The sequence below is a fragment of the Rattus norvegicus genome, chromosome 1 (assembly GCF_021556685.1).
Source record: "Rattus norvegicus strain SHRSP/BbbUtx chromosome 1, alternate assembly SHRSP_T2T, whole genome shotgun sequence".
Classification (NCBI taxonomy): domain Eukaryota; kingdom Metazoa; phylum Chordata; class Mammalia; order Rodentia; family Muridae; genus Rattus; species Rattus norvegicus.
Window position 1 is genome coordinate 69594368 of NC_141534.1, and position 72089 is coordinate 69666456.

The 72089-nt window shown below is 40.0% G+C and overlaps 1 protein-coding gene and 4 pseudogenes across 1 annotated transcript in view; 3 read left to right on the forward strand and 2 right to left on the reverse strand.

Annotated features, from left to right (window-relative positions):
* Positions 1–19145: 19145 nt before the first annotated feature.
* Positions 19146–21540, forward strand: Fpr2-ps1 (formyl peptide receptor 2, pseudogene 1; annotated as a pseudogene).
* Positions 21541–39241: 17701 nt separating this feature from the next.
* Lypla1-ps3 (lysophospholipase 1, pseudogene 3) lies at positions 39242–40093 on the reverse strand (annotated as a pseudogene).
* Positions 40094–44144: 4051 nt separating this feature from the next.
* Positions 44145–45286, forward strand: Fpr2-ps2 (formyl peptide receptor 2, pseudogene 2; annotated as a pseudogene).
* Positions 45287–66021: 20735 nt separating this feature from the next.
* Positions 66022–72089, forward strand: part of Fpr3 (formyl peptide receptor 3) — a 9066-nt gene continuing 2998 nt past the window's right edge. Inside the window, 2 exon segments of the mRNA NM_001408716.1 lie at positions 66022–66071; positions 66969–67087. The gene's annotated coding sequence lies outside the window, so the exon portion shown is untranslated.
* On the reverse strand, positions 69630–70320 carry Lypla1-ps4 (lysophospholipase 1, pseudogene 4; annotated as a pseudogene).

Genomic DNA, 72089 nt, shown 5'->3' on the forward strand with positions numbered 1-72089 from the left:
GATCATGATGGATGAATATTTTGATGTACCCTTGGATTAGGTTTGCAGGAATTTTATTGAGTATTTTTGTGTTGATAATCATAAGGGAAATTGGTCTGAAGTTCTTTTTCTTTGTTGGGTCTTTGTGTGGTTAGGTATAAGATTAATTGTCGCTTCACAGTTTGAATTCGGTGGCGCTGCATCTGTTTCAATTTTGTGGAACAGTTTGGATAGTATCGGTATGAGGTCTTCTATGAAGTTCTGATAGAATTCTGCACTGAACCCATCTGGACCTGTGGTCTTTTTGGTTGGGAGAGGTTTAATAACTGCTTCTATTCCTTTAGGGTTATGGGGTTGTTTGAATGGTTTATCTCATCCTGATTTAACTTCAGTACCTGGTATCTGTCTCGAAAATTTTTATGTGCATTTGGTGTTTTGACTATTATTTGATGGGGGAACTTTCTTTTCTGGTCCAATCTATTTGTAGTTCTGTAGACTTCTTGTATGTTTTTTAGCATCTCATTCTTTAGGTTAGGGAAGTTTTCTTCTATGATTTTGTTTACAATATTTACTGGACCTTTGGGTTGGGATTCTTCACTCTCATCTGTACCTTTTATTCTTAGGTTTGATCTTCTCATTGTGTCCTGGATTTCCTGTATGTTTTGGGCCAGTAGCTTTTTCCATTTTATGCTATCTTTGACAATTGTGTCAATGATTTCTATGGAATCTTCTTCTCCTGAGATTCTGTTTTCGAAATCTTGCATTCTGTTGGTGATGCTCATATCTATGGCTCCTTGTCTCTTCCTTTGGTTTTGTATATCCAGGGTTGTCTCCCTTTGTGCTTTCTTTATTGCTTCTATTTCATTTTTAATTCCTTTACTTGTTTGATTGTGTTTTCCTGTAATTCTTTCAGAGATCTTTGCATTTCCTCTCTATAGGCTTCTGCTTGTTTATTTGCATTTTCCTGCATTTCTCTAAGGGAGTTTTTTATGTCTTTTTTGAAGTCCTACATCATCATCAAATGTGATTTTAAATCTAAATCTTGATTTTCTGGTGTGTTTGTATATTCAGTGTTTGCTTTGATGGGAGAATTGGACTCTGATGATGCCATGTAATCTTGCTTTCTGTTGCTTCGGTTCCTGTGCTTGCCTCTTCCCATCATGTTGTCTCTGGTGTTACTTTGTTTTGCTATATCCGAGTGTGGTTAGCCTGTCCTATAGGCCTGTGTGTCAGGAGTGCTGTAGACCTGTTTTCCTGTTCTCTTTCAGCCAGTTATGGGCACAGAGTGTTCTGCTTTTAGTCGTGTATTGTTTCCTGTTTACTGGTCTTCAGGTGTTCCTGTGGGTGTCTGTCCTGTGTCCTAAGCGCAGGTCACTTGGAGCAGAAAAGTTGGTCTTACCTCTGGTCTCGGGCCTGGAGTCACTTCTCAGAGCCAGGGTTTCAGCTCTCTGTGAGGGTAGCAACCAGAAGGGTCTGCCCTGCCTTTGCTTGGGATCCTGTGCACTGGGGGCCCAGATGGCCCTAGGCGTTTTCCTCTAGAGTCAGAAATGTGGGCAGAGAGTAGTCTCCTCCGGCTTCCCAGTTGTGTCTGCCCTCTGAAGGTCTAGCTCTCCCTCCCATGGGATTTGGGTGCTGGGAGTTGTTTGACCTGGTCCCTTCAGATCTTCGCAGTGTCTGGACCGCAGAGTTGAGTGCCCCTATCTTCCTGTTCCCAGAGGCCCTAGACAGTTTCCTCTTGGGCCAGGGATGTGGGCAAGTGTGCACAGTACTGGTGGTCTCTCCTGTGTTGCAGTCTCAGGAGTGCCCACCTGTCTGTGTGGTGAGCTCTCTCTCCCCCTGTATTTCTTTAAGGGAGTTATTTATGTCCTTCTTAATGTCCTCTATCATCATCATGAGATGTGATTTTAAATCCAAGTCTTGCTTTTCCAGTGTGTTTAGATATTTTGTATTTGCTTTGGTGGAACAAATGGGCTCTGAGGGTGCCAAGTCGTCTTGGTTTCTATTGCTTAGTTTTCTGTGCTTGCCTCTTGCTATTAGGTTTCCTCTGGTGTTAGCTTGGCTTGCTGTCTCTGACAGTGGCTTGACCCTCCTGTAAGTTTTTGTTTCAGTACTCCCGTAGACCTGTTTTCTTTCAGCTGGATCTCTGAATAGAGAGTTTCTCTTGTGTTTGTATGTCTGGAAGCCCACAGGTGGGTCGCTTGAAGCAGAACAGTTGGTTTTACCTATTCTCTCAGGTGTGTCAGTGCTGCAGGTGACTGGCTTTCAACTCTGGACTCAGGCAGATATGGAAAGCATCCTGTCTCTGTATGCTCCTAGGTTCCTGTATCCAGAGAGCACTAGGCAGGTTCCTCTTGGGTCAGGAATGTGAGCAGAAGTGGAGGTCTTTCCTGATTTCTCAGGATTGTCTTCACTACTGAGAGTCCAACACTTTCCCCCACAGCATTTGGATATAGAGAGCTGTGGGACTGGTTCAGTTCAGTTCCCGGCACAGTCAGAAACCAGAAGGTTCCTGCCACTGACTGCTCCTATGTTCCTGTGTCCTATGGGTACTGGGAAGGTTCCTCTTGACCAAGGAATGTGAGCAGAAATGGTGGTCTCCTCTGAGCTCTCAGGATTGTCTGAACTTCTGAGATTCCAACTTCTCCCCCTCAGGATTTGGGTACAGAGAGCTGTAGGAGTGGTTCTGCTCTAGGCACAGCCAGAAAATGGAAGTGTCCTCTCCCAGATGACTTCTGCCTTTGTGTGTCCTGAGGCCACCATGTGTCTATCTTGGAGCAGAACAACTGGTTTTACTTCTGCTTTTCCATGTGTTGACACGCCTGGCAACTGGCTTTTGCTCTCAGCGCAGGCAGAAACTGGAAGTGTCCTGTCCCTGACTGCCCCTAGGTTCCTGTGACCAGAGGGCACAGAGGGCACTAGGCGGGTTCCTCTTGGGTATGTCCTGTATTTATGTCTTTCACATAGTCCTCTATCAACATCATGAGATATTATTTTAAATCCAAGTCTTGCTTTTCCATTGTGATTGTATATCCAGTATTTGCTTTGGTGGGAGAACTAGACTCTAACTATGCCAAGTAATCTTGGTCTCTGTTGCTTAGGTTTCTGCAATTGCCTCTTCCCATCAGTTTGTCTCTGGTGTTCATTTGTCTTGCTGTTTATGACAGTGGCTTGACCTGTCTGTAAGCCTGTGTGCCAGCACTGCTATCGAACTCTTTCCTTACAATTGGATCTGGGTACAGAGAATTGTGGAAATGGTTCAGCTCCAGGTGCTGACATAAATGTGAAGGGTCCTGTCCCAGACCACTCCTGGATTTGTGTGTCCTAAGACCTGCAGGCAGGTCGATAGGAGCAGAAGTATAGGTCTGACCTCTACTCTCAGGTGTGTCAGCACTCCTGGTAACTGACTCTCAGTTTTGGGTGTAGGCTGAAACCCAAGTAGAATAATTATTCTTAAATATAGGAGTGTTTTACCTTTATGTAGGACTGTGTATTGTGTTTGTGGCTGGTACCTGAAGAGACCAGAACAGGGCATTGAATCCCCTGGAACTGTAGTTGCAGATGGTGTGCGTCATCATGTGGATTACTGAAATCAAACTTGGATTATCTGGAAGACCTCTAGAAGATTTAGTGCTTTTAATCTCAAAGTCATCCTTCTAGCCACCATGCCTCCCCACTTTTGTTAAAGAGTGATGGGCCTGGGAGGTTGGTGTCTTACAGGTTAAGAACAGGTATAGCTGTGTTGAAAATGTCCTGAGTTTGGTTGCCAAAACCCATGTCATGCTGTTCATAATTGTAAAGTCAAGTCAGAACCAAATCCAAAGAACCTGAACACAGATGCTTGGGCCAGAGATTGCCAGGACAGAACTCATGTGTTCTACAGATCAATTTTGGAAGAACATTACAGTCCATGTTTCTAAAACCCCACTCGGGCTGGAGAGATGGCTTAGTACTTAAGAGAACTTGCAGCTGCCGCTGCAGAGAGCCCGTGGGCAGCACCCCACGAGCGAACTTGAGCCTCAGGACCACAGGTAAGACCAACTTTTCTGCTGCAAGAAAGCTGCCTGGTGAGCTCGGGACACACGGAGGCAGAATTCCTCTAGGACCGGGCACGTCCTGTGTTTACTGGAAGTCCCACACCCGTGGATCCCGGCCTGCAGCAGCTCTCTGCTCCCAGACCCTGTGAGAGAGAGACCCAACCGCCTGGTCAGGTCGGCACTCCTGAGGCTGCAGAGCGGAAGAGACCACCAACACTGCCCACACCTGCCCACATCCCTGGCCCAAGAGGAAACTGTATAAGGCCTCTGGGCTCCCGTGGGGGAGGGTCCAGGAGTGGCAGGACCCCTGCCTGAGACACCGCCGGAACCTGAAGGAAACAGACCGGATAAACAGTTCTCTGCACCCAAATCCCGTGGGAGGGAGAGCTAAACTTTCAGAGAGGCAGACAAGCCTGGGAAACCAGAAGAGACTGCTCTCTGCACACACATCTCAGACACCAGAGGAAAACACCAAAGGCCATCTGGAACCCTGTGCACTGAAGCTCCCGGAAGGGGTGGCGCATATCTTCCTGGTTGCTGCCGCTGCAGAGAGCCCATGGGCAGCACCCCACGAGCGAACTTGAGCCTCGGGACCACAGGTAAGACCAACTTTTCTGCTGCAAGAAAGCTGCCTGGTGAACTCAAGACACAGGGCCACAGGAACAGCTGAAGACCTGTAGAGAGGAAAAACTACACACCCGAAAGCAGAACACTCTGTCCCCACAACTGACTGAAAGAGAGGAAAACAGGTCTACAGCACTCCTGACACACAGGCTTATAGGACAGTCTAGCCACTGTCAGAAATAGCAGAACAAAGTAACACTAGAGATAATCTGATGGCGAGAGGCAAGCGCAGGAACCCAAGCAACAGACCAAGACTACATGGCATCATCGGAGCCCAATTCTCCCACCAAAACAAACATGGAATATCCAAACACACCAGAAAAGCAAGATCTAGTTTCAAAATCATATTTGATCATGATGCTGGAGGACTTCAAGAAAGATGTGAAGAACTCCCTTAGGGAAACACAGGAAAACATTAATAAACAAGTAGAAGCCTACAGAGAGGAATCGCAAAAATCCCTGAAAGAATCACAAAAATCCCTGAAAGAATTCCAGGAAAACACAATCAAACAGTTGAAGGAATTAAAAATGGAAAAAAAGCAATCAAGAAAGAACACATGGAAACAACCCTGGATATAGAAAACCAAAAGAAGAGACAAGGAGCTGTAGATACAAGCTTCACCAACAGAATACAAGAGATGGAAGAGAGAATCTCAGGAGCAGAAGATTCCATAGAAATCATTGACTCAACTGTCAAAGATAATGTAAAGCGGAAAAAGCTACTGGTCCAAAACATACAGGAAATCCAGGACTGAATGAGAAGATCAAACCTAAGGATAATAGGTATAGAAGAGAGTGAAGACTCCCAGCTCAAAGGACCAGTAAATATCTTCAACAAAATCATAGAAGAAAACTTCCCTAACCTAAAAAAAGAGATACCCATAGGTATACAAGAAGCCTACAGAACTCCAAATAGATTGGACCAGAAAAGAAACACGTCCCGTCACATAATTGTCAAAACAGCAAACGCACAAAATAAGGAAAGAATATTAAAAGCAGTAAGGGAAAAAGGTCAAGTAACATATAAAGGCAGACCTATCAGAATCACACCAGACTTCTCGCCAGAAACTATGAAGGCCAGAAGATCCTGGACTGATGTCATACAGACCCTAAGAGAACACAAATGCCAGCCCAGGTTACTGTATCCTGCAAAACTCTCAATTAACATAGATGGAGAAACCAAGATATTCCAGGACAAAACCAAATTTACACAATATCTTTCTACAAATCCAGCACTACAAAGGGTAATAAATGGTAAAGCCCAACATAAGGAGGCAAGCTATACCCTAGAAGAAGCAAGAAACTAATCGTCTTGGCAACAAAACAAAGAGAATGAAAGCACACAAACATAACCTCATATCCAAATATGAATATAACGGGAAGCAATAATCACTATTCCTTAATATCTCTCAACATCAGTGGTCTCAACTCCCCAATAAAAAGAAATAGATTAACAAACTGGATACACAACGAGGACCCTGCATTCTTCTGAGTACAGGAAACACACCTCAGAGACAAAGACAGACACTACCTCAGAGTGAAAGGCTGGAAAACAACTTTCCAAGCAAATGGTCAGAAGAAGCAAGCTGGAGTAGCCATTCTAATATCAAATAAAATCAATTTCCAACTAAAAGTCATCAAAAAAGATAAGGAAGGACACTTCATATTCATCAAAGGAAAAATCCACCAAGATGAACTCTCAATCCTAAATATCTATGCCCCAAATACAAGGGCACCTACATACGTAAAAGAAACCTTACTAAAGCTCAAAACACACATTGCACCTCACACAATAATAGTGGGAGACTTCAACACCCCACTCTCATCAATGGACAGATCATGGAAACAGAAATTAAACAGTGATGTCGACAGACTAAGAGAAGTCATGAGCCTAATGGACTTAACGGATATTTATAGAACATTCTATCCTAAAGCAAAAGGATATACCTTCTTCTCAGCTCCTCATGGTACTTTCTCCAAAATTGACCATATAATTGGTCAAAAAACGGGCCTCAACAGGTACAGAAAGATAGAGATAATCCCATGCATGCTATCGGACCACCACGGCCTAAAACTGGTCTTCAATAACCATAAGGGAAGAATGCCCACATATACGTGGAAATTGAACAATGCTCTACTCAATGATAACCTGGTCAAGGAAGAAATAAAGAAAGAAATTAAAAACTTTTTAGAATTTAATGAAAATGAAGATACAACATACCCAAACTTATGGGACACAATGAAAGCTGTGCTAAGAGGAAAACTCATAGCACTGAGTGCCTGCAGAAAGAAACAGGAAAGAGCATATGTCAGCAGCTTGACAGCACACCTAAAAGCTCTAGAACAAAAAGAAGCAAATACACCCAGGAGGAGTAGAAGGCAGGAAATAATCAAACTCAGAGCTGAAATCAACCAAGTAGAAACAAAAAGGACCATAGAAAGAATCTACAGAACCAAAAGTTGGTTCTTTGAGAAAATCAACAAGACAGATAAACCCTTAGCCAGACTAACGAGAGGACACAGAGAGTGCATCCAAATGAACAAAATCAGAAATGAAAAGGGAGACATAACTACAGAATCAGAGGAAATTCAAAAAATCATCAGATCTTACTATAAAAACCTATATTCAACAAAACTTGAAAATCTTCAGGAAATGGACAATTTCCTAGACAGATACCAGGTATCGAAGTTAAATCAGGAACAGATAAACCAGTTAAACAACCCCTTAACTCCTAAGGAAATAGAAGCAGTCATTAAAGGTCTCCCAACCAAAAAGAGCCCAGGTCCAGACGGGTTTAGTGCAGAATTCTATCAGACCTTCATAGAAGACCTCATACCAATATTATCCAAACTATTCCACAAAATTGAAACAGATGGATCACTACCGAATACCTTCTACGAAGCCACAATTACTCTTATACCTAAACCACACAAAGACACAACAAAGAAAGAGAACTTCAGACCAATTTCCCTTATGAATATCGACGCAAAAATACTCAATAAAATTCTGGCAAACCGAATACAAGAGCACATCAAAACAATCATCCACCATGATCAAGGAGGCTTCATCCCAGGCATGCAGGGATGGTTTAATATACGGAAAACCATCAACGTGATCCATTATATAAACAAACTGAAAGAAGAGAACCACATGATCATTTCATTAGACGCTGAGAAAGCATTTGACAAAATTCAACACCCCTTCATGATAAAAGTCCTGGAAAGAATAGGACTTCAAGGCCCATACCTAAACATAGTAAAAGCCATATACAGCAAACCAGTTGCTAACATTAAACTAAATGGAGGGAAACTTGAAGCAATCCCACTAAAATCAGGGACTAGACAAGGCTGCCCACTCTCTCCCTACTTATTCAATATAGTTCTTGAAGTTCTAGCCAGAGCAATCAGACAACAAAAGGATGTCAAGGGGATACAGATCGGAAAAGAAGAGGTCAAAATATCACTATTTGCAGATGATATGATAGTATATTTAAGTGATCCCAAAAGTTCCACCAGAGAACTACTAAAGCTGATCAACAACTTCAGCAAAGTGGCTGGGTATAAAATTAACTCAAATAAATCAGTTGCCTTCCTCTATACAAAAGAGAAACAAGCCGAGAAAGAAATTAGGGAAACGACACCCTTCATAGTAGACCCAAATAATATAAAGTACCTCGGTGTGACTTTAACCAAGCAAGTAAAAGATCTGTACAATAAGAACTTCAAGACACTGAGGAAAGAAATTGAAGAAGACCTCAGAAGATGGAAAGATCTCCCATGCTCATGGATTGGCAGGATTAATATAGTAAAAATGGCCATTTTACCAAAAGCAATCTACAGATTCAATGCAATCCCCATCAAAATACCAATCCACTTCTTCAAAGAGTAGACAGAACAATTTGCAAATTCATCTGGAATAACAAAAAACCCAGGATAGCTAAAGCTATCCTCAACAATAAAAGGACTTCAGGGGGAATCACTATCCCTGAACTCAAGCAGTATTACAGAGCAATAGTGATAAAAACTGCATGGTATTGGTACAGAGACAGACAGATAGACCAATGGAGTAGAATTGAAGACCCAGAAATGAACCCACACACCTATGGTCACTTGACTTTTGACAAAGGAGCCAAAACCATCCCATGGAAAAAAGATAGCATTTTCAGCAAATGGTGCTGGTTCAACTGGAGGTCAACATGTAGAAGAATGCAGATCGATCCATGCTTATCACTCTGTACAAAGCTTAAGTCCAAGTGGATCAAGGACCTCCACATCAAACCAGACACACTCAAACTAATAGAAGAAAAACTAGGGAAGCATCTGGAACACATGGGCACTGGAAAAAATTTCCTGAAAAAAAAAAAATGGCTTACGCTCTAAATCAAGAATCGACAAATGGGATCTCATAAAACTGCAAAGTTTCTGTAAGGCAAAGGACACTGTGGTTAGGCCAAAGGGCAACCAACAGATTGGGAAAAGATCTTTACCAATCCTACAACAGATAGAGGGCTTATATCCAAAATATACAAAGAACTCAAGAAGTTAGACCGCAGGGAAACAAATAACCCTATTAAAAATGGGGTTCAGGCTGCCGCTGCAGAGAGCCCGTGGGGAGCATCCCACGAGCGAACCTGAGCCTCGGGACCACAGGTAAGACCAAATTTTCTGCTGCAAGAAAGCTGCCTGGTGAGCTTGGGACACAGGAAAGCAGAATTTCTCTAGGACTGGGCACGTTCTGTGTTTACCGGAAGTCCCACACCCGCGGATCCCGGCCCGCAGCAGCTCTCTGCTCCCAGACCCGGTGAGAGAGAGACCCAACCGCCTGGTCAGGTGGGCACTCCTGAGGCTGCAGAGCGGAAGAGACCACCAACTCTGCTCACCCCTGCCCACATCCCTGGCCCAAGAGGAAACTGTATAAGGCCTCTGGGCTCCCGTGGGGAAGGGCCCAGGAGCGGCAGGACCCCTGTGCCTGAGACACCGCCGGAACCTGAAAGAAACAGACCGGATAAACAGTTCTCTGCACCCAAATCCCGTGGGAGGGAGAGCTAAACCTTCAGAGAGGCAGACAAGCCTGGGAAACCAGAAGTGACTGCTCCCTGCACACACATCTCGGACGCCAGAGGAAAAAGCCAAAGACCATCTGGAACCCTGGTGCACTGAAGTTCCCGGAAGGGGCGGCACAGGTCTTCCTGGTTGCTGCCGCTGCAGAGGGCCCGTGGGCAGCACCCCACGAGCGAACCTGAGCCTCGGGACCACAGGTAAGACCAAATTTTCTGCTGCAAGAAAGCTGCCTGGTGAACTCAAGACACAGGCCCACAGGAACAGCTGAAGACCTGTAGAGAGGAAAAACTACACGCCAGAAAGCAGAACACTCTGTCCCCATAACTGACTGAAAGAGAGGAAAACAGGTCTACAGCACTCCTGTCACACAGGCTTATAGGACAGTCTAGCCACTGTCAGAAATAGCAGAACAAAGTACCACTAGAGATAATCTGATGGTGAGAGGCAAGCGCAGGAACCCAAGCAACAGAAATCAAGACTACATGCGATCATCGGAGCCCAATTCTCCCACCAAAACAAACATGGAATATCCAAACACACCAGAAAAGCAAGATATAGTTACAAAATCATATTTGATCATGATGCTGGAGGACTTCAAGAAAGACATGAACACACTTAGGGAAGCACAGGAAAACATTAATAAACAAGTAGAAGCCTACAGAGAGGAATCGCAAAAATCCCTGAAAGAATTCCAGGAAAACACAATCAAACAGTTGAAGGAATTAAAAATGGAAATAGAAGCAATCAAGAAAGAACACATGGAAACAACCCTGGATATAGAAAACCAAAAGAAGAGACAAGGAGCTGTAGATACAAGCCTCACCAACAGAATTCAAGAGATGGAAGAGAGAATCTCAGGAGCAGAAGATTCCATAGAAATCATTGACTCAACTGTCAAAGATAATGTAAAGCGGAAAAAGCTACTGGTCCAAAACATACAGGAAATCCAGGACTGAATGAGAAGATCAAACCTAAGGATAATAGGTATAGAAGAGAGTGAAGACTACCAGCTCAAAGGACCAGTAAATATCTTCAACAAAATCATAGAAGAAAACTTCCCTAACCTAAAAAAAGAGATACCCATAGACATACAAGAAGCCTACAGAACTCCAAACAGATTGGACCAGAAAAGAAACACCTCCCGTCACATAATTGTCAAAACACCAAACGCACAAAATAAAGAAAGAATATTAAAAGCAGTAAGGGAAAAAGGTCAAGTAACATATAAAGGCAGACCTATCAGAATCACACCAGACTTCTCGCCAGAAACTATGAAGGCCAGAAAATCCTGGACTGATGTCATACGGACCCTAAGAGAACACAAATGCCAGCCCAGGTTACTGTATCCAGCAAAACTCTCAATTAACATTGATGGAGAAACCAAGATATTCCATGACAAAACCAAATTTACACAATATCTTTCTACAAATCCAGCACTACAAAGGATAATAAATGGTAAAGCCCAACATAAGGAGGTAAGCTATACCCTAGAAGAAGCAAGAAACTAATCGTCTTGGCAACAAAACAAAGAGAATGAAAGCACACAAACATAACCTCACATCCAAATATGAATATAAAGGGAAGCAATAATCACTATTCCTTAATATCTCTCAATATCAATGGCCTCAACTCCCCAATAAAAAGACATAGATTAACAAACTGGATACGCAATGAGGACCCTGCATTCTGCTGCCTACAGGAAACACACCTCAGAGACAAAGACAGACACTACCTCAGAGTGAAAGGCTGGAAAACAACTTTCCAAGCAAATGGTCAGAAGAAGCAAGCTGGAGTAGCCATTCTAATATCAAATAAAATCAATTTCCAACTAAAAGTCATCAAAAAAGATAAGGAAGGACACTTCATATTCATCAAAGGAAAAATCCACCAAGATGAACTCTCAATCCTAAATATCTATGCCCCAAATACAAGGGCACCTACATACGTAAAAGAAACCTTTCTAAAGCTCAAAACACACATTGCACCTCACACAATAATAGTGGGAGACTTCAACACCCCACTCTCATCAATGGACAGATCATGGAAACAGAAATTAAACAGTGATGTCGACAGACTAAGAGAAGTCATGAGCCAAATGGACTTAACGGATATTTATAGAACATTCTATCCTAAAGCAAAAGGATATACCTTCTTCTCAGCTCCTCATGGTACTTTCTCCAAAATTGACCATATAATTGGTCAAAAAACGGGCCTCAACAGGTACAGAAAGATAGAGATAATCCCATGCATGCTATCGGACCACCACGGCCTAAAACTGGTCTTCAATAACCATAAGGGAAGAATGCCCACATATACGTGGAAATTGAACAATGCTCTACTCAATGATAACCTGGTCAAGGAAGAAATAAAGAAAGAAATTAAAAACTTTTTAGAATTTAATGAAAATGAAGATACAACATACCCAAACTTATGGGACACAATGAAAGCTGTGCTAAGAGGAAAACTCATAGCTCTGAGTGCCTGCAGAAAGAAACAGGAAAGAGCATATGTCAGCAGCTTGACAGCACACCTAAAAGCTCTAGAACAAAAAGAAGCAAATACACCCAGGAGGAGTAGAAGGCAGGAAATAATCAAACTCAGAGCTGAAATCAACCAAGTAGAAACAAAAAGGACCATAGAAAGAATCAACAGAACCAAAAGTTGGTTCTTTGAGAAAATCAACAAGATAGATAAACCCTTAGCCAGACTAACGAGAGGACACAGAGAGTGCGTCCAAATTAACAAAATTAGAAATGAAAAGGGAGACATAACTACAGATTCAGAGGAAATTCAAAAAATCATCAGATCTTACTATAAAAACCTATATTCAACAAAATTTGAAAATCTTCAGGAAATGGACAATTTCCTAGACAGTTACCAGGTATCGAAGTTAAATCAGGAACAGATAAACCAGTTAAACAACCCCATAACTCCTAAGGAAATAGAAGCAGTCATTAAAGGTCTTCCAACCAAAAAGAGCCCAGGTCCAGACGGGTTTAGTGCAGAATTCTATCAAACCTTCATAGAAGACCTCATACCAATATTATCCAAACTATTCCACAAAATTGAAACAGATGGAGCACTACCGAATTCCTTCTACGAAGCCACAATTACTCTTATACCTAAACCACACAAAGACACAACAAAGAAAGAGAACTTCAGACCAATTTCCCTTATGAATATCGACGCAAAAATACTCAATAAAATTCTGGCAAACCGAATTCAAGAGCACATCAAAACAATCATCCACCATGATCAAGTAGGCTTCATCCCAGGCATGCAGGGATGGTTTAATATACGGAAAACCATCAACGTGATCCATCATATAAACAAACTGAAAGAACAAAACCACATGATCATTTCATTAGATGCTGAGAAAGCATTTGACAAAATTCAACACCCCTTCATGATAAAAGTCCTGGAAAGAATAGGAATTCAAGGCCCATACCTAAACATAGTAAAAGCCATATACAGCAAACCAGTTGCTAACATTAAACTAAATGGAGAGAAACTCGAAGCAATCCCACTAAAATCAGGGACTAGACAAGGCTGCCCACTCTCTCCCTACTTATTCAATATAGTTCTTGAAGTTCTAGCCAGAGCAATCAGACAACAAAAGGAGATCAAGGGGATACAGATCGGAAAAGAAGAAGTCAAAATATCACTATTTGCAGATGACATGATAGTATATTTAAGTGATCCCAAAAGTTCCACCAGAGAACTACTAAAGCTGATAAACAACTTCAGCAAAGTGGCTGGGTATAAAATTAACTCAAATAAATCAGTTGCCTTCCTCTATACAAAAGAGAAACAAGCCGAGAAAGAAATTAGGGAAACGACACCCTTCATAATAGACCCAAATAATATAAAGTACCTCGGTGTGACTTTAACCAAGCAAGTAAAAGATCTGTACAATAAGAACTTCAAGACACTGAGGAAAGAAATTGAAGAAGACCTCAGAAGATGGAAAGATCTCCCATGCTCATGGATTGGCAGGATTAATATAGTAAAAATGGCCATTTTACCAAAAGCAATCTACAGATTCAATGCAATCCCCATCAAAATACCAATCCAATTCTTCAAAGAGTTAGACAGAACAATTTGCAAATTCATCTGGAATAACAAAAAACCCAGGATAGCTAAAGCTATCCTCAACAATAAAAGGACTTCAGGGGGAATCACTATCCCTGAACTCAAGCAGTATTACAGAGCAATAGTGATAAAAACTGCATGGTATTGGTACAGAGACAGACAGATAGACCAATGGAATAGAATTGAAGACCCAGAAATGAACCCACACACCTATGGTCACTTGATTTTTGACAAAGGAGCCAAAACCATCCAATGGAAAAAAGATAGCATTTTCAGCAAATGGTGCTGGTTCAACTGGAGGTCAACATGTAGAAGAATGCAGATCGATCCATGCTTATCACCCTGTACAAAGCTTAAGTCCAAGTGGATCAAGGACCTCCACATCAAACCAGACACACTCAAACTAATAGAAGAAAAACTAGGGAAGCATCTGGAACACATGGGCACTGGAAAAAATTTCCTGAACAAAACACCAATGGCTTATGCTCTAAGATCAAGAATCGACAAATGGGATCTCATAAAACTGCAAAGCTTCTGTAAGGCAAAGGACACGGTGGTTAGGACAAAACGGCAACCAACAGATTGGGAAAAGATCTTTACCAATCCTACAACAGATAGAGGCCTTATATCCAATATATACAAAGAACTGAAGAAGTTAGACCGCAGGGAAACAAATAACCCTATTAAAAAATGGGGTTCAGAGCTAATCAAAGAATTCACAGCTGAGGAATGCCGAATGACTGAGAAACACCTAAAGAAATGTTCAACATCTTTAGTCATAAGGGAAATGCAAATCAAAACAACCCTGAGATTTCACCTCACACCAGTGAGAATGGCTAAGATCAAAAACTCAGGTGACAGCAGATGCTGGCGAGGATGTGGAGAAAGAGGAACACTCCTCCATTGTTGGTGGGATTGCAGACTGGTAAAATCATTCTGGAAATCAGTCTGGAGGTTCCTCAGAAAATTGGACATTGAACTGCCTGAGGGTCCAGCTATACCTCTCTTGGTCATATACCCAAAAGATGCCTCAACATATAAAAGAGACACGTGCTCCACTATGTTCATCGCAGTCTTATTTATAATAGCCAGAAAATGGAAAGAACCCAGATGCCCTTCAACAGAGGAATGGATACAGAAAATGTGGTACATCTACACAATGGAATATTACTCAGCTATCAAAAACAACGAGTCTATGAAATTCGTAGGCAAATGGTTGGAACTGGAAAATATCATCCTGAGTGAGCTAACCCAATCACAGAAAGACATACATGGTATGCACTCATTGATAAGTGGCTATTAGCCCAAATGCTTGAATTACCCTAGATCCCTAGAACAAACGAAACTCAAGACGGATGATCAAAATGTGAATGCTTCACTCCTTCTTTAAATGAGGAAAAAGAATACCCTTGGCTGGGAAGGGAGAGGCAAAGATTAAAACAGAGACTGAAGGAACACCCATTCAGAGCCTGCCCCACAGGTGGCCCATACATATACAGCCACCCAATTGGACAAGATGGATGAAGCAAAGAAGTGCAGACTGACAGGAGCCGGATGTAGATCGCTCCTGAGAGACACAGCCAGAATACAGCAAATACAGAGGCGAATGCCAGCAGCAAACCACTGAGCTGAGAATAGGTCCCCCGTTGAAGGAATCAGAGAAAGAACTGGAAGAGCTTGAAGGGGCTCGAGACCCCAAAAGTACAACAATGTCAAGCAACCAGAGCTTCCAGGGACTAAGCCACTACCTAAAGACTATATATGGACTGACCCTGGACTCTGACCCCATAGGTAGCAATGAATATCCTAGTAAGAGCACCAGTGGAAGGGGAAGCCCTGGGTCCTGCTAAGACTGAACCCCCAGTGAACTAGACTATGGGGGGAGGGCGGCAATGGGGGGAGGGTTGGGAGGGGAACACCCATAAGGAAGGGGAGGGGGAGGGGGATTTTGCCCGGAAACCGGGAAAGGGAATAACACTTGAAATGTATATAAGAAATACTCAAGTTAATAAAAAAAAATGGGGTTCAGAGCTAAACAAAGAATTCACAGCTGAGGAATGCCGAACGGCTGAGAAACACCTAAAGAAACGTTCAACATCTTTAGTCATAAGGGAAATGCAAATCAAAACAACCCTGAAATTTCACCTCACACCAGTGAGAATGGCTAAGATCAAAAACTCAGGTGACAGCAGATGCTGGCGAGGATGTGGAGAAAGAGGAACACTCCTCCATTGTTGGTGGGATTGCAGACTGGTAAAACCATTCTGGAAATCAGTCTGGAGGTTCCTCAGAAAACTGGACATTGAACTGTCTGAGGATCCAGCTATACCTCTCTTGGGCATATACCCAAAAGATGCCTCAACATATAAAAGAGACACGTGCTCCACTATGTTCATCGCAGCCTTATTTATAATAGCCAGAAAATGGAAAGAACCCAGATGCCCTTCAACAGAGGAATGGATACAGAAAATGTGGTACATCTACACAATGGAATATTACTCAGCTATCAAAAACAACGAGTTTATGAAATTCGTAGGCAAATGGTTGGAACTGGAAAATATCATCCTGAGTGAGCTAACCCAATCACAGAAAGACATACATGGTATGCACTCATTGATAAGTGGCTATTAGCCCAAATGCTTGAATTACCCTAGATCCCTAGAACAAACGAAACTCAAGACGGATGATCAAAATGTGAATGCTTCACTCCTTCTTTAAATGAGGAAAAAGAATACCCTTGGCAGGGAAGGGAGAGGCAAAGATTAAAACAGAGACTGAAGGAACACCCATTCAGAGCCTGCCCCACATGTGGCCCATACATATACAGCCACCCAATTAGACAAGATGGATGAAGCAAAGAAGTGCAGACTGACAGGAGCCGGATGTAGATCGCTCCTGAGAGACACAGCCAGAATACAGCAAATACAGAGGCGAATGCCAGCAGCAAACCACTGAACTGAGAATAGGTCCCCCGTTGAAGGAATCAGAGAAAGAACTGGAAGAGCCTGAAGGGGCTCGAGACCCCAAAAGTACAACAATGTCAAGCAACCAGAGCTTCCAGGGACTAAGCCACTACCTAAAGACTATACATGGACTGACCCTGGACTCTGACCCCATAGGTAGCAATGAATATCCTAGTAAGAGCACCAGTGGAAGGGGAAGCCCTGGGTCCTGCTAAGACTGAACCCCCAGTGAACTAGATTGTTTGGGGGAGGGTGGCAATGTGGGGAGGGTTGGGAGGGGAACACCCATAAGGAAGGGGAGGGGGGAGCGGGATATTTGCCCAGAAACCGGGAAAGGGAATAACACTCGAAATGTATATAAGAAATACTCAAGTTAATAAAAAAAAAAGAAATGTAAGTAAAGAAATATATCTAATAAAAATTAAAAAAAAAAGAAGAGAACTTGCTTTTCTTGAAGAAGATTGCGGTTCAATACCCAGTTCTCACAATGTGGCTCACAAAAGCTGTAACCATTTCCTAGGGTTCTAGTGCTATCTTCTGGTCTCAGAAAGCACCAGGTATGTATGTGATATACTCATAGAACTCTAAGGAAACCTCCATACATATGAATTAGAATGAAGCAAAACGATTCCAATAGCATAATGATTACAATAACATCTCATTTGGGTGGCTTCTAGGAATTTAAAATAAATCCTCAAGTTTCTATGAAAAGATTGGTTTCAGCTTTCTTGTTCCTCTAAGAGTTTCCTTAAGTCTCTGCTGAGAGCCAAGGACTTCCCTTACAGCATAGGAACCCAAAAGTTAGCCACAGGAATGAAACATAAGCTGGTGGTGAGTTGTGTTCTAGCAAGTGAAAACTCAATATTTAAATGGATGTTATATTTAATGGAAACTTTCTAAATACTTGGAAGAGATGTGTAGTATCATATTTACTTTTATGAGATGGCTGCTGAGTTCTTGACTTAGAATATGAAGAGAACATAAAGAAAAACTTGAAGGTATAAAGAAATGGGTCAGTGTGTAAGTGCTTGCATTGCAGTTATGCAGAACTCAGTTGTAGACACTTTTAAAAGTCAAGTGGAGGAGTCTAATCCTTGTGATTTTTATATAGCCAGCCACTAAGCTAAAAGCAACCAAGAATGTGTTGTGTGTATCTCTTTTCAACTTAAAGAACAAGAAAAATATGATTGAGGAAGAGTGAAATGGTACTCTTCCATGGGAGGTATCAGGTTAAGAACTGAAAATTTCCGGTTTGCCTGCTTGGAGTCCCCATCTATGAAGGTGGTACTTTGGTGCAGTGCCAAAACCCTAAGTCAGTATGGAGTGGATTAATGCTAAGGTATGAGGTAAAACAGTATAAAGAGCATTTTCAGGTCCTAAGATTTAACTGTGAGTTCTTTTCACAGAAGGAAGTCTGTTTAACAAAACTGAGCTTATCACATTCTCTTTCTTCTTTTCCCCCTCTTGCCTCAATTCTCAAGTGAATTTAATGTTTTTCTTATGCTAGTTAGATGCTGTGCTTATAATCATGCTCCTCACTGAAGGATCCTAAGCAGGTGGTACCACTGATTCACACTCCTGGTCCCTCACTACTAAGGGATTCTAGGCAGATGCTCTCCTGTTGAGCTACATTCCCAGCATTCACTTTAATGTTTGATATATTGTTTTGTATGTATGGGTTATTTTTTTACAAATGTGCATCTGTTTGCCACTTTTTTGCATTAGAAAGAAAGAAAAGACCCTGGAATCTCCAGATATTGAAATTACATTTTGTTATTAACTTATATGACAGTGGTGGACACTGAACTGAGTTCAGCAGGAAGAGCAAGCACTGCTCTTATCTTGTGAGTAATCTTTCTAGCTCCTTTTTACTTTTTATTACACAGATCTTTTCCTGAATCAGAGACATTCTTTGAATATGCAGTTCTCATCTCAGCCTCCAAAAACCTGTTTGGAATATTGTTGTGAAAGACCATGTTTGGCTGGATCTTTAAGGAGGCAAATTGACAATTCATATGTTAAAGAGAATGCTCTACGGGATAGTATACCGTGGTTATTTCTTTGTATGATTGTTATTTTCTTTTGCTTTTGTTTTTGTGTTTTTGTATTATTTTGCTTTGTTTGGTTTGCTTTATTACATTGGCTTGGAAGAAACAGGAGGGAAAACCTCAGAGTCCAATTTCTGGAATCGAGTGAGGTATATAAAGAGCATGTGTAGAGGGCATTTGAAATGGATGACAACTCTTGTTCCTCTGGAAGCTGTACATGTAGCAGCTTGAAGGCATTACATCTGGTACAATAGCAAATCACACAGAAATTGGTACCATTTTTTGTAAAGAACTCTAAGAATGGCAGAGAAAATGATGGTTTGAGAAGCCATCAAATGGATGGAATGACCGGTTTGGACTGTGTTGTGTGTGTTTGTGTTCAATATTAAACACCTAAGTTTGTTACTCCATATCTTTTAAAAATTTTTTCTGTTAAAGTATCTTTTTGAAGTGGTAAGTTATAAATGGTCTGGATAGTCAGTCAGTCCAGGAAGTTTCTCAGGTTAGCCTGTCTCTGCACTGCCCATAACTGCAGTTGTAGATGTATGCAATCATGCCTTTTTTTTCACATGGGTGCTGCAGATCTGAGCTCAGGTACTTACTCTATGGCAAATGCTTTAGGATGAGCCATCTCTCCAGCCTGGAGTAAGCAATTCATAGACAGGAAATAAGCATGAAAAATAGTAGAGAGAATTAGCAAAAATGCTCCGTTTCTGAAAGTTATTTCTTCAGAGCCATGGATTCATTTGTTATAGAATGGTGATATGTGTCCTAAGATAATTATAATGAGATAAATGGCATATGTTAGGGTTTCACCACAGGAAGACCATCCTAACCTGCATATGTGTTCTTCTGTGGCTCACAAATCCTATGCACAAAAGAATGGTCGACCATTTAGCACATTTGTCTTTCTACCTGTTATTTTCTGTCTTAATTAGGGTTTATATTGGTATGAAGAGACACCATGCCCAGAACAACTCTTACAAAGGAAAACATTTAATTGGGGCTGGCATTCAGTTTCAGAGCTTTAGTCCTTTATTGTCCTGGTGGTAAGCATGGCAGCATGTAGGCACACACGATGCTGGAGGATCTGACATTCCTCCATCTTTATCCACAGGTGGCAGAAGAATGTGTCACTGGATGTAGCTTGAGCATATATACACAAATACACAGTGAACCACTTTCTCAAACCTACTACATCAAGGCCATACTTTATTTTTTTCTTTGTCTTTTTTTCTTCCATTTTTTTTTTTTTTTCGGAGCTGGGGACTGAAGCCAGGGCCTTGCGCTTCCTAGGCAAGCGCTCTACCACTGAGCTAAATCCCCAGCCCCTTTTCTTCCATTTTTTAAAAATTTGGTATTTCTTATTTACATTTCAAATGTTATTTCCTTTCCCGGTTTTCAGGCCATCTTCCTCCTAACCCCTCCCCCTCCACATCTATATGGTGTGTTCCCCTCCCCACCCACTCCCCATTACTGCCCCCAACAATCCCATATTGGGGGACCAGCCTTGACAGGACCAAGGGCTTCCCCTTCCACTGGTGCCCCTACTAAGCTATTCATTGCTACCTATGTCCAGGGTCAGTCCATGTATAGTCTTTGGGTAGTAGCTTAGTCTCTGGAAACTCTGGTTGGTTGGCATTGTTGTTTTTATGGGGTCTCAAGCCCCTTCCAGCTCTTCCAGTCCTTTCTCTGATTCCTTCAGCGGGGATCCTGTTCTCAGTTCAGTGGTTTGCTGCTGGCATTTGCCTTTGTATTTGATGTATTCTGGCCATGTCTCTCAGGAGACATCTATATCCTGTTCCTGTCAGCTTTCACTTCTTAGCTTCATCCATCTTATCTAGTTTGGTGGCTGTATATGTATGAAGGTCATACTTTCTAACGTGCCACTTCCTGTGAGTCAAGCATTCAAACACTTGAGTCTATGGGAACCATTTCTTTTCAAATGACCCCATTTTCCTCCCTTGCTTTGTCAACATTTTTATATGAATGATTTAAAGTTTTTGGAATGCACTGTGACTTTTAGTGGCTTTGAAGATCTTTGGAGGTATTAAATCACTTAAAAAAGTGATTCTCACTTTGCCCATTTTTGTTTTCATGACTACAGTTAGAGTTCCTGGAGGTAATGTGTACTGCACATTCAACTTTGCATCCTGGGGTAGCACTGCTGAAGAACTATTGAACACAGCTAACACTTTTGTAACAGTTAGAGGGAGCATCAGGTTCATTATTGGCTTCATAATGCCTATGTCCATTGTTGCCATCTGCTATGGACTCATCGCTGTCAAGATCCACAGAAGAGCACTTGTTAATTCCAGTCGTCCATTAAGAGTCCTTACAGCAGTTGTGGCTTCCTTCTTTATCTGTTGGTTTCCCTTTCAACTGATGACCCTTCTAGGAACAATCTGGTTTAAAGAATCATTGTTTAGTGGTTGTTACAAAATTCTTGACATGTGGGTTATCCCAACCAGCTCACTGGCCTTTTTCAATAGTTGCCTCAATCCAATGCTCTATGTTTTCACGGGCCAGGACTTCTGAGAGAGACTGATTCATTCCCTCCCTTCTAGTCTGGAGAGAGCCCTGAGTGAAGACTCTGGGCAAACCAGTGATACAGGAACCAATTCTGCTTCTCCTCCTGCAGACATTGAGACAAAAATCAATAACGAGATTGCTATGAGGGATGTTTTTGTTCCACCTCAGTTTCATTCCACTTTTTTCTTACCTCATGAGCAATTTTAATGTGATAAAATACTTCTGTGTCTCCTGAATCTAGCGAAAGAAATAAAAGTCAAAGTTAATATTGCTGTTGTTTTGTCTGCTCTTTAAAACTAAGCCTATATAAACTGAATAAAACTAAAGAAGCAATGGTTTCATGAGACAAAGAGTAATGCATATTTGCAATGTTTGGATAAGATAGTAAATATTAATTTATTTATTATTAATATTATTAATTATATAATAAATTAATTAATTTATTAATTATTCTATTTCAGGAGCTGAAAGATGTCTCAATGGTTAATAAAAATTTCTGCTTTAATAGAGTTCCTAGGTTTTTTTCCCCAGTGGTTATCCCCGGCTTGGGTCTTTTTTCCTGTTGGTTCTTCTTGAGGCAGGGGAGGGTAAGACTTTGTGTTAGGAGATATTTAGGGTTGCTGTATAATAATAAGTTTACTTATCTAAGTGTAAGTTGCTATCCTACTGTAACTGACTTACCTTCTGTGTTCCTCTGAGGCCAGAAACTGCAGTCTCTGGCACTCAGCACCTTATTCTAAAACAAGAGGATATAAAGTAAAGGGCTAATTGATAGAGCCTTTACCCTTTTGTCCTCATGCCTCATTTTTGTCTTGCTATGGGGAATTTTGGAGCAATAAACTTTTATTGAACAAAGAGAACTGAATTATGATTGCAGAAGGAAAAACTTTTCATAGGCAAATATTCATAAACTTATATAAGTTCATAAACAGATATGTGAATGTATTTTTATACATTTACACTTAAACTTGTCAGGGTCAGCATACACACATTCTCACAATTACATTCTTACACATACACATGCATACATTCTCATAATTACATACTTACACACACATCCATACTTACATATGCATATGAAGCAAAAGACCAAGCACTGATCCAGAGAGAACTCACTCATTCTGGATGACATATGAGCTCCAATCTCTATGGCATTGAGAAAGAAAAAGCTTCTACGCTTTTAATGCTAAATGAATTAAACCCAAGTTTGTAAGAAGAAAAAGTTTGTCCCTTTTAATAAGACTAAATCTGCCTTGTTATTAAGAAAGGACATGACTTCTGGTTTCTAGCTGGGGCCTTGACTTCTGGTTTCTAGCTGGGACTGGAACCTCACTGATCCTGGCCCACATTTCTCTGCTCCCAAACCCCATGGGAGAGAGACCTCATCGCCCAGACAGGTGGTCACTCCTGAGACTGCAGGGCAGGAGAGACCGCCAGTACTGCCCACCCTTTCCCACATCCCTGGCCCAAGAGGAAACTGTATAGGGCCTCTGGGAACAGGAAGATAGGGGCACTCAGTGCTGTGGTCCAAACACCACCCAGATCTGAAGGAACCCAGTCAAATAGAAAACACCTAGCACCATCTGGGCCCCCTGTGCACAAGATCCCAAGTGAAGGCAGGGCAGGCCCTTCTGGTTGCTGCCCTCACAGAGAGCTGAAACCCGGCTCTGAGGAGCAACACCAGGCTGGAGACCAGAGGTAAGACCACCTTTTCTGCTCAAAATGACCTGCCTGGTGGACTTAGGACACACAGAGGCAAAATTCCTCTGGGAACGGGCACTTCCTGTTTTTAGCTGGAGCTGAACCTCACTGATCCTGGCCTACAGCTCCCTGCTCCCAAACCCCGTGGGAAAGAGAGCTCATCAGCAGACAGGTGGGTACTCCTGAGACTACCAGGCAGGAGAGACCTCTAGTACTGCCTACCCTTGCCCACATCCCTGGCCCAAGAGGAAACCCGTCTCTGAGGAGAGACTTCAGGCCCGAAACAAGAGGTAAGACCAGCTTTTCTGCTCCAAGTGACCTGCCTGGTGGACTCAGGGGACACGCCCAAAGGAACAACTGAAGACCAGTAGACAGGAACAACTACATGCCTGAAAGCAGAACAGTCTGTTCCCATAAGTGACTGAAAGAAAATAGGAAAACAGGTCTATAAGCACTCCTGACACACAGGCCTATAGGACAGTCTAACCACTGTCAGAAATAGCAGAACAATGTAATATCAAAGACAATCCAGCCCTACAAAGGATAATAAATGGTAAAGCCCAACACAAGGAGGCAAGCTAAACCATAGAAAAAGCAAAAAACTAATTGTTTTTGCAACAAAACAAAGAGAGGACAAGCACACAAACATAATCTCACAACCAAACACAAATATAACAGGAAGCAATAATCTCTATTCCTTAATATCTCTCAACAGCAATGGACTCAATTCCCCAATAAAAAGACACAGATTAACAAACTGGATACCCAATGAAGAGCCAACATTTTGCTGCCTACAGGAAACACACCTCAGAGACAAAGACAGACACTACCTCAGAGTAAAAGCCTGGAAAGCAACTTTCCAAGCAAATGGTCTGAAGAAGCAAGCTGGAGTAGCCATTCTAATATCATATAAAGTCAATTTTCAACCAAAAGTCATCAAAAAAGATAAGGAAGGACACTTCATATTCATCAAAGGAAAAATCCACCAAGATGAACTCCCAATCCTAAATATCTATGCCCCAAATACAAGGGCACCTACATACATAAAAGAAACCTTACTAAAGCTCAAAACACACATTGCATCTCACACAAGAATAGTAGGAGATTTCAACACCCCACTCTCATCAGTGGACATATCATGGAAACAGAAATTAAACAGAGACGTAGACAGACTAAGAGAAGTCATGAACCAAATGGATTTAACAGATATTTATATAACATTCTATCCTAAAACAAAAGGATATACCTTCTTCTCACCATCTCATGGGACTTTCCTGCATTCTACTCCTCTTGGGTGTATTTGCTTCTTTTTATTCCAGAGCTTTTAGGTATTCTGTCAAGCTGCTGAGGTATGGTCTCTCCTGTTTCTTTCTGCAGGCACTTAGAGCTCTGAATTTTCCTCTTAGCACACCTTTCATTGTGTCCCACTTGTTTGTGTATGCTGTACCTTCATTTTCATTAAATTCTAAGAAGTCTTTCATTTCTTTCTTTATTTCTTCCTTCACCACGTTATCATTGAGTAGAGCATTGTTCAACTTCCTTGTATATGTGTGCATTCTTTCCTTATTGTTGTCATTGAAGACCAGTCTTAGTCTGTGGTGATCTGATCAAATGCATGGGATTATTTCTGTCTTTCTGTATCTGCTGAGGTCTGTTTTGTGATCGTTTATATGGTCAATTTTTGTGAACATACCATGAAGTACTGACAAGAAGGTACATCCTTTTGTTTTAGGATGGAATGTTCCATAAGTATCCATGAAGTCCATTTGTTTCATAACTACTGTTAGTTTTTCTATGTCTCTCTTTAATATCTGTTTTCATGATCTGTTCATTGCTGAGAGTGGGGTGTTGAAATGTCCTACTATTATTGTGTTAGGTGCACTGTGTGCTTTAGGCTTTAGCAAGGTTTCTTTTCTGAATGTAGGTGCCCTTGTACTTGGAGCATAGATATTTAAGATTAAGAGTTTATCTTGGTGTATTTGTCCTTCGATAACAGAGGCAGAAGGAACACCCATTCAGAGCCTGCCCCACATATGGCCCATACATATACAGCCACCCAATTAGATAAGATGGATGAAGCAAAGAAATGCAGGAATACAGGAACTGGATGTAGATCTCTCCTGAGAGGCACACCCAGAATACAGCAAATACATAGGCGAATGCCAGCAGCAATCCACTGAACTGTGATCAGGACCCCCGTTGAAGGAATCAGAGACAGGACTAGAAGAGCTTGAAGGGGCTTGAGACCTCATTTGAACAACAATGCCAACCAACTAGAGCTTCCAGGGACTAAACCACTACCCAAAGGTTATACATGGACTGACCCTGGGCTCCAACCTCATAGGTAGCAATGAATAGCCTAGTAAGAGCACCCATGGAAGGGGAAGCCATTGGTCCTGTCAAGACTGAACCCCCAGTGAACGTGATTGTTGGGGCGAGGGTGGTAATGGGGGGAGGGTGGGGAGGGGAAGCCCATATAGAAGGGGAGAGGCGGGGGTTAGGGGGATGTTGGCCTGGAAATCGGGAAGGGGAATAACAATCGAAATGTAAATAAGAAATACTCAAGTTAATAAAGATAAAAATATATTAAACATTATTTTATCATTAACAGGTAAGGTTTTGCTGACCATGCCTAGAAGCCATGAAGCAGGAGACATTAATTCAAGACTAGTACCCCTCCAAAAAGTGAAACATATATAAGTGGAAGTAGACACATTAAATGCATGAAATCAGGCATGCAAATCATATGTCATTTTTCATTTGTGGTCCATAAATGTTATATAGAAACACAGAAACATATATTTGAGTGTGTGTATGTGGCACTTGGTATGTGCATTTGGTGTTTGTGTGTGATCTGTGTTTAGGGTGTGTGTGTATGTGTTATTTGTAGAATGTGTGTGTTTGTGTGAGTGTTTGTGTGTGTGTGTATTGTGTGCGTGTGTGTTTGCATGTGTATGCTTGTGTGCATGTGTAGATATTTAACTAAGCCTGTCAAGAGAGACCGAGGATATTCAAGGAGTTAGGTTAAGTAAGAAAGTGAGGCAAAGCAGCAAACCATTGAACTGAGAATGGGACCCCCATTGAAGGAATCAGAGAAAGGACTGGAAGAGCTTGAAGGGGCTTGAGAACCCATATGAACAACAATGCCAAGCAACCAGAGCTTCCAGGGACTAAGCCACTACCCAAAGACTACACATGGACTGACCCTGGACTCTGACCTCATAGGTAGCAATGAATATCCTAGTAAGAGCACCAGTGGAAGGGGAAGCCCGTGGTCCTGCCAAGAGTAAACCCCCAGTGAATGGGATTTTTGGGGGGAGGGTGGTAATGGTAAAGGGGAGGAGGAGGGGTTAGGGGGATGTTCGCCTGGAAACTGGGAAAGGTAATAACAATTGAAATGTAAATAAGAAATACCCAATTTAATAAAGATGGAGAAAAAATAAATAAAATAAGCTATGGGAAATGGCAAATGAAAAAAAAAAACAAAAAAACAACAACAACAAAAAAAAGAAAGTGAAGCAAGTATGTTTGAACTGAAAACAGGCAATCAATGTACACATGTACATGATTTTATTCTTTTTTTTTTTTTGTTCTTTTTTTCGGAGCTGGGGACCGAACCCAGGGCCTTGCGCTTCCTAGGCAAGCGCTCTACCACTGAGCTAAATCCCCAACCCCTATGTACATGATTTTAAATCCAAAATAAACGAAACTATAGCATACACAAGGTAAAAATAAGGAAAATAAAGGTTGTAGAAAATACTTGACCATGTTTCCATATCTTTGGTTTAGCTAGACACAATGCACATTACTTTGAACCTAGTGATAGTCCACTGAGACAAGCAACTGCCATCTTGGAGATTTTAGCTTCTCCTTTGTACATTGGAGTGTCCCAGCTGGGTTTGTTGGTGCTTCACAACCCTCATAGAGGAGCAGCGTAAGATACATGATTCTCATTTGAGTACCCAGTCTCCTCTACTGTGTGGCACCTTTCCACATGGCCTGGGGAACACGCTAGAATATACAAAGGCATAGAGGATCTAGAACAGGGGCTCTGTTTCTTCAGCAGTAGGGATTCCTCAGCCCATCCGAGTGAAGCTTTTTAAGTGAGAATGCTTGGGAAAAGAGTGATTGTAATCCTGTAAGGTATCCATGACCTATGATTCATGAAGAAGCTCAATAAACTCATTGGTTCTCCAAAGTGAGAATCAAGCAATTAGGGTTGTCTTTGGGACCTGAAATGAATATGGAGAAATTGTTTATGGTGTCCCCTGGGACCATATTTTTAGTAACAATGCTAAAATTAAGTATGAGAGATGGGACTCTTCACTATTTCTTAACTAATAAGAAGTGATGTAAGTCATGGTACTGGAACTGCTGTGGTAAAGACCTCCAAAATAAAAAAAAATAAGATTTCAAGTATCAGATTAATAGGGAGGAATATTCAATAAGGAAGAATATTAACAAATTTTGTTTCGCCAGTGTGTGCATGTGTGTGTATGTGTGTGTGTGTGTGTGTGCACCCTCTACCCCTTCTCTGTCTGCACATGTTCCTTCTCTACAAATTCTTCTCTCTCTTTATTGTTTGAGATTATAACATAGTCATATTATTTACTTTTCACTTTCTTCTGTTCATATTTTTCCACACGTCTTATTGTTTTTTAAATAAATCCATGGACTCTTTTACAATTTATTGCTGTTATATGTAGATAGAATGAATGTATTTATTTCCTATTGTGAATTCAGCAACAATAAGCGTGGATGAACAGGTGTGTGTACTATGCTATGGAGTTCTTTGTTTACATGATCCTCCATGGACTACTTATACCTATTTTTAAAGGATTAACATGTTAAACTTGGGTTCTTTTCCTTTTCTCTGGGTGTATCCATGGTACTGTAATAAAGAGAATGCGTTCACATGGAAGCAGAAATTCTTCAGACTTCAATTTAGTAGGATATGGAGGTGTCAGACACAAAACCATAGCTTCTCCCCTGAATGGCTCTGGCATCATTTGACCTGTTTCACAAGCAGATGCAAAGCAACTTACTAGACACTGTCTGCCATCCTGTGGTTGTCCAGAGACAAAGGAAGAATAAAATCAGTCTTATTTATTTATTTATTTATTTATTTATTTATTTATTTATTTATTTATTTATTAACTTGAGTATTTCTTATTTACATTTCAAATGTTATTCCCTTTCCCGGTTTCCAGGCAAACATCCCCCTGACCCCTCCCCTCCCCCTCTCCTTCTATATGGTGTTCCCCTCCCCATCCTTCCCCCATTGCCGCCCTACCCCCAACAGTCACGTTCACTGGGGGTTCAGTCTTAGCAGGACCCAGGGCTTCCCCTTCCACTGGTGATCTTACTAGGATATTCATGGATTAACATGGATTAAACCACTTTGGAAGCTCTGGTTGGTTGTCATTGTTGCTCTTATGGGGTTGCCCATTCAGCTCTTTCAATCCTTCCTCTAATCCCACCAAAATGGGTCAGGAAGCTCAAGAAGAGGATGGCAAAAATTCGGATGCTACCACTCTTTCTTAAAATGGGAAAAAATATCCAGAGGGGGTGATATGGAGGCAAAGTTTAGAGCAGAGACTGAAGGAACTGCCATTTAGAGCCTGCCCCACATGTGGCCCATATATAAAGTCAGTCTTGCTGCTCAGGTCTTGGACCTCATTAGAAAATAATTTTTCCTCTTTATGCCCTATGCTATACTCCTAAATGCAGGTGCACAAGGAAATATGACTGATAAAGTCATGCAAGCCCTATCAGTTTAGAAATAACATTTGGGGTTGGCTTGTCATTTCAACCATCCCAAGACAAGTATTAATCTTTTTAATGAAAGCCTGCCCTCTAGAGACTCATCATCAACTGCCCAGTTGACTTTCTACTGGGCTTTCTCTACACACCAAGCTTTCCTGCTTTTTGAACAGCTCTATATTCCAGCAGAGTGATGGTTTCTCAAAAGCTCATGTTCAACAAGTACTGGAGGAAAAACACAATCATGAAGAGGCCGTTTTCCTTTTCTCTTTTAAACCTTATCAGCCATTGTTTAAGATACTGATTTCTCAGCATGTATGCCATTCTGAGTTCAATTCCTACTACTGTAAAAAACCTTCGTGTAATTCCAGGTGTTGTGGATTAGCATTAATACTTTGAATTAATTTGCTAACCATACCTAGGAATCTAGGTCTCCAAAAGCTTAAGGTCCTTGTTTCCAATTGGTTTTTGATTGATCAATAAAGAGCAAATGACCAATGGTTTGAAGGTACACTGAGGATGGTCCTTTGGATTTGCACAGATTAGGAACTGGAAGAGAGGAAAGAGGCAGGGAATCATGATGATTCAGGGGAGAAGCATGGGACATAAAAGCTGCAGGGGTAAAACTCAATCTTCCATGTCAGAATTCTGGTAAAAGGCCACTGGCCACTTCCCTGATTGGGTCTAGAGTAGCAGGGGAAAGTTTAGGATTCTCAGGAGTACAGGGCAGGTGAGTAGGGAAGGTTTAGGAAGTCCCAGTCTTTCAGGTATTTGCAGCATGAGATTATCTGGTGTGTGTGTGTATGTGTGTGTGTGTGTGTGTGTGTGTGTGTGTGTGTGTGTGTACATGTGTGTGTGCATGCCTATGTGTGCATGTGTGTTTATGTGTTTCATTTTTGATACAAAAAAGTCCTGGTCAGGTGACTGGGAGCCAAACAAATAGCCAAAATTACCACTAACCTAGGAGTCAGTGTACAGAGTCAGGGGAATAACTACAAATGTCAGCTATCTTGAGAGTTCTATGTCAGTCTTAGTTCAGCAAGAGTGGCTCAATAACACAATGGACACAAATCTGAAATCTGCTGCAGAAACACAAAGTATGCTTCTATTCACAGATTGGCTCAAGTCATGTTTGCATTCATTGTCTACATTCAGAATAACCTGCCAGCTGTTTAACCAACACTACCTTCTAGAAGAATATGATCCATAATCAGGTGGTATAAATCTTCACTAGGGGATTGTGTGGTTGTCCCTGGAAATGTAGCTTGTGCTGAAATTCAATACCCTACATAACTTTGCAGAGAAAGCTGTCTGTTTCTATAGTTTTGTGCAAAGCTCTATACTCTCTACTGTTGTCTTGATGCAGCAGGTGGCTGCAGTTTTAAAAATTTGTACTTCTGACAGAGCTGTTTCTCTGGAAAATTGGTAGAATTAATGCCTAAGGAAAAGTGTTTCCTTCCATTTCCACTCCCTCTTTCACACTACACATTTTGTATCAGGTAAACAAATACTCCTGAATCAGCAAGTACTTGGGTAGAAAAGGATTTTGAGATATACTGTGACAGAGAGGAAGGATAAACTCTAATTCAGCAATAAAGACCCAGTTATCATTACCTCTACTTCAGCAAGCTCTAATAGGAAACTTCTTAAGTTTTATACCAATGCACTACAATCAGTTACTTTGTTTCATTTAATTTGTTATCAGTACTTCCTGTGTCTGTATGTATATATGCAAATATGCAAGTCCTAGATACCTCTGAAAGGCAGAATAGGAAGCCACATCACACACAATACATGCTAAAGGTGAGAGTGATTTCTCATATGCATGGTGGGAACAGAATCCAGACCCTTTGCCAAACAGCACGTGATTGTCACAAAAACAACATGTCTTCAGCTCCTAAGCAGTTATTTTTGACAAGTATGTCATCTATCAAATGAAACTGCAAACTCAGTACAAGTTTTGGAAAATAGTCTAAGGATTAGATCATTATTGTTGATCATATTTGGCCAGTTTCCTTGTTGCTATTGACTGAGACCTTCATACCGGGGGTGGTTTTTCTTTACAGGTAAATGAAACTTCTGGTAACATCACTAACTCTTGGATTTCCCATAATTTCTTCTTGTTAAGCACTCGTTTATAGGAAATAAAATGTGTTGATGGGCCCACACTGGGAACAATTGGCTTTAGCATACATTTCATCATCCATGAGCCAAGTGGCTTAGCCTTTTTGGAGAATCAGATATGGCATGACCTAGATGTCAGCACTTTCCTGGTCTAGAAAAATATCCTTTGAAAAGTTGTATATGCATTTATTCTGTGGCACTGCCTCTGTGGGTTATTCATAGATCCAGGACTGAAGGGGGAAAATGTTGACCGTTAGCTCTATCTATCCACTTATAAAACACTCGTTTCCCATGCCCATAAACTAATTCTATTTTCCTTTAGTGATTTTTTTTCTAAAATAAAAATATGTTCCCTTCACAGCTGTAGCAGTCCACAAAGTATTTTCTCTCATTACTTCTTTCTATGTTACCACTTTTTGTATTTTTTCTTACTAGCAGCATAACCTGCTTTCTTGAAATGGTTTTCTCCCTTGATCTCTTTTGCATTGAATGACTCCTGGTTCAGTGTTTTGTGTTTGAACAGCCATGATATGGTACACAGAATCTATTAAGTTGCTTTGCACCTGCATATAAGACAAATTAAAAAGTCTGGAGTAAGCTATGCCAGGGATACTTGTTTGTGCGTTTTTGAAAATTTTTTATTTATTCTTTGTGAATTTCATGTCATGTCCAATCCTGCTCATCTTTGCTTCCTGTTGTATCTGTGCTCCACCCTTGAAATACCACAAGGGGCAAAAATCCCACACATACAAACAAGGAAACAAAATCCAACCAACCAAAGTAAAAAAAACCAAAACCACCTCAAAAATAACCCTATCGTGATGAAACCTCCAACACATTTAAAGCAGAGGACTCACAGGTTTTTGTTCAGTCACAGAAGATGCACCTAACCCTCAAGAGAATGGAAGCCCCAGGATATTTGGAGATAGGTTAGTGTGGGTGGAAAGGGGCCATTCTTGTGGAGGTGGGGGCATTGTGGGGAGTTTGGAGGAGGTATGGGATGTAGAACTTTTGGGGTGGGGTATGGACTGGGAAGAGAATAAAATGTGGATCGTAAAAATAAATAAGTAAATAAATAAATAAATATATAAATAAATAAATAAATTAAAAAACCTCATTGTGGAAGTTGCAGTATGTCAGAGACTCTCCCATGATATATCTCTTTGTCCACACATCTCTTAAAAATATTCATTGCTATGAGTCATTTTTCAGGTTTCATATGTCTAGCTTTTGTTACACTGTTAACATTGGATCCTCAGCAGTACTCATTCTGGTTCCTATATTCTTGCCCTATGTAATGGAGATCATTTCGCTTTGGATAATCAAGACTGGCCTTCTCATACACCCCAAAGTCACAGGTGATAAAGATTGTTAGGAACCATCTAAGAGAGGCTAAGTCTAGCAAGTGACTTTATTGGAGATGGCCCACCATTTCTGCATGTTCTTTGATGGGTGAACTCTGAAAGGCAAAGTATCAAGAGACTTCATCTCAGGATCGCTTGGTGAAGTTGATATGACTTTCCTGTTATGATTACATAGCCTAAGGCTTCCTAGGCACTTGTCCATCCTATAGAGCAAATGTCCTGCAGATCAAAATAAATGTGAACTTTCAGGCGTTAATTCTGCTTATATCAATAAATTAATTTTTGTTTATTAATTTTTTCTTTGTTTACATTACAAATGATGTCCCCCTTCCTTGTTAAGGAAAGGAAAAGAGGCTGGAGTAAGGACAATTTATCAAAAAACAGTGAAAGGCAGAGATAGAGAGGAGGGAAATGAGCACTAGGTACCTAGAAAGAGTAAGATAATTGTGAAGAGTTCAGACAGTCAAGAGAGGGTCAGCCGTTCCATACTTAGCCAAATTCTCTGAGATCTATCACATTTCTCTCAACTCATCACTGTGAACATTTATACCAAGCAATTTTCAGAAAGTTCCTAAGAAAAGGAGATGTTGTAGGTAAGACTTTTCCTGGAGGTATACCAAAAGATGTCTATTCACCTGAGATAGGACTTGGAAGACAAAGTGAAGTAATGAATAAGTCACATTCAACTTAGTTAATCAGGGATCTTATTTGAGTGAAGTTATGCACACTCAAAAGGAACTCACAGGAATAATGGTACACGGTATCAGTTTTTTTTTCATTGTGAAGGACTCAGATCCCAAGAGGAAACAAGAATTGGAATCAATAGAGAGTAATCGTTGAACTAATTATCAGGTTGTTTGAACTCAGTTTGTTTTTCTTGAAGACGGCTTGATGTGAAACTAGTTCTTCCATACTCCATTATCCTCAATACTGAAGCTTTGTGCTTTTCTGCCCAACAGCTCATGGTTGCCACACAGCAACTGTGAAAATGCTGAGGCATGTGTGTTTAGGGTACAATTTAGAGGGTGAAGAAAGTAAGGAAAGTCTTAGGGTGGATTCTCCTCTATGTGGACCATGTTTGCACAATCTATGCAAATGCAAGGGAAGTAGCCTTTCAATGTGTGGTGTTGGGAGTAATCTCTGCTTGAGATAGCAAATCATTACTGTTAGATAACAGACTACTAACAACTGCCTCTGGGAATTATGCAGGTTCTCAGTTAGAACTGGGCTTGGGTAGGTCACTAGGTTGGTGATAAGTTAAGCCATTTGACCATGTCTGAGCACTTTCTATCAAGGGTGATACTGGGCAGGTTTCAGGGTCCTCAGCACAGATTCATAGCACAAACAAACAAACAAACAAACAAACAAGTCAACAGTGCATCATTTAAAAACATAGTATTTGGATTTCTTTTTACTTGACACATTATGTTTTATTCATTTGTTGTCATATAGGCTAACAAAAAAAAACACAACAAAACCATCCAACCAAATAAGAAGACTATTCCTGTTTTCCAGGCCATACAACAACTTTTATTGGTGGGATTGGGGAGAGGGCATCAGTGATTAAGATCACTTGAAGTGATGGCTGGATGTATCCAGAGTTTAGGAGGCTCAGTCACTTTCCCTGTAAATTTAGAGTCATAATCAAAGAAATAACTACATATAAAGTAAAATATTAACAATTATTTTATCATTAACAGGGAAGTTTTCACTGGGCATTCCTAGGAGGCCTGAAGCAGGAGAGATTAATTCAAGACCAGTCCCCAAAACATAGTGTTGTGGTCCATAGTGATTCTTATATAACTAGAGATAGTCCCATTAAATGAATGAAGTGAGGCATACCTATTATAAGTCATATTTCATTTGTGGTTCTCAAAATTTATATGGAAATGTGGATTCATATATTTTTATGAGTGAGTGGTGTGTGTGTGTGTGTGTGCGTTTGTGGTGCTCGGTGTGTGTGCTTGGTGGGGTTTTTTTTGTGTGCGTAATCTATCTTCTAGGTGTGTTTGTTCTTTGTAGTATGTGTGCATGTATATATGCCTATGTACACACACACACATATATATATATATATATATATATGTATATAACTAAGTCTGTCTTGGGAGACAGCAGACATTAAAGGAATTAGGTTAAGTAAGAAAGAGAGGCAAGTATGTTTGAATTGGAAACAGGCAGTCAGTGTACAAAGGTATATGATTTTAAATCCAAAATAAATGAAAGCATAACATACACAAGATAAAAAATAAAGAAAATAAAGGTGGTAGAAAACATTTGACCATGTTTCCAGATCTTTGGTTTAGCTAGATACAATGCCAATCACTTAGAACCTTGTCCCTAGTGATACTCCTCTGAGACAGGCAATTGCCATGTTAGATAGCTTAGCATCTTCTACTTACATAGGATTATCCCAGTTGGGTTTGTTAGTGGTTCACAGCACTCCTAGAAGAGCAGAGTAAGATACATGATTAATACCCAGTGCTCATAAAAGCTGTAACTACATTTCCTAGGGTTCTAGTGCTTTCTTCTGGTCTCAGGGTACACCAGGCATGTGTGTGATATACACATAGAACTCTAAGCAAAACCTCCATACACATGAATTAGAATGAAATAAAATAATTCCAGTCGCATAATGATTACAATCACATCACATTTGCATGGCCCTGGGAATTTAAAAAAAAAAAAAACCTTAAGTTTCTATGTGAAGATTAGTTTCAGCTTTCTCCTTCCTCTCAGAGTTTCCTTAAGTCTCTGCTGAGAGCAAAGTACTTCCCTTACAGCACAAGAACCCAAGAGTTAGTCACAGGAAGGAGACATCAGCTTGTGGTAAGTTGTGTTCCAGCAACTGTAAACTCAATATTTAAATGATTGATATATATATATATATATATATATATATATATATATATATATGTATATATACATACACACACATATGATGGACACTTTCTAAATCCTTTGAAGAAGTGTGTAGTATCATATTTACTTTCATGAGATGGCTGCTGAGTTCTTGACTTAGAATAGGCAGAGAACATAAAGACAAACTTGAAGGTATATGGAAATGGGTCAGTGTGTAAGTGCTTGCATTGCAGTTATGCAGAACTCAGTTGTAGACACTTTTAAAAAGTCACACAGCCAGAATACAGCAAATACAGAGGCGAATGCCAGCAGCAAACCACTGAAATGAGAATAGGACCCCCGTTGAAGGAATCAGAGAAAGAACTGGAAGAGATTGAAGGGGCTCGAGACCCCATATGTACAACAATGCCAAGCAACCAGAGCTTCCAGGGACTAAGCCACTACCTAAAGACTATACATGGACTGACCCTGGACTCTGACCTCATAGGTAGCAATGAATATCCTAGTAAGATCACCAGTGGAAGGGGAAGCCCTGGGTCCTGCTAAGACTGAACCCCCAGTGAACTAGATTGTTGCGGGGAGGGCGGCAATGGGGGGAGGATGGGGAGGGGATCACCCATAAAGAAGGGGAGGGGGAGGGATTAGGGGGATGTTGGCTTGGAAACCAGGAAAGGGAATAACACTCGAAATGTAAATAAGAAATACTCAAGTTAATAAAAAAAAAAGTCACGTGGGGGAGTCTAATCCTTGTGATTTTTATATAGCCAGCCACTAAGCTATAAAAGCAACCAAGAATGTGTTGTGTGTATCTCTTTTCAACTTAAATCCTAAGAAACATGTGATTTAGGAAGAATGAAAAGGGAAATTGTTACTGTTTCTTGGGAGGTATCAGGATAAGAACTGAGAATTTTGGGTTTGGCTGTCTGGAGTCCACATCCATGAAAGTGGAACTTTGGGGCAGTGCCAAAAACCTAAGTCAGTATGGAGTGGATTAATGCTAAGGTATGAGGTAAAAAAGTAAAAAGAACATTTTTAGGTCCTAAGATTTAGCTGTGAGTTCTTTTCACAGAAGGAAATCTGTTTAACAAAACTGAGCTTATCACATTCTCTTTCTTCTTTTCCCCCTCTTGCCTCAATTCTCAAGTGAATTTAATGTTTTTCTTATGCTAGTTAGATGCTGTGCTTATAATCATGCTCCTCACTGAAGGGTCCTAAGCAGGGGTACCACTGATTCACACTCCTGGTCCCTCACTACTAAGGGATTCTAGGCAGATGCTCTCCTGTTGAGCTACATTCCCAGCATTCACTTCAATGTTTGATATATTGTTTTATATGTATGGGTTATTTTTCACAAATGTGTGTCTGTTTGCCAATGGTTTTTTTTTTTTTTTTTTTTTTTTTTTGCATTGGAAATGAGCAAAAGACCTTTGGATCTTTTCTTGCATCTCCAGATACTAAAATTACATATTGTTATAAGCTTATATGACAGTGCTGGAAACTGAATTGAGTTCGGCAGGAAGAACAGGCACTGCTCTTATTTTGTGAGTAATCTTTCTAGCTTCTTTTTACTTTTTATTGTATACATCTTTTCCTGTATCAGAAACATTCTTTGAATATGCAGTTCTCATCTCATCCTCCAAAAACAATTTTGAATATTGTTGTGAAAGACCATGTTTGACTGGGTGTTAAGGGAGGCAATTCATATGTTAATGTGAATGCTCTATGGGAAAGTATATCTTGGTGTACTTGTTTGTTTGTATGACTGTTATTGTCTTTTCTTTTTTTTGTTTTTGTGTTTTTGTTTTATTTGGTTTTGTTTGGTTTGCTTTATTAACTTGGTTTGGAAGAGACAGGAAGGAAAATCTCAAGAGTCCAGTTTCTGGGAGGGTGTGAGATATATAAAGAGCCAGCGCATGTGTTGAGGGCATTTGAAATGAATGACAACTCTTGCTCCTCTGGACATCGTACATGTAGCAGGTTGGAGAGATGGCAGTTGGTAGAATAGGAAATAATGCAGAAATTGGCACCATTTTTGTAAAGAACTCTAAGAATGGCAGAGAAAATGATGGTTTGAGAAGCCATCAAAGGGCTGGAATAACCGGTTTGGCCTGTGTTGTGTGTTTGTGTTCATGTTTGTGCATGTGGGAATAAACATTAAACACCTAACTTTGTTACTCCATATCTTTTGAATTTTTTTTTCTGTTAAAGTATCTTTTTGAAGTGGTAAGTTACAAATGGTCTGGATAGTCAGTAAGTCCAGGGAGTTTCTCAGGTTAGTCTGTCTCTGCACTGCCCCATAACTGCAGTTGTAGATGTATACAATCATGCCTTTTTTTCACATGGGTGCTGCAGATCCGAGCTCAGGTACTTACTCTATGGCAAATGCTTTAGGATGAGCCATCTCTCCAACCCGGAGTAAGCAATTCATAGACAGAAAATAAGCATGAAAAATAGTAGAGAGAATTAGCAAAAATGTTCTGTTTCTGAAAGTTATTTCTTCAGAGCCATGGATTCATTTGTTATAGAATGGTGATATGTGTCCTAAGATAATTATAATGAGATAAATGGCATATGTTAGGGTTTCACCACAGGAAGGCCATCCTAACCAGCATATGTTTTCTTCTCTGGCTCACAGATCCTATCTTGCACAAAAGAGTGGTGGACCTTTTAGCACATTTGTCTTTCTACCTATTATTTTCTGTCTTAATTTGAGTTTGTATTGCTGTGAAGAGGCACCATGGCCAGAGCAACTCTTACAAAGGAAAACATTTAATTGGGACTGGCATTCAGTTTCAGAGTTTTAGTTATAACCTTTATTTTCTTGGTTGTAACCATGGCAGCATGTAGGCACACATGATGCTGGAGGATCTGAGAATCCTACACCTTTATGTACAGGCAGCAACAGAAGAATGTGTCACTGGATGTAGCTTGAACATACAAAACATCTCAAAGCACAGCTACACAGTGAATAACTTTCTTAAACTTACTCCATCAAGGCCACACTTTCTAACAGTGCCACTTCTTATGAGTCAAGCACTCAAACACCTGAGTCTATGGGAGCCATTTCTATTCAAATCACCCCACTTTCCTCCCTTGCTATGTGAACCTTTTGATATCAATGATTTAAAGTTTTTGGAGTGCACTATAGTTTTAAGGGTTTTTAGGGTCTTTGGAGGAGGGAGGAATTTAATTTGTATTCGGTGAGATACAAAGGGTGGAACAGACTAAAGAGCTGGGCTGGGCCCAAATGTTAGCCTTGCCTCATTTCAACTAGTAACTTAACATTCAATAGTTCAATGGTTAGGTTCATTATAAATCATATCATTCATTATTCACAATATCTCAGGATGCACATAATGCTTTACATTATTTGCTGCTACAATTTGCAAGAGACACTAGGATGAGCTAAAAAACTCTTTTTTTTTACTTATTATTATTTTATTTGTCAATATAACTTGGCAGTAAATAACTTTCTCAAAGATAATCTTCAAACAGATTTGGGAGGGCAAAACGATTTTCACAAATCTGGGAAAACCCTCTAGGGTAGGATTCTTTATCACATCACTGGCACCAAGAAAATGGAAATCAAACATTGGATGAACACTCCACAGCAACTAGAATAGAGAAAATGAAAGTCTGGTTCAGAACCTGGCATCAGGGGTCACCACAGCTCTCTACCCTTAGCTGGAATGAAAGATGCTAAAGTCACATTGAGAAACAGCTGGGTGGCCTCAGGAAATGCTATAAGAAGTCACCCAGCTCTGTACAGTTAGAGTAGATGTTTACATGTTACTACAGCCCTATTTATAACAGCCTCATACAGGAAGTCACCCAAATCTGTGGTGACTGTACATGGAAATTCCATTGTGCTCCCTCAATGACACCTGTGCTCCAACAAAATAAACAGTGGACATTCCCTACATGGTGATTTTTAACACAATTTTGTTGAGTGAACATATACAGATATGCAATTAAATTTGTATAATACAGGGGTGTTGGCTGTTTCAACAATCTTAATTTTTGTGAGGATCAAATAAGAAAAAAATGTTGAATGTAAGATAAACAATCAATATACTGCTCAGGAGTCATTCAATCTACTTGTCTGTCTCTCCTGGCAGCTTCATGAGAATCCAAGTTGTTAGCCTTTCTAGCTCAGTTTTCCCAAGCTTATTGCAAACATTTGGAAGCCTGCGAAACATAGTGCTCACTCCTAGAAATTTCAGTTTTGAGTTTTTCTCCTTGCTTCAAGAGTGAAGAACTAGCTCATCTGTAGTGCGTTGTCACTGAAAGAGCTCAGGGAGCATGTGGCCATCTTGCTGAAGATGCTGGTAAACAGCTGAGGCTTTATTTAGAAAACCAGAAAGAACAAATACTTCTGCCACATCTGGCAGGGTAAATGCATTGCCAAGCAGCCTCCCATAGAGCCTCCCCCTGTTCATATCTTGCTTTTCTGGATGGCATTTTTTACTTCATCATAAATCAATCCAGTGAGTACTTCACACATTCTATCAATTGATTCAAGGTGTTCTGTGCAGTCATTAGCTATTTTAAAACTGTCAAACAACACATTGGAAAGCCTCCCTTCAGAGTAGTGTATAGCCTTGAGGAAGCCATTAGATAGATAATCTTTATGTGCTGGAATGTTGTTTTGACTTAGCACATGCTTGATCCACTGTCTCAGTCATTGGCCAGTCTCCTGAGCCATGCAGGAAGATCAGCAAGAAACTCTTTCCTGGTTGGGGACACCACACAATGCCATAGTGAATATTGCTGGGTAAAGCAGCCATGGCAGAGGAGAGAGGACAAAGATGTAAACTCTTAATGAACTTGTTCGAATTTACACAACGTTCAAAGAGCCAGTTTTTGTTGTCAGTACCATGTCCTTCCATGTAGCTCTTTTTTGTGTAGCTCTTGTATCCAGTATAGTCAGAGGTGATCTTGAACATGTGACCCTCATGCCCACAACTCTAGTTTTTAGAATTAAAGATACATACCACCATACTCAGTTTCATGTTTTGTAATGGATCAATCCCAGAGCTAAGTGCATGGTAGTCAACTACTCTTCACATAGAGATATATCCTCAGCCCCAGACACATGTTCTTCTCTGAAATGCAAAGTTCAACAATGCATAGCTATCAAGTAAACCTTAGATTACAGTCCATAACATGGTGAAGACAGAGTTAACATTTATTAAAGAACCACTCCATCCATCAGGGAAAGTTTCAGTATTTATTCTCAATTTCTTTTTACTTGAAAAACTATTCTCCACCATAAAACCATTTTTAATCAGCAGATGAAGAAATAGAAGGTTAAAGAAATGACACTGGAAGCATTAGAGATATGACTAGAAAAGAGAAACATCAGAACTTAGTGGATAAAGTGCATTCAGGATCTGTGTTTGTATTCCACATACCGACACAAAACAAAACAAACACCACAAAAATAACCACACTGAACAACACCAAACTTGTAATGCAGTACTAGAAGTCCTGGTGTGTTGATGTATTATTTTTAATCTATTTTATTGGGTTCTTATTTCTCCACCCCCTCCCAATCTTTATTTCACCGAATCCCTCCCAACCACAAACACTATGTAAGACAGAAAGGAGATTATAGGAAAGTGTGGCACGACATCTAAGTGCTACTTCCTGCTGATTGGGGACATTGGCTTCCCTAGGACAAATCCAGTGTTATTCTTCAGAATATCTAGCAGTTTAGCAAAACAGCAATCAAGTAATTCAGAAATAGAAAATGTAGCAGCAGGGGAGCAGCAGGCAACTTCTACTTCTTTGGAGTATCTCCAGCCCCTCTACTGGACCTAGCATTCTTTCCTCTCTAGAGTCCACAGAATATCAGCAGATGGCAAAATATCCTGGAACCTCAAGACCACTGTAGTTAATGGCTCTAGACACTCGTAGATATACGATTAAAAGGAACAAAAATTCTCATTATACTGGAGTTCATTAGCTAGCAAACTGCCAGATATATTAGTCCTAGCTTCAGTAAGAGATCATATGTCAGCAAATATGGTGGAGGGTCAACTGAAACAAGAGGCTCTGGCTTCTGACATACACATGTACAAGAGCAGAGGCATGTGTTTGCACAGGTGCAACCATGTGAATCATACACACAGAGAATAAAAAGAATATTAATGTGATTGTAAAACCCAGGAAATTTTATACTATAGAAGTGGTTTTCAACAGGGGGTCATTATGTCTACCAGAGAATATTCATCATCTAGAGATAATTTTGGTTATCATAGCTGTCTAAGCGTCACTCCCAGAATCTATTAGATGAGGTCCAAGGACTGTTATACATCCTGTGGTTGTACAAGATTCTACCACACCCAACCACAATTAAGTACTGACAGAAGTCAACAGTGCTAGGGTTGAGAAATCCAGAATATCATTGCACAATGTCCTGGTTAGAATCTCGGTGAAAAATACCCGTGAGAAAAAGAAAAGTAGGAACTGCTATGAGAAACACAGTAGAGAAATCAACATTTCATCACCACGTGGACATAGTAAGCTAACATGGTAGGTCACGTCAAATGAAGCACATTAGTAACACAAATTTGGAAGCTCTGATTTAGTTAAGCTAGGGATCCAATGATTGATCCTATTGGCAGAAACAAACAGTGAAAAATACCAAACCCTACCAATATCCTTAGACTATGGCTGTGGCTTGATAAAGCAGTGACATTTCTGTCTTTCAGTATTGCCATGAGAATTTTCAGTGAGCAACTTATGGGTGTGTTGTGTGACTTTTCCTGCAGAAACATGACATACATATCTCCTCACCCAGAGAATTTATGACAGACTAACCTAACAATTACACCAAAGTACAATTTTGTGAACGGATCCATTCTAACATGTCTTTGTAACTTCTGACCTCTGAAAAATGAAGCAGAATATTAGGAGTATGAGATCAGCTGAGACAGATAGCTCGATCCTTTCTCAACCAAAGGTCAAAGAAACAACCAATAAACCCAAGCAATGCTCAGTGTTCCTGTTCCTTTCAAAAGATAGATTGATAAGTCTAAAACTTTTACAGTTGTACAAAATTACCCTATATTTTATGCAAGTATACTTTAAGACAGGATTAATAAATAATTGATATAGTTGCTTTCTGAACTTTTATTTTATTATATTGCTGCAAATTGAACCTAATGTCTATTGCATACTAGGTACATGTGCTACCTTTAAGCCCAAACTCCATATTCTCAGTGAGGAACTATAGGTAAGTAGGCTTTTACCTTTGAGTCATGCCCCATTCCCTCACAGGAGATTGTAGGAAAGCACTCTATTCCTGATTAAACAACCTCAGGTATGTAAATAAATTTGAAAAAATAGCCTATACGCAGATTTTGTAGCCCACATACTATGAAATATGAAAATGATTCAAATTTCTTGAACTTAATATATATTTCAAGCTTTTTGTTCTCTAGAAATTAGAAAAGCAATCAAGAAGCTCCCTGAGGGTTTGCACCCGCCCCTCCATTTTTTTCATCATCCAGAATTTTGTCTTGTGTACATGGATTCAGCACTACCTTAGGAAATAGTGAAGATTCAAGATACTCTGTAGTCTGATCAGTAATAAATACTACTATGTAGTATACTATGTAGTATAAACCTACATAGATGGAAAGACAACTTATATGAACAAAATTATGGTTTGTTTAGGAGAAACCAAGTTATCACATTCTGGGGAGTGAGAAGAGGGTAGTGGGCACATTAACTACATCTGACACATGTCATGTGGTGCAAGGATTCAGGTTCAGTTAGATTAAAGTCTCTCTGACTAGGTAGTTTTCAGGGTCATTTTTCCTTATAACATCATTCTATTCTTACCAAAACTAGATATAATGAACCTTTTAGAATTTTTATATAAGTCACTCAAAATTCCAAGCAAATTAATTACAGAATGCATTATCTTCCAAGATAAGTCCACAAACTCCACTAAAATTTGTTAGAAATCACTATTTAACCCACATAACAGTAAACTGTGCCATTGTGCATAATCAAGGTGTGTGTATTGAGGTGTGAAAAAATTTATCTCAAGCAGGCACTGGATTGAATATAGATATAGTATCTACCTGTTCCTGTGTGTGGAATATTCCTTCATGTATAATCATCCTTCACACTGCAGTTATGGTCCTTGTATATATAAAAAAAAGTCAAGATACCATCTTTATACATTATCAAAGTGTCTTCATGTGCCCTTAGTTTTGTTATCATATCTTCTGAACTCATATGGTTTCAACGTCTTTCTTTGTAATATGTGAAGAAGATCAATATTCAAAAACATCATTTACTCTACCATAAGTTTGAAACATAAAGGGACACCATATTTCCATATGCATATCAGTCACCTCATAAATCATCACAAAAATATCTTTGAAATCTATAGTGCAGCAATGGGCTGCTATTTATTCTTTGGGTCATTCCATTGAATATCTCTTTTCTGTCTGTTTGTCTGTCTGAGCGTCTGCTCTCTCTCTCTCTCTCTCTCTCTCTGTCTCTCTGGAGTGGACAGTTCATTTCTTTGCTGTACATACTATTTGATTAAGCTATTTGATACTATTTGATTTACAGCTCTCCACTGAATTATATCTCTTGTGATCATGAGAATTGAGGAAAAGACCTCACTGAGGGATGGTCTATTAAGTCTCTTCCTTCAAGTGCTAAACTTCTTTCAGTCATATTTTACTGTCTGCTCACCCTAAGTTCAGTATCACTGCTGAGACATGGAGTCCAATTATTATTTTTTTATAATTAGTCTAATGGCAAGAGTAATTTTAAGAATGTGCTGAATATTGAGGGCTCTGGTACTTTCACAAAGCATAAAGCAAAAATTTTGGAATTTTACTGCTAAAACAACTCTCCTATAGTGGCAGATGGTATATATTCTAGACAAGTGTCATGTGATAAGGAGCCACATATCTGAGAAATTGGTTGTTTTTTTTTTTTTTTTGAGAATTTTCAGGTGCAGACAAAATGAAAACCAACTATTCCATCCCTCTGAATGGATCAGAAGTGGTTGTCTGTGATTCTACCATCTCCAGAGTTCTGTGATCCTCTCGATGGTTGTTCTCTCCATCACATTTGTCCTTGGTGTGTTGGATAATGAACTAGTGATCTGGGTAGCTGGATTCTGGATGGTACACACTGTCAACACTACCTGTTATCTGAATCTAGCATTGGCTGACTTCTCTTTCATAGCGAATCTACCATTCTTCGTCATCTCAACTACTATGAAAGAAAAATGGCCTTTTGGATGGTTCCTGTGTAAATTAGTTCACATTGTGGTAGTCATAAACCTCATTGGAAGTGTCTTCCTGATTGCTTTAATTGCCTTGGACCGCTGCATTTGTGTCCTGCATCCAGTCTGGGCTCAGAACCACCGCACTGTGAGCCTGGCTAGGAAGGTGGTTGTTGGGCCCTGAATTTTAGCTCTGATTCTCACTTTGCCCATTTTTATTTTAATGACTACAGTTAGAGTTCCTGGAGGTGATGTGTACTGTACATTCGACTTTGCATTCTGGGATAACACTCTTGAAGAAATGTTTAACAGAGCTAACATTTTTGTAACAGTTAGAGGGACCAGGAGGTTTGTTATTGGCTTAATAATGTCCATGTCCATTGTTGCCATCTGCTATGGACTCATTGCTGTCAAGATCCACAGAGGAGCACTTGTTAATTCCAGTCATCCCTTATGAGTCCTTACAGCAGTTGTGGCTTCCTTCTTTATCTGTTGGTTTCCCTTTCAACTGGTGGCCCTTTCAAGTACAATCTGGTTCAAAGAGTCATTGTTTAGTGGTCTTTACAAAATTCATGAAATGTGGGTCAACCCAACCAGCTCACTGGCATTCTTCAATAGTTGCCTCAATCCAATGCTCTATGTTTTCATGGACCAGGACTTCCAAGAGAGACTGATTCATTCCCTCCCTTCTAGTCTGGAGAGAGCCCTGAGTGAGGACTCTGGCCAAACCAGTGATACAGGCACCAATTCTGCTTCTCCTCCTGCAGACACTGAGACAAAATCAATAAGGAGATTGCTACGAGGGATGTTTTTTTGTTCCACCTCAGTTTCATTCCACTTTTGTCTTACCCTATGTTATGCCCTAAAGCAATTTTAATCTGATAAAATACTTCTGTGTCTCCTGAATCTGGGAAAAGAAATAAAAGTCAAAGTTAATATTGCTGTTGTTTTGCATGCTTTTTTAAACTAAGCCTATATAAACTGAGTAAAACTAATGTATGCAAAACTAAAAAGCAATGGTTTTGTGGGTGGAAAAGAGTAATGCATATTTGCAATGTTTAGATAAGATAGTAAATATTAAAATTAAAATTATTCTATTTCAGGAGCTGAGAAGATGTCTCAGTGGTTAATAAGAACTTCTGCTTTCATAGAGTACCGGAGCTTTTTCCCCAGGGGTCAGTCCCACCTTGGGTCTTCTTTCTTGTTGGTTCTTCTTGAGGCAGGGGAGGGTAAGACTTTGTGTTAGGAGATATTTAGGGTTGCTGTATAATAATAAGTTTACTTATCTAAGTGTAAGTTGCTATGCTACTGTAGCTGACTTACCTTCTGTGTTCCTCTGAGGCCAGAAACTGCAGTCTCTGGCACTTAGCACCTTATTCTAAAACAAGAGGAGATAAAGTAAAGGGCTAATTGATAGAGCCTTTTCACTTTTGTCCCTATCTCACTTTTTTTTTGACTTACTATGGGGAATTTTGGAGCAATAAACATTTAATGAACCAAGAGAATTGAATTATGATTGCAGAAGGAAAAACTTTTACATAGGCTAATATGCATAAACTTATATAAGTTCATATACAGATATGTGAATGTGCTTTTATACATTTACACTCTAATTCGTCAGGCTCAGCCTACAAGCATTCTGAAAATTACATTCTTATGTATGCACATGCATACATTCTCACAAGTACATACTTACACACACATCCATACTTACATATACATATGGAACAAAAGACCAAGCACTAATCCAGAGAGAACTCACTCATTCTGGATGAAAAAATGAGCTCCAATACTATTGCATTGAGAAAGAAAAAGCTTGTACATTTTTTTGAGTTACTATATTTTATTTATTTTCTTTTTTTCATCTTTATTAACTTGAGTATTTCTTTTTTTTTTTATTAACTTGAATCTTTCTTATTTACATTTCGAATGTTATTCCCTTTCCCGGTTTCCAGGCAAACATCCCCCTAACCCCCCCCTTCCCCTTCTGTATGGGTGATCCCCTCCCCATCCTTCCCCCATTACCGCCCTTCCCCCAACAATCATGTTCACTGGGGGTTCAGTCTTAGCAGGACCAAGGGCTTCCCCTACCACTGGTGCTCTTACTAGGCTATTCATTGCTACCTATGAGATTAGAGTCCAGGGTCAGTCCATGTATAGTCTTTGGGTAATAGCTTAGTCCCAGGAAGCTCTGGTAGGTTGGCATTTTGTTCATATGGGGTCTTGAGCCCCTTCAAGCTCTTCTAGACCTTTCTCTGATTCCTTCAACAGGGGTCCCATTCTCAGTTCAGTGGTTTCCTGCTGGCATTTGCCTATGTATTTGCTGTATTCTGGCTGTGTCTCTCAGGAGAGATTTACGTCCGGTTCCTGTCGGTCTGCACTTCTTTGCTTCATCCATCTTGACTAATTGGGTGGCTGTATATGTTTTGGCCACATGTGGGGCAGGATCTGAATGGGTGTTCCTTCTGTCTCTGTTTTAATCTTTGCCTCCCTATTCCCTGTCAAGGGTATTCTTGTTCCCCTTTTAAAGAAGGAGTGAAGCATTCGCATTTGGATCATCCCTCTTGAGTTTCAGTGTTCTGTGCATCTAGGGTAATTAACTTGAGTATTTCTTATTTACATTTCGATTGTTATTCACCTTCATGGGTCCCGGCCAACATCCCCCCCTAACCCCACCCACTCCTCTTTTCTATGGGTGTTCCCCTCTCCATCCTCCCCCATTACCTCCCTCCCCTCAACAGTAACTGCCACTTGGGGTTCCCTCTTGGCAGGACCAAGGGCTTCCCCTTCAACTGGTTCTCTTACTAGGCTATTCATTGCTACATATGCAGTTGGAGTCCAGGGTCAGTCCATGTATAATCTTTTTGTAGTGGCTCAGTCCCTGGAAGCTCTGGTTGGTTGGCATTGTTGTTTATATGGGGTCTCAAGCCCCTCAAGCTCTTTCAGTCCTTTCTAAAATTCCTTCAATGGGGGTTCCATTCTCAGTTCAGTGGTTTAATGATGGCATTCACCTATGTATTTGCTATATTTTGGCTGTGTCTCTCAGGAGAGATCTACATCCGGTTCCTGTCAGCCTGCACTTCTTTGCTTCATCCATCTTGTCTAATTGGGTGGCTGTACATGTATGGGGCAGGCTCTGAATGGATTTTCTTCTGCCTCTGTTCTAAACTTTGCCTCCCTATTCCCTGCCTAGGGTATTGTTCTTCCCCTTTTATAGGAGTGAAACATTCACATTTTCGTCATCCTTCTTGAGACTCATGTGTTTTGTGCATTTAGGGTAATTCTAGCATTTGGGCTAATGTCTGCTTACCAATGAGTGCATACCATGTGTGTTTCTGTGATTGGGTTACCTCACTCAGGATGATAATTTCCAATTCCATTCACTTGCCTATGAATTTCATAAAGTCATTGTTTTTGATAGCTGAGTAATATTCCATTGTGTAGATGTACCACATTTCCTGTATCCATTCCTCTGTTGAAGGGCATCTGGGTTCTTTCCAGCTTCTGGCTATTATAAATAAGGCTGCTATGAACATAGTGGAGCACGTGTCTATGTTATATGTTGGAGCATTTTTGGGTATATGCCCAAGAGAGGTATAGCTGGGTCCTCAGGCAGTTCAATGTCCAATTTTCTGAGGAACCTCCAGACTGATTTCCAGAATGGTTGTACCAGTCTGCAATCCCACCACCAATGGAGGAGTGTTCCTCTTTCTCCACATCCTCGCCAGCATTTGCAGTCACCTGAGTTTTTGATCTTAGCCATTCTCACTGGTGTGAGGTGAAATCTCAGGGTTGTTTTGATTTGCATTTCCCTTATGACAAAAGATGTTCAACATTTCTTTAGGTGTTTCTTAGCCATTCGGCATTCTTGAGCTGTGAATTCTTTGTTTAGCTCTGAAGCTAATTTTTTAACATGGTTATTTGTCTCCCTGCAGTCTAACTTCTTGAATTCTTTTTATGTTTTGGATTCAGCCCTCTATCAGTTGTAGGACTGGTAAAAATCTTTTCCCAATCTGTTGGTTGTTGTTTTGTCCTAACAACAGTGTCCTTTCCTTTACCTAAGCTTTGCGTCTTTTTGAGATCCCATTTGTTGATTCTTGATCTTAGAACATAAGATATTGGTGTTTTGTTCAGGAAATTTTTCTCCAGTGCCCATGTGTTCCAGATGCTTCCCCACTTTTTCTTCTATTAGTTTGAGTGTATCTGGTTTGAGATGGAGGTCCTTGATCCAGTTGAACTTAAGCTTTGTACAGGGTGAAAAGAATGGATCGATCTACATTCTTCTACATGTTGACCTCCAGTTGAACCAGCACCATTTGCTGAAAATGCTGTCTTTTTTCCATTGGTGGTCTTGGCCCCTTTGTCAAAAACCAAGTGCCCATAGGTGTGTGGGTTCATTTCTGGGTCTTCAATTCTATTCCACTGGTCGATCTGTCTGTCTCTGTATGAAGACCATGCAGTTTCATCACTATTGCTCTGTAATACTGCTTGAGTTCAGGGATAGTGATTCCCCCTGAAGTCCTTTAATTGTTAAGGATAATTTTAGCTATTCTGGGTTTTTTGTTATTCCAGGTGAATTTGGAAATTGTTCTGTCTAACTCTCTGAAGAATTGGATTGGTATTTTGATGGGGATTGCATTGAATCTGTAGATCGCTTTTGGTAAAATGGCCATTTTTACTACATTAATCCTGCCAATTCATGATCGTGGGAGATCTATGTTCTGAGATCTTCTTCAATTTCTTTCTTCAGAGTTTTGAAGTACTTATCATACAGATCTTTCACTCACTTGGTTAAAGTCACACCGAGGTATTTTATATTATTTGGGACTATTATAAAGGGTGTCGTTTCCCTAATTTCTTTCTTGGCTTGTTTCTCTTTTGTGTAGAGGAAGGCTTCTGATTTATTTGAGCTAATTTTATACCCAGTTACTTTGCTGAAGGTATTTATCAGGTTTAGTAGTTCTCTGGTGGAACTTTTGGGATCACTCAAATATACTAACATATCGTCTGCAAATAGTGATATTTTGACTTCTTTTGACTTTCCAATCTGTATCCCCTTGATCTCATTTTGTTGTCTGATTGCTCTGGCTAGAAACTCAAGAACTATATTGAATATGTAGGGAGAGAGTGGGTATCCTTGTCTAGTCCCTGATTTTAGTGGGATTGCTTCAAGTTTCTCTCCATTTAGTTTAATGTTAGCTACTCATTTGCTGTATATGGGTTATACTATGTTTAGGTATGGGCCTTGAATTCCTATTCTTTCCAGGACTTTTATCATGAAGGGGTGTTAAATTTTGTCAAATGCTTTCTCAGCATCTAATGAAATGATCATGTGGTTTTGTTCTTTCAGTTTGTTTATATATTCGAATACGTTGATGGTTTTCCATATATTAAACCATCCCTGCATGCCTGGGATGAAGCCTACTTGATCACGGTGGATGATTGTTTTGATGTACTCTTGGATTCTGTTTGCCAGAATTTTATTGAGTATTTTTGCGTTGATATTCATAAGGGAAATTGGTCTGAAGTTCTCTTTCTTTATTGGGTCTTTGTGTGGTTTAGGTGTAAGCATAATTGTGGCTTCATAAAAGGAATTCAGTAGTGCTTCATCTGTTTCAATTTTGTGTAATAGTTTGGATAGTATTGGTATGAGGTCTTCTCTGCAGATCTGATATAATTCTGCACCGAACCAATCTGGACCTGGGCTCTTTTTAGTTGGGAGACCTTTAATGATTGCTTCTATTTCTTTAGGAGTTATGGAGTTTTTTAAATGGTTCATCTGTTCCTGATTTAACTTCCGTACCTGGTATCTGTCTAGGAAATTTTCCATTTCCTGCAGATTTTCAAGTTTTGCTGAATATAGCTTTTTGTAGTAGAATCTGATTATTTTTTGAATTTCCTCTGATTCTGTAGTTATGTCTCCCTTTTCATTTCTGATTTTGTTAATTTGGACAGTCTCTCTGTGTCCTCTCTTTAGTCTGGGTAAGCATTTACCTGTCTTTTTCATTTTCTCTAGCAACCAACTTTTGGTTCTGTTCCTTCTTTTTATGGTCCTTTTTGTTTCTATTTGATTGGTTTCAGCTCTGAGTTGGATTATTTCCTGCCTTCTACTCCTCCTGGGTGTATTTGCTTCTTTTTTTTTCTAGAGCTTTTAGGTGTGCTGTCAAGCTGTTGATATATGCTTTCTCCTGTTTCTTTCTGCACGCACTCAGAGCTATGAGTTTTCCTCTTAGCACAGTTTTCATTGTGTCCCATAAGTTTGGGTGTGTTGTACCTTCTTTTTCATTAAATTCTAAGAAGCCTTTAATTTCTTTCTTTTTTTTTTAATCCTTATTATCTTGAGTATTTCTTATTTACATTTCAATCATTATTCCTCCCCCTCCTCTTCTATATGGGCTTCCCCTGCCCATTTCCCCCCCATTACCACCCTCCTGCCAATAATCAGGTTCACTAGGTATTCAGTTTTGGCAGGACCAAGGGCTTCCCCTTTCACTGGTGCTCTCACTAGGCTATTCATTGCTACCTATGAGGTTGGAGAGCAGGGTCCGTCCATGTATAATCTTTGGGTAGTGGATTAGTCCATGGGGAAGCTCTGGTTGGTTGGCATTGTTGTTCATATGGTGTCTCTAGCCCCTTCAAGCTCTTCCAGTTCTTTCTCTGATTCCTTCATCAGGGGTCCCATTCTCAGTTCAGTGGTTTGCTGCTGGCATTCGCTGATGTATTTGCTCTATTCTGGGGGTGTCTCTCAGGAGAGGTCAACATCCGGTGCCTGTCAGTCTGCACTTCTTTGCTTCATCCATCTTGTCTAATTGGATGGCTGTATATGTATGGGCCACATGTGGGGCAGGCTCTAAATGGGTGTTCCTTCTGCCTCTGTTTTAAACTTTGCCTCTCTATTCCCTGCCATGTGTATTCATGTTGCCCTTTTAAAGAAGGAGTGAAGCATTTGTATTTTGGCCATCCCTCTTGAGTTTCATGTGTTCTATGCATCTATGACAATTCAAGCTTTTGGGCTAATATCCACTTATCAATGAGTCCATACCATGTGTGTTTTTCTGTGATTGGGTTACCTCACTCAGGATGATATTTTCCAATTCCATCCACTTCCCTATGAATTTCATGAAGTCATTGTTTTTGATAGATGAGTAGTACTCCATTGTGTAGATGTACCACATTTTCTGTATCCATTCCTCTGCTGAAGGGCATCTGGGTTCTTTCCAGCTTCTGGCTATTATAAATAAGGCTGCGATGAACATAGTGGAGCACGTGTCTTTTTTATATGTTGGGGCATCTTTTGGGTATATGCCCAAGAGAGGTATAGCTGGATCCTCAGGCAGTTCAATGTCCAATTTTCTGAGGAACCTCCAGACTGATTTCCAGAATGGTTTTACCAGTCTGCAACCCCACCAACAATGGAGGAGTGATCCTCTTTCTCCACATCCTCACCAGCATCTGTTGTCCCCTGAGTTTTTGATCTTAGCCATTCTCACTGGTGTGAGGTGAAATCTCAGGGTTGTTTTGATTTGAATTTCCCTTATGACTAAAGATGTTGAACATTTCTTTAGGTGTTTCTCAGCCATTTGGCATTCCTCAGCTCTGAGTTCTTTGGTATAATTTCTTTCTTTATTTCTTCCTTGACCAGATTATTATTAGGTAGAGCATTGTTCACCTTCCATGTATATGTGGCCGTTCTTCCCTTATTGTTATTGAAGACCCGCTTTAACCCGTGGTGGTCTGATAGGACTCATGCGATTATTTCTTTCTTTCTGTATATATTGAGGCCTGTTTTATGACCAATTATATGGTCAATTTTGGAGAAATTGAGGTGATGATAAGAAGGTATATCCTTTTGTTTTAGGATAGAATATTCTATAAATATCTGTTAAGACCATTTGATTGGTCTTAACTTGATTGGTCATGACTTCTCTTAGTCTGTCCATGTCTCTGTTTAATTTCTGTTTCCATGATCTGTCCATTGATGAGAGTGGGGTGTTGAAATCTCCTACTATTATTGTGTGAGGTGCAATGTGTGTTTTGAGCTTTAGTAAGGTTTCTTTTACGTATGTAGGTGCCCTTGTATTTGGAGCATACATATTTAGGATTGAGAGTTCATCTTGGTGGGTTTTTCCTTTGATTAATATGAAGTGTCCTTCCTTATCTTTTTTGATGACTTTTAGTTGAAAATTGATTTTAGAATGGCGACTCCAGCTTGCTTCTTCATACAATTTGTTTGGAAAATTGTTTTCCAACCTTTCACTCTGATGTGGTGTCTGTCTTTTTCTCTGAGGTGTGTTTCCTCTAGGCAGCAGAATGCAGGGTCTTCATTGTGTATCCAGTTTGTTAATCTATATCTTTATATTGGGGGGTTGAGTCTATTGTTGTGGAGAGATATTAAGGAATAGTGATTGTTGCTTCCTGTTATATTCGTGTTTGGATGTGAGATTATGTTTGTATGTTTTTCTTCTCTTTGTTTTTTTGCCAAGATGATTAGTTCCTTGCTTTTTCTAGAGTGTAGCTTGCCTCCTTAATGTTGGAGTTTACCATTTATTATCCTTTGTAGGGCTGGATTTATAGAAAGATATTGTGTAAATTTTTTTTTGTCATGGAATATCTTGGTTTCTCCATCTATGTTATGAGAGTTTTGCAGGATACAGTAACCTGGGCTGGCATTTGTGTTCTCTTAGGATCTGTATGACATCTGTCCAGGATCTTCTGGCTTTCATAGTCTCTGGTGAGAAGTCTGGTGTGATTCTGATAGGTCTGCCTTTATTTGTTACTTGACCCTTTTCCCTTACTTCTTTTAATATTCTTTCTTTGTTTTGTGCATTTGGTGTTTTGACTATTATGTGATGGAAGAAGTTTCTTTTCTGGTCCAATCTATTTGGAGTTCTGTCGGCTTCTTGTATGTTTATGGGCATCTTTTTCTTTAGTTTAGGTAAGTTTTCTTCTATGATTTTGTTGAAGAATTTACTGGTCCTTTGAGCTGGGAGTCTTCACTCTCTTTGAAACTTATTATCCTTAGGTTTGATCTTCTCATTGTGTCCTTGATCTCCTTTATGTTTTGGTCCAGTAGCTTTTTCCATTTGACATAATCTTTGACAATTGTGTTGCTAATTTCTATGGAATCTTCTGCTCCTGAGATTCTTTCTATCTTTTGCATTCTGTCTGTGCTGCTTGTATCTGTGACTCCTTGTCTTTTCATTTGGTTTTATCTAGGGTTGTCTCCCTTTGTGCTTTCTTTATTGCTTCTATTTCCATTTTTAATTCCTTCACCTGTTTGATTGTGTTTCCTGGATTTTTTTCAGCGATTTTTTTGATTCCTCTCTATAGGTTTCTACTTGTTTATTTATGTTTTCCTGCATTTCTCTAAGTGAGTTCTTTATGTGTTTCTTGAAGTCCTCCATCATCATGATAAAATGTGATTTTAAATCTAGATCTTGCTTTTCTGGTGTGTTTGGACATTCAGTGTTTGCTTTGGTGGGAGAATTGGTCTCCGATCATGCCATGTATTCTTGGTTTCTGTTGCTTGGGTTCCTGTTCTTGCCTCTCACCATCAGGTTGTCTCTGGTGTTATCTTGTTCTGCTATTTCTGACAGTGGCTTGACTGTCCTATAGGTCTGTGTGTCAGGAGTGCTGTAGACCTATTTTCCTGTTTTCTTCCTGCCAGTTATGGGAACAGAGTGTTTTGCTTTCAGTCATGTAGTCTTTCCTGTCTACTGGTCTTCAGCTGTTCCTCTGGGCCTATTCCCTGAGTCCAACAGGCAGGTCGCATATAGCAGAAAAGTTGGTGTTACCTGTGGCCTTGCAACTTACGTTGCTACTAGGGTGCTGCTTTTTGAGCTCTCCGTGAGGGCAGCAACCAGGAGGGCTTGCGTCATCTTTTCCCGGGGCCTCGTGCACCAGGGTCCCAGATGGAGTTAGGTGTTTTCCTCTGCAGTCAGAAATGTGGGCAGAGTGTTATCTCTTCTGAATTTCCAGGCGTGTCTGCCCCTCTGAAGGTTTAGCTCTCCCTCCCACGGGATTTGGGTTCAGGGAGCTGTTGACTGTTTCCCTTCAGATCTGGCCAGTGTCTGGACCACCCGGTGAGACTTTTAATATTTAATACTGGGCAGGCTTTAGGGTCCTTAGCACAGCTTCATAGCACAAACAGACAAACTAACAGTGCATCATTTAAAAATATAGTGTTTGCATCATTCTCTTCACTGCTCTCATAAAGAACTTGAGTGCCAGTGAGAGTTGAGTGATCACAATTCCTGAGTCAGGTTTCAGAGTTGAGCGAGCTAATCATCTTTCAAGCTCAGCCGAAGGAAGCATCAACATTTTAGGGTTTAGATTAGAGTTCATCTAGAAGTAGAACTTGCACTCCAAAATACAGCTCCGATGACCACCACCCGTGCTCCTGTGGTGTCGGCCACCAGAGCATTGGGAGCTCGGACCATCATTTCTCTACAGCTGTCCGTTGGTATTTCTTCCTTTGTACTTAATTTAGGCAAGCTGGCACGCTTGCCCTGCTTCTCAAAAGGGGCAGCAACATGAAGACTGCTGTCATGCTGCTGTGGAAACCTGTCCCATCGCTGGGAACTGCTTTTCCCAGTCACTTGTCGGTTTGAGTTTCAGTCAATGGTTTTTAGGCAATGTGGAGCTACTTCTCATATCTAGAATTTGTTAATGGAATGCAAAAATGCCAGTTTTTACAGCTCCATTCTATGATTTCCCAGTCATTGATTAGAAGTCTACATTGACTGCATCCTGCTTGTTGAGCCAGGAATTGTGAAGCCCCCAGGCCACTGAACCCACAGGGAACAAATGCTGTATTTTTTTTTTTACACTGTCAACTTATTCAGACTTGAGAAAATGACTTTTTTATACTAAAGTGTATTTTGGTAAATTCTGGCTTCCTGATCCCCAAGCTCTGGAAAGTGTGCTGCAGCCTTGTGTCTCCAGGAAAGCAGACTCAGGTCACCAGAGCAGCCACATTCTCTGTGGCATTGTAAGTTCTTAGGTTTATACTCAGGTCAAACTCAGTGCCAGGGTTAACAAAGGAAGCATTTAGTTACAAAATACTAATACAGTATTTCTATCATAGAGGGACAAAGTGGATTATAGCAGTTTTTGAAAGTGTAGAAATAAGCTAAGAATGTCCAAATGAGCACACACCTATGTTACAGTTAAAAATGTAAGTGTAACATTTGTAATCTGCTTCTGGTTTTCAAAACAACACAAACTACCAAGAATCTTTTTATAAATAAGAATCATTTTTACTTGCTGTATCAGGCCAAAGTGATATGGTAAAAGGTGGACTGCTCAGATTATGATAATGCAGAATGTTAGGAACACAGAGATGGTAGGAAATGGACCATGGAGTTAGACTAGTTTTAAGCAAGGGCTAGTGGAAAATCGAAACTTCCCCCATTGACTTGCAACCACTGCTCTGCTTCCTGTGCAAAATATGAGTCAGGGCCTTGGGGCAATGAGGACCTCCGAAAGTTTAATTTGTTTTGTTTGCTATATTCTTGGTACTTCCGTACCCTCCAAGATTGTTGTGAATACTTGTTTCTCTAGCACTTTGGAAATACAAACAACTTTCTTAAAGCGTGGTCAGGTCATTATTCTCTTCTTACATTTCCACTGAGTTGGGGTTAAAAGTAATTTACTTAATGTCTTTTCTAATTTGTTCCTGACAAATACCAGGATTTCTGTTGAAGAGAAACTTCTTTTTAATCTGTAAAAATTGAATGTGTTTCCTAAGCCTAAATTGTCTTCCAAGTCTAGCTTAAGCAAATGCTTACTTTCCTAGCTTTTCTAGAGAATGTGTTGTTTTTGAAGATAAAACAATGAGTAAATCCATAAAAGGACTAATTCAAATATGAAAGTTGGCAACATATTTTATGGTGTGGTAATTTTGTATCTTCAGGAGAAAGACTATTGCCCTTTTTCTATTGTAATGACCAATTTTGGTATTTCATTGTTACTAAGATCTATTTTTAGAATAAAATTTGTTCTCTTTTAAAAAAACCCATAGGGTTTGGATTTCTCATCACTTCACACATTATATTTTATTCATTTGTTGTCATGCAGGAAAACAAAACAAAACCAAACAAAACCATTCAATCACATAAGAAAACTATTTCTGGTTACCAGGCCATACAACAAGTTTTATTGGTGCGATTATTGGGAGAAAGCATCAGTGGTTAAGATCACTTTAAGTGATGGCTGGATGTGTCTAGAGTTTAGGAGGCTCAGTTACTTTATTTGTGAATTCAGAGTCATAATCAAAGAAATAACTACATATAAAATAAAATATTAACAATTATTTTATCCTTAATAGGCAAGTTTTCACTGGGCATTCCTAGGAGGCCTGAAGCAGAAGAGATTAATTCAAGACCAGTTCCCAAAACGAAGTTTTGTGGTCTATAAGATTCATATATAACTGGAGATAGTCCCAGATGAATGAATGAAGTGAGGCATACATATTATATATCATATTTCATTTGTGGTTCTTAAATTCCATATAAAAATGCAGATTTATATTTGTGTGTGTGTGTGTTGCTTGGTGTGTGTGTGTGTTTGGTGGTTTTTTTTTTGTGTGATTTGTCTTTTTGGTGTGTGTGTTATTTGTAGTATGTGTGCATGTATATATGCCTATGTGCATATATATATATATACATATATATACATATATACATATATACATATACATATATATATATATATATATATATATATATATATATATATGTCTGTCTTGGGAGACAGCAGACATTAAAGGAGTTAGGTTAAGTAAGAAAGAGAGGCAAGTATGTTTGAATTGGGAAGAGGCAGTCAATGTACAAAGGTATATGATTTTAAATCCAAAATAAATGGAACTATAACATATACCTGATAAAATATGAAGAAAATAAAGGTGGTAGAAAAACATTTGACCATGTTTCCAGATCTTTGGTTTAGCTAAATACAATCCCAATCACTTATAACCTTGTCACTAGTGATGGTCCTCTGAGATAGGCAACTGCCACTTTAGAGAGCTTAGCATCTTCTTCTTACATAGGATTATCCCAGTTGGGTTTGTTAGTGGTTCACAGCACTCATAGAAGAGCAGAGTAAGATACATGATTCTCACTTGAGTACCCAGTATTCCCTACTGTGTGTCACCTCTTCACATGGCTTGGGGAACAGACTAAAATATACAAAGGCCTAGAATAAGTAGAACATGGGCTCTATGTCTTCAACAGTGGGGAATTCCTCTGCCCTCCTCAGTGAGGCTTTTTAAATGAGAATGTTTGGGAAAAGAGTGATTGTAATCCTGTAAGGAATCCATCACCTATGATTCAGGAAGAAGCTCAATAAGTGCATTGGTTCTCCAAAGTGAGAGTCAAGCACTGTGTTTGTCTTTGGGACCTGAAATGAAAATAGAGAAATTGCTTATGGTCCCCCAGGGCCATAATTTTAGTAACAATGCTAAAACTAAGTCTGAGAGATGGGATTTTCCACTCTTTCTTAAATAATGATAAGTGATGTAAGTCAGGGTCTGGAATTGTTGTAGTAAAGACCTCCAAAATCTCAAAAAAAAGGTTTCAAGTATCAATTTTGATAGTGAGGAAGGTTCAATAAGAAAGAAAATTAAAGAATTTTGTTTCACCACTGTGTGTGTGTGTGTGTGTGTGTGTGTATGCAACCACTAAACCTTCTCTCTCTGCACATGTTCATTCTCCACAAATTCTTCTCTCTGTTATTTGAGGTTATAACATAATCATATCATTTAGTTCTTCTGTTTTCTCTGTTCAAATTTTCCATATGCGCCTGATTCTTTTTCAAAGAATCTTTATAAATTTATTGTTGTTATATATAGATAGAATGAATTTATTCATTTGATATTGTTAATATGGCAGCTATAAGCATGGATGAGCAGATGTGTATAGTAGGCTATGGAGTCCTATGTTTACACCATCATATGTGGAATACTAATATACACTTATTTTTTAAAGATAGATAGGTTGAACTTGAGTCCCTTTTTTTTCCTCTTGTCTGTATTCATTCATGTGGAAGCAGAGGTTCTTCAGACTTGAATTTAGTAGGATTATGGAGGGGTCAAATACAAAACCAAAGCCTCTCCCCTGACTGTCTCTGGATTCTTTTAATTTGTTTAATAAGCAGAGGTGAAGCAACTTACTGGGTACTGTGCCATTTTGTGGTTGTCCAGACCCAAAGCAAGAATAAAGTCAATTTTTCTGCTCAGGTCCTTGACCTCATTACAATTTTTTTATTTTTCTTTTTTCCTCCTTTTGCCCCTTGCTGAATTCCTAAATGCAGGTGTGCAAGGAAATGTGACTGATAAAGCCAGGCAACACCTATCATTTTAGAAGTTACATTTGGGCCTTTCTTATCATTTCAACCATCCCAGGACAAGTATTAGTCTTTTGAAATAAAGCCTGCCCAGAGACTCATCATCTTTATGTTCTAGTGGGCTTCCTCTATCCAGAGTGATAGTTTTTCAGAAGCTGATGTTCAACACGTACTGCAGGAAAAACACAATAATGAAGAGGCCATTTTCCTTTTCTCTTTTAAACATTTTCAACCATTGATGAGGATACTGATTGCTCATCATGTGTGACATCCTGAGTTTAGTTAGTCCTACTGTCTAAAACCATCCTGAAAACCAGGTTTCAGGAATCAGTTTTAATACTTTGAATTAATTAGATCCCCAAAATTGGGACTCTATGTCTCCAAAAGCCAAAGTCCTTGTCCTGGTTAGTTTTTGATCAATCAGTAAAGAGCTAATGGCCAATGACTAGAGAGGTAGAATGAGGATGGTACTTTGGATTTGCACAGGTTAGGAACTAGAAGAGAGGAAGGAGGCAAGGAATCATCATGACTCACTGGAGACACATGGGACATAAGAGCTGCACTAGTGAAAGTCAGTCTTCAATGTCAAAATTCTTGTAAGAGTCTACTGCCTAACTCTCTGATTGGGCCTAGGGCAGCAGGGGAAAGTTTAGGATTCTCAGGAGTACCAGACAGGTGTATCTGTTAGTAGGGGAAGTTTTAGGAAGTCCCAGTCTTTGAGTTAGTTGCAGCATGAAATTATCTTCTGTGTGTGTGTGTGTGTGTGTGTGTGTGTGTGTGTGTGTGTGCGTGTGTGTGTGTGTGTGTGTGTGTGTGTGTGTGTGTGTGTGTGTTTGCGTGTGTATTTCATTCCTGATCAAAAAGAACCTCCTGGTCGTGTGGCTTGGAGTCAAAGCAGATAACGATATTTACCACTAACCCAAGAGTCAGTATATAGAGTCAGGAGAATCACTTGAAACCTCATCTATCTTGAGAGTTTGATATCAGTCTTAGTTCACCAAGCCTGTTTCAAGAAGACAACGGCCACAAATCTGAAATCTGCTGCAGAAACACAAAGTATACTTCTATTCACACACAGATTAGCTCCGTTCATGTTGTCATTCTTTGTCTACATCCAGAATATCCTGTCTCCTCTTTAACCTACACTACCTTCAAGAAGATTATAATTCACACTCAGTAGGGATAAATCTTCACACGGGGATTGTGTGGTTGTCCTTGGAAAGTGAAGTTGGGTTGCAGTTCAGTACCCTATATAACTTTGCAGAGAAAGCTGGTTGTTTTTCAAGTTTTGTGCAAAGTTCTGTACACTCTAGTGTTGTTTCAATGCAGGAGGTTGCTGCAAGTTCGTTAAAAATTTGTACTTCTGGGAAATGCAAATCAAAACAACCCTGAGATTTCACCTCACACCAGTGAGAATGGCTAAGATCAAAAACTCAGGTGACAGCAGATGCTGGCGAGGATGTGGAGAAAGAGGAACACTCCTCTATTGTTGGTGGGATTGCAGACTGGTAAAACCATTCTGGAAATGAGTCTGCAGGTTCCTCAGAAAATTGGACATTGAACTGCCTGAGGATCCAGCTATACCTCTCTTGGGCATATACCCAAAATATGCCTCAACATATAAAAGAGACACGTGCTCCACTATGTTCATCGCAGCCTTATTTATAATAGCCAGAAAATGGAAAGAACCCAGATGCCCTTCAACAGAGGAATGGATACAGAAAATGTGGTACATCTACACAATGGAATATTACTCAGCTATCAAAAACAACGAGTTTATGAAATTCGTAGGCAAATGGTTGGAACTGGAAAATATCATCCTGAGTGAGCTAACCCAATCACAGAAAGACATACATGGTATGCACTCATTGATAAGTGGCTATTAGCCCAAATGCTTGAATTACCCTAGATCCCTAGAACAAACGAAACTCAAGACGGATGATCAAAATGTGAATGCTTCACTCCTTCTTTAAATGAGGAAAAAGAATACCCTTGGCAGGGAAGGGAGAGGCAAAGATTAAAACAGAGACTGAAGGAACACCCATTCAGAGCCTGCCCCACATGTGGCCCATACATATACAGCCACCCAATTAGACAAGATGGATGAAGCAAAGAAGTGCAGACCGACAGGAGCCGGATGTAGATCGCTCCTGAGAGACACAGCCAGAATACAGCAAATACAGAGGCGAATGCCAGCAGCAAACCACTGAACTGAGAATAGGTCCCCCGTTGAAGGAATCAGAGAAAGAACTGGAAGAGCTTGAAGGGGCTCGAGACCCCAAAAGTACAACAATGTCAAGCAACCAGAGCTTCCAGGGACTAAGCCACTACCAAAAGACTATACATGGACTGACCCTGGACTCTGACATCATAGGTAGCAATGAATATCCTAGTAAGAGCACCAGTGGAAGGGGAAGCCCTGGGTCCTGCTAAGACTGAACCCCCAGTAAACTAGACTATGGGGGGAGGGCGGCAATGGGGGGAGGGTTGGGAGGGGAACACCCATAAGGAAGGGGAGGGGGCAGGGGGATGTTTGCCCGGAAACCGGGAAAGGGAATAACACTTGAAATGTATATAAGAAATACTCAAGTTAATAAAAAAAAAATTGTACTTCTGACAGACCTCCCTCTCTGGAAAATTGGTAGAATTAATGCCTAAGGAAAATATTTTCCTTAATTTCTATTCCCTCATTCCCACTACACATTCTGTATTAGTTAAACAAATACTCCCAAATCAGTGTGTACTTGGGGAGAAAATGATTTTGATATATATTGGGACAGAGAGGAAAGATAACCTCTGAGTCTGCAACAAAGGTCCAGTTATTCTGGCATCTACTTCAGCAAGTTCTAATAGGAACCTTCTCAAATTTTATACCAATGCTCAGATATCAGTTAATTTGTTGCATTTAATTTGTTATATGTACTTCCTGTGTCTACATGTATGTATGCAAGCATAGGAGTCCCTGATGCCTGTGGAAGTCAAAAGAGTAAGCCACATCACACACAATATGTGCTACAGTTAGGTGTGAACTCTTTTTTTCCATCTTTATTAAATTGGATATTTCTTATTTACATTTCAATTGTTATTACCTTTCCGGGATTCCATGCCATCATCCCCCTAACCCCTCCCCATCCCATTCTATGTGGGTGTTCCCCTCCCAATTCTCCCCCTATTACTGCCCTCCTCCCAAGAATCCCATTCACTGGGGCTCCAGCCTTGGCAGGACCAAGGGCTTCCCTTTCCAGTGGTGCCCCTACTAGGCTATTTATTGCTACCTATGCAGTTAGAGCCCAGGGTCAGTCCATATATAGTCATTAGGTAGTGGCTTAGTCGTTGGAAACTCTGGTTGGTTGGCATTGTTGTTCATATGGGATCTCAATCTCCTTTAGCGCTTTTGGTCCTTTCTCTGATTCCTTCAACGGGGGTCCCGTTCTCAGTTCAGTGGTTTGCTGCTGTCATTTGCCCATGTATTTGCTGCATTCTGGCTGTGTCTCTCAGGAGAGACCTACATTCAGTTCCTGTCAGCCTGCACTTCTTTGCTTCATCCATCTTATGTAGTTCGGTGGCTATATATGTATGGGACACATGTGGAGCAGGCTTTGGATGGGTGTTCCTTCAACTTCTGTTCTAAACTTGGCTTCCCTATCCCCTCCCACGGGTATTCTTGTCCCCCTTTAAAAGAAGGAGTGAAGCATCCACATTTTGGTCATCCTCCTTGAGTTTCATGTGGTCTGTACATCTTGGGTAAGTAGAGCATTTGGGCTAATATCCACTTATCAATGAGTGCATACCATGTGTGTTTTTCTGTGATTGGGTTACCTCACTCAGGATATTTTCCAATTCCATCCATTTGCTTATGAATTTCATAAAGTCATTGTTTTTGATAGGTGAGTAATATTCCATTCTGTAGATGTACCACATTTTCTGTATCCATTCCTCTGTTGAAGGGTATCTGGGTTCTTTCCAGCTTCTGGCTATTATAAATAAGGCTGCTATGAACATAGTGGAGCATGTGTCTTTATTGTATGTTGGGGCATCTTTTGGGTATATGCCCAAGAGAGGTATAGATGGGTCCTCAGGTAGTTCAATGTCCAATTTTCTGAGGAACCTGCAGACTCATTTCCAGAATGGTTGTACCAGTCTGCAATCCCACCAACAATGGAGGAGTGTTCTTCTTTCTCCGCATCCTCGCCAGCATTTGCTGTCACTGGAGTTTTTGATCTTAGCCATTCTGACTGGTGTGAGGTGGAATCTGAGGGTTGTTTGGATTTGCATTTTCCTTATGGCTAAAGATGTTGAACATTTCTTTAGGTGCTTCTCAGCCATTCAACATTCCTCAGCTGTGAATTCTTTGTTTCTCTCTGAACCCCATTTTTAAATAGGGTTACTTGTCTCCCTGCAGTCTAACTTCATGAGTTCTTTGTATATTTGGATATTAGCCCTCTATCAGTGGTAGGATTGGTAAAGATCTTTTCCCAATCTCTTGGTTGCTGTTTTGTCCTAACAACAGTGTCCTTTGCCTTACAGAAGCTTTGTAGTTTTATGAGATCCCATTTTTCAATTCTTGATCTTAGAGCATAAGCCATTGGTGTTTTGTTCAGGAAATTTTCTCCAGTGCTCATGTGTTCGAGATTCTTCCTCTCTTTTTCTTCTATTAGTTTGAGTGTATGTGGTTTGATGTGGAGATCCTTGATCCACTTGGACTTAAGTTTTGTACAGGGTGATAAGAATGGATCGATCTGCATTCTTCTTCATGCTGACCTCCAGTTGAACTAACTCAATTTGCTGAAAATGCTGTCTTTTTTTCCATTGGATTGTTTTGGCTCCTTTGTCAAAAATCAAGTGACCATAGGTGTGTGGGTTCATTTCTGGGTCTTCCAGTGGAATAGAGTTTACTGTCCCTATACCAAAACTATACAGTTTTTATCACTATTGCTCTGTAATATGGGTATGAACTCTTATATGCTTTGTGGGAACAGAACCCACACCCTCTGCAAAATCAGCAAGCGATTTTCACCAACACACCATGTCTTCACCTCCTAAACAGTTATTATTGACAATTATGTTATATGTCAAATGCAGCTGCAATCTCAGTACAAGTTTTGAAGATCGAATGTAAAGATCAATTCATTATTGTTGATCACATTTGGCCAGGTCCATCAGGGAAGGACAAGGGCCTTGTTGCTATTGGCTAAGACCTTCTTCCTGGGCCTGGTTTTTCTTTCTTTTCTTTCTGTTTCTGTTTTAAGATTGGAAATTTTTTTATTGTATATTTTCCTTTACCTTTAAAATGTTATTACCTTTCCTAATTTCTGGGCCATAAGCCCTCTATCCCATCCCCTACCTCTTCTTCTATAAGGATGTTCCCCTCCACAGCCACCCTCCAACCCCTTGCCCCCAGTATTCCCTGTATTGGGGGCTCCAGCCTGGTTCTCCTCTCATTAGTGCCCCAAAAGGCCATCCTTCAGTTTAAATGCAGCTGGAGCCATGTGTCTGTTCATGTGTAGTCTTTTGGTAGTGGTCTTCATTCTCTTCTACACCTATTATCTTTAGGTTTGATTTTCTCATTGTGTCCTGGATTTCCTGGATATTTTGGGCGAGGAGCTTTTAGCATTTTACACAACCTTTGATGCTGTGTTGATGTTTTCTCTGCTATCTTCTGCCCCTGGGATTCTCTGTTCTATCTTTTGTATTATGCTGGTGATTCTTGCGTTTATGCCTCCTGACCTCTTTCCTAGTTTTCTATCTCCAGGATTGTCATCCTTTATGTTTTGTTTATTGTTTCTACTTCCATTTTAAAATCCTGGATGGTTTTGTTCAATTCCTTCATCTCTTCGATTGTGTTTTTCTGCAATAATTTCAGAGATTTTTCTATTTCCTCTTTATGGGCTTGTACTTGTTTACCTGTGTTGTCCTGTATTTCTTTAAGGGAGTTATTTATGTTCTTCTTAAAGTTCTCTATCATCATAATGAGATGTGATTTTAAATTCAAATTTTGCTTTTCCAGTGTGTTTAGATATTTTATATTTGCTTTCGGGGTTGGGGGGGGGGAACTGGGCTCTTATGGTGCCAAGTTGTCTTGGTTTCTGTTGCTTAGATTCTGTGCTTGCCTCTTGCCATTAGGTTTTCCCTGGTGTTAACTTGTCTTGCTGTCTCTGACAGTGACTTTACCTGTCTATCAGCCTGTGTGCCAGTACTCCTGTACACCTGTTTTCTTACAGCTGGATCTGGGTACAGAGAATTGTGGGACTGGTTCAGCTCCAGCTGCTGGCATAAATGTGAAGGGTCCAGACTGCTCATGGGTTTGTGTGTCCTCAGACCTGATGCAGCAGAAGTGTAGGTCTTATCTCTACTCTCAAGTGTGTCAGTGCTCCTTTTAACTGACTGTCCAGAAACCCAAGTAGAATAATTATTCTTAGATGTCAGAGTGTTTTTCCTTCATGTGGGATTGTATATTGTGTTTGTGTCTTGTACCTGCAGAGGCCAGAACAGGGCACTGAATCCATGGAGCTGGAGTAGCAGATGGTGTTAGTCACCATGTGGATTACTGAAATCAAACTTGGGTTTTCTGGAAGACCTCTGGAAGATTCGTTGCTTTTAATCTCAAAGCCATCCTTCTAGCTACCATGCCTCCCATTTTTTTAAAAGAGTATCAACCTGGGAGGGTGGTGTCTTAGAGGTTAAGAACAGGTATAGCTGTGTTGAAAAGGACCTAGTTTTGGTTGCCAAACCTCATGTCATGCTGTTCATAACTGTTTGTAAAGTCAACTCAGAACCAAATTCAAAGAACAGGAACACAGATGCCTGGGTCAGAGATTTCCAAGGCTGAACTCATGTGTTCTACAGATCATTGGTGGAAGAACATTACATTCCATGTTTCTAAAATGCCACTTGGGCTGGAGAGATGGCTTAGTACTTAAGAGCACTTGCTTTTCTTCAAGAAAATCGAGGTTCAATGCCTAGTACTCACAACGTGGCACACGAAAGCTATAACTTCATTTCCTAAGGTTCTAGTGCTCTCTCTGGTCTCAGAGTACACCAGGCATGTATGTGATATACACATAAACCTCTAAGCAAAACCTCCATACATATGAATTAGATTGAAATAAAATGAATCCAATAGCATAATGATTACAATAACATCACATTTGCATGGCTTCTGGGAATTTTTAAAAAAACCTCAAGTTTGTATGAAACAAAATTGGTTTCAGGTTTCTTGTTCCTCTCAGAGTTTCCTTAAGTCTCTTCTGAGAGCCAAGGACTTCAGTTAAAGCACAGGAACCCAAGAGTTAGCCATAGGAGGGAGACGTCAGCTGGTGGTAAGTTGTGTTCCAGCAACTGAAAACTTATTTTTTTTAAATGTATGTTATATATGATTGACACTTTCTACATCCTTTGAAAAGATGTGTAGTATCATATTTATTTTCATGAGATGGCTTCTGAGTTCTTGACTTAGAATATGCAGAGAACATAAAGAAATACTTGAAGGTATATGGAAATGGGTCAGTGTGTAAGTGCTTGCATTGCAATTATGCAGAACTCAGTTGTAGACACTTTTAAAATGTCAAGTAGAGGAATCTGATTCTTGTGAGTTTTATATAGCCAGCCACTAAGCTATAATAGCAAACAAGAATGTGTTGTTTGTATCTCTTTTCAACTTAAAGCATAAGAAAAATATTATTTAGGAAGAATGAAAAGGGAAATTGGTACTGTTTCACGGGAGGTAACTGAAAGCTTTGTGTTTGCCTGCCTTGAGTCCACATCCATGAATGTGGAAATTTGGTACAGTGCCAAAAACAAAAGTCAGTGTGAAACAGATTAATGCTAAGGTATGAGGTAAAAAAGTAAAAGGAGCATTTTTAGGTTCTAGGATTGAGCTGTGAGTTCTTTTCACAGAAAGAAGTCTGTTTAACAAAACTGAGCTTATCACATTCTCTTTCTTCTTTTCCCCCTCTTGCTTCAATTCTCAACTGAAATTAATGTTTCTCTTATGCTTGTTAGATGCTGTGCTTATAATCATGTTCCTCACTGAAGGGTCCTAAGCAGGTGGTCTACCACTGATTCACACTCCTGGTCCCTCACTACTAAGGGAATCTATGCAGATGCTCTCCTGTTGAGCTACATTCCCAGCATTCACTCTACTGTTTGATACATTGTTTTATATGTATGAGTTATTTTTCACAAATGTTGTCTACTTCCCCCCCTTTTTTCATTAGAACGGCCGATAAAACCCTTGGATCTCCAGATATTGAAATTACATATTGTTATAAGCTTATTTGACAGTGCTGGAAACTGAACTGAGTTCGGCAGGAAGAGCAGGCAGTGCTCTTATTTTGTAAGTAATCTTTCTATCTCCTTTTTACTTTTTATTGTATGAATCTTTTTCTGTATCAGAGACATTTTTTGAATATGCATTTCTCATCTCATCCTCCAAAAACAGTTTGGAATATTGTTGTGAAAATCATGTGTGGCTGGGTCTTAAAGGATGCAACTTGACAATTCATATGTTAATGAGAATGCTCTATGGGAAATTATGGCCTGGTGTACTTGTTTGTTTGTATGATTGTTATTTTCTTTTGCTTTTGTTTTTGTGTTTTTCTCTTGTTTTGCTTTGTTTGGTTTGCTTTATTCCCTTGACTTGAAAGAAACAGGGCGAAAAACTGAAGAGTCCAATTTCTGGGAGGGTGTGAGATATATAAAGAGCCAGTGCATGTGTAGAGGACATTTGAAATGGATGACAACTCTTGCTCCTCTGGAAGTTGTACATGTAGCAGGTTGGAGAGATGGCAGCTGGTACAATAAAACATAGCGCAGAAATTGGTACAATTTTTTTGTAAAGAACTCTAAGAATGGCAGAGAAAATATGGTTTGAGAAGCCATTAAAGCTATGGAATAACCGTTTTGGCCTGCATTGCGTGTTTTGTGTTTGTGTTCATGTTTGTGCATGTGCAGATAAACATTAAACACCTAAGTTTGTTACTCTATATCTTTTACAATTTTTATTCTGTTAAAGTCTCTTCTTGGCTGTAAGTTATTAATGGTCTGGATAGTCAGTCCAGGAAGTTTCTCAGATTATCCTGTCTCTGCACTCTCCCGTAACTGCAGTTGTAGATGTATGCAATCATGCCTTTTTTCACATGGGTGCTGTAGATCAGAGCTCATGTACTTATTCTATGGCAAATGCTTTAGTGTGAGCCATCTCCCCAGCCTGGAGTAAGCAATTCATAGGAAATAAGCATGAAAAATAGTAGAGAGAATTAGCAAAAATGTGCTGTTTCTGAAAGGTATTTCTTCAGAGTCATGATTCATTTGTTATAGAATGGTGATATGTGTCCTAAGATAATTATAATGAGATAAATGGCATATGTTAGGGTTTCACCACAGGAAGGCCATCCTAACCAGCATATGTTTTCTACTGTGGCTCACAGATCCTATGTTGCGCAAAGGAGTGGTGGACCTTTTAGCCCATTTGTCTTTCTACCTGTTATTTTCTGTCTTAATTTGGGTTTGTATTGCTGTGAAGAGACACCATGGCCAGAGCAACTCTTACAAAGGAAAACATTTAATTGGGGCTGGCATTCAGTTTCAGAGTTTTAGTCTTTTATTGTCCTGGTTGTAACCATGGCAGCATGTAGGCATACATGATGCTGGAGGATCTGAGAATCCTACATCTTTATGTACAGGCAGCGACAGAAGAATGTGTCACTGGATGTAGCTTGAGCATATATAACATCTCAAAGCACAACTACACAGTGAACCTCTTTCTTAAACCTACTCTATCAAGACCATACTTTCTAACAGTGCCACTTTCTATGAGTCAACCACTCAAACATTTGAGTCTATGGGAGCCATTTCTATTCAAATCACCCCACTTTCCTCCCTTGGTGTGTCAACATTTTTATAACAATTATTTAAGGGTTTTGGAGTGCACTATAATTTTAACTGGCTTTAAGTGTCTTTGGAGAAGGGAGGAATTCAATCTGTATTCGGTGAGATACAAAGGGTGGAACAGGCTAAAGAGCTGGGCTGGGCCCAAATGTTGGCCTTGCCTCATTTCAACTAGGAACTTAACATTCAATAGTTCAATGGTTATGTTCATTATAAATCATATTCACAATATCTCAATATTCAATGTTTACAATATCTCAGGATGTACATATCTTTGCATTATTTACTGCTACAATCTGCAAGAGACACTAGGATGAGCTAAAAACTTTTTTAAAAATTTATTCGTATTTTATTTGTTATTATAACTTGGCAGTAAATAACTTCCACAAAGATAATCTAGAAGCAGATTGGGCAGGGCAGACCAATTTTCACAAATCTGGGAAAACCCTCTAGGGTAGTATTCTATACCACATCACTGACACCGAGAAAATGGAAATCAAACATTGGATGAACACTCCACAGCAATTAGAATAGAGAAGATGAAAGTCTGGGTCAGAACGTGGCATCAGGGGTCACCACAGGGCTGGCTGGAATGGAGGATGCTAAAACCACATTGAGAAACAGCTGGGTGCCTCAGGAAATGCCTCAGGAGCTCACCCAGCTCTCTCCCAGTAGGGTAGATGTTTACACTTCACAGCAGCCCTATTTATGATAGCCTCACACAGGAAGTCACCCAAATCTGTGTAGAAGACAAGGAAATTCCGTTGTGCCCCCTCAATGGCTCCTGTGTAGCAACAAAATATATAATTGGTATTTGCTACATGATAATTTTTTAAGACAATCTTGTCGAATGAATATAGACAGATATGCAATTTCATTTGTATAATATAGGGGTGTTGGCTGTTTCAACAATCTTAATTTTTGTGAGGATCAAATAAGAAAAAATGTTAAATGTAAGATAAATAATCAATATACTGCGCAGGAGTCATTCATTCAATCTGCCTGTCTGTCTCTCCTGGCAGCTTTATGAGAATCCTCTCTAGCTCAGTTTTCCTGAGCTTATGGCAAACATTTGGAAGCCTGTAAAACACTGTGCTCACTCCTAGAGATATCAGTTTTGAATTTGTCTCCTTGCTTCAAGAATGAAGAACTAGCTCATTTGCAGTGCTGTGTCACTGAAAGAGCTCAGGGAGCATGCAGCCATCTTTCTGAAGATGCTGGTAAACAGCTGAGGCTTTATTTAGAAAACCAGAAAGAACAAATACTTCTGCCACATCTGGCAGGGTAAATGCATTGCCAAGCAGCCTCCCATAGAGCCTCCCCCTGTTGATATCTTGCTTTTCTGGATGGCATTTTTTACTTCATCATAAATCAATCCAGTGAGTACTTCACACATTCTATCAATTGATTCAAGGTGTTCTGTGCAGTCATTAACTATTTTAAAACTGTCAAACCACACATTGGAAAGCCTCCCTTCAGAGTGGTGTATAGCCTTGAGGAAGCCATTGGATAGATAATCTTTATGTGCTGGAATGTTGCCTTGACTTAGCACATGCTTGATCCACTGTCTCGTCATTGGCCAGTCTCCTGAGCCATGCAGGAAGATCAGCAAGAAACTGTGTTTCCTGGTTGGGGACACCACACAATGCCACAGTGCACAGTGCTGGGTAAAGCAGCCATGGCAGAGGAGAGAGGGCCAAGATGTAAACTCTTAATGAATTTGTTCAAATTTACATAATGTTCAAAGAATTAGTTTTTGTTGTTGGTACCACATTACTTCCTGTAGCTCTTCTTTGTGTAGCTCTTGTAACCAATATAGTCAAAGATCCCTCCCAACCACAAACACTATATAGGACAGAAAGAAGATTATAGGAAAGTGTGGCACGACATCTAAGTGCTACTTCCTGCTGATTGGGGACATTGGCTTCCCTAGGACAAATCCAATGTTATTCTTCAGAATATCTAGCAGTTTAGCAAACCAGCAATCAAGTAAGTCAGTAATAACAAATGTAGCAGCAGGGGAGCAGTAGGCAATTTCTATTTCTTTGGAGTATCTCCAGCCCCTCTAGTGGACCTAGCATTTTTTCCTCTCTAGAGTCCACAGAATATCAGCAGATGGCAAAATATCGTAGAGCCTCAAGACCACTGTAGTTAATGCTTGTGGACACTCACAGACCTAAGATTAAAAGGAACCAGAATTAGCATTATACTGGAGTTCAATACGTAGCAAACTCCCAGATCTATACACCCTAGCTCCAGTGAGAGACCAGATGTCAGCAAATATGGTGGAGGATCAATTGAAACAACAGACACTGGCTTGGGACCTACACATGTGTAAGAGCAGAAGCACGTGTTTGCATAGGTGCAACCATGTGGATCTTAACACACACAAAATAAAAAGAATATTAGTGTGATTATAAAGCCCAAGGAATTTTATACTGTAGAAATGGTTTTCAACAAGGGGTCATTATGGTTTCCAGAGGATTTTTGTCATCTAGAGATACTTTTGGTATCATAGTTGAACAAGAGTCGTTCCCAGAATCTATTAGATGAGGAGGACTGCTATATATCCTGTGGTGTACAAACCTCTACCACACCCAACCGCAATTAAGTACTGACAGATATCAACAGTGCTATGGTTGAGAAATCCAGAATATCATTGCACAATGTCCTGTTTAGGATCTTGTTGAAAAACATGGGTAAGAAAGAGAAAAGGAGGAACTGCTATGAGAAACACAAGAGAGAAATCAAAATTGTATCACCATGCTGACATAGTAAGCTAACATGGCAGGTCATGTCAAATGAAGCACATTACATTAGTGACACAAATTTCAAAGCTCTGGAACTAGTTATGCTATGGGTCCAATGATTGTCAGAAACAAACAAACAATAAAAAATCCAAACCCCACCAACATCCTTAGAATATGGCTATGGCTTGATAAAACAGTGATATTGCTGTCTCCCAATATTGCCCTGAAAATTTTTGGTGAGCAATGTATGGGTGTATGTTGTGTGACTTTTCCTGCAGAAATATTACATACATGTCTACTCACCCCAGAGAATTTGACTAGTTAACACAACAATTATATCAAAGTACAATTTTGTGAGTTGATGCTTTCTAGCATATCTTTGTAACTTCTGCCCTCTGAAAATTGAAGCGGAAAATTAGGAGTATGAGGTCACCTGAGATACATAGCTCGATCCTTTCTCAACCACACATCAAACAAACAACCAATCAACCAAAGAAGTGCTCAGTGTTACTGTTCCTTTCAGAAAATAGGTTGGTAAGTAAGTCTAAAACTTTTACAGTGGTGCAAAATCATCCTATATTTTATGCAAGTATACTTTAATGCTGGATTAATAAATAATTGATATAGTTGTTTTCTGCATTTTATTTTATTATATTGCTGGAAATTGAACCAAATGTTGCTTGCATAATAAGTATATGT